A 60,948-nucleotide genomic window follows, 5' to 3' on the forward strand; every position below is an offset into this window, starting at 1 on the left:
TGTGCCCCTAGGCGACCGTGCCTGTCTTAGGTTGCCCCACCCTGGAGGTCTTACCTGTCATTGGCTGACTGGCCTTCTCACCTCTGGGTCACAGTCTGTTGGCAAGCTTTTTCCAGTGATTATTAACCCTTCCTGCATCAGGGGTGGCTACACCTATACTTCGCAGACTCTTTTAAAAATTAGAATGCAGAGAATATTTTGAACTAATTTTGTGAGACCAGTACAACAAATACCAGCAACTCCAATCCAGCAATGTATAAAAGAATTATCTACTATGACAAAGCGGGATTTATTCCAGGGATGAAAGGTTGGGTTAACATCTCAAAATCCACATTTGTAATAAAGGATATCAATAGAATACAAAGGCAAAATGGCAGATCATTTCAACAGACTCAGGGAAAATAATTGAGAAAATCCAGTACTCTTTCATGGTTAACGCACTCAGATTACCTGGAATAGAAGGAAATTTCCTAATGTCATAATAAGCATCTAGGGAAAAGCCACAGCTAATATTATATTTAATTATAAAGGACTGGATGCTTTCCCCTGAAGATGATGAACCAAAGTAGGATGTCTGCTCTTGCCACTTCCATTATAGAACATACAAGAGATTTTAGCCAGAACCATTATTTTAAAAAGGAAATAAAATGCATAAAGATTGTTTAGAAAGCTGTAAGACTATCTTTACTTCCAGCTGAGATAACTTATTTTTGGAAAACTCTAAGAAATCCACTAAAAACAAATTATTAGAACCGATAATTAAGGTCAGCAAAATGGTAGGATACAAGATCAAAATATAAGAATCAATTGGATTTCTATACAGTTACAATGATCAATCTGATAATAAAATTAAGAAATGCATTGTGGAGCCAGCCCAGTGGTTTAGTGGTTAAGTTCATGAGCTCTGCTTCAGTGGCCCAGGGTTCTTGGGTTCAGATCCTGGGCATGGACCTACACACCACTCATTAAGCCATGCTGTGGTGGCATCCCACATACAAAACAGAGGAAGCTTGGCAGCAGACGTTAGCTCAGGGCCAATCTTCCTTACCAAAAAAAGAAAAAGAAAAACAAAGGCATGACAATAAAATCAAGAGGAATACAATTCTTAGGAATAAATTTAGTGAAAGAAGTACAAAATAAATATTCAGGAAACAGCAAAATACGGTCAAAAGAAAAAAATGTATAAGTAAATGGGAAAACATCTCAATTTCATGAATCAGAAGATCTAGCATTGTTCAAATGGCACTATTCCCCAAATGATCTGAGATTAAGCACATGCCTGTGATGATCCCAGCTTATTCGTTTACACAAATTGGCAAGCTCTTCATAAAATTATGTGGAATTGCAAGGGAATAAGATTAGCAAAAGCAATCTGGAAAAAGAAAGACAAAGTGGTAGGACTAACATTTCCTGATTTCAGACTTTGTAAAATACAATGATAATCAAGAGTGTGTGGTACTAACACAAGGATAGCTATAGAGATCAGTGGAATAAATTGAGATTTGAGAAATAAACCCATACATCTGTGGTCAACTGATATTTGAAAAAAGTGCCAAGTATAGGGCAAGAATATTCTTTGCATATATTGGTGCTGTGTCTAGTGGATAGCCATATGCAAAAGAAAAAGGTTTTATCCTTATGTGACACCACATACGATAATATACCAGAAAGGATAAAGACCCAAAGAGAAGAGTAAAATATAACACACTTAGATAAAATATAGGAAAAAATTCACCACCTTGGTTTGGCAAATAATTATTAGATAAGACACCAAGAGCAAAAACAGAAGGAAAAAAAAGATCATTTGGACACCATCAGATTAATGACTTTTGTGCTTCAAAGGACTCTATCAAGAGAGTGAACACAGCCTTTGGAGCCCTTGTGCACTATCTCTGGGAATGTAATATTATGTTGATTGTGTGAACTACAACATGACAATTCTTAACTGAGTTACCATCTGAACTAGCAGTCTACTTCTAGGAATTGAAAGCAGGGACTTAGATATATGTCCACTCACATTTATATTAGCATTATTCAGAATTGCCAAAAGGTGGAAGTAACCGAAGTGCCCATCAACAGGTGAATGGATCAAAAAAATTTGGCACATACGTGCAGTGGCATGTTATTCAGCTTGAGAAAGAAAGTAAATTTGGGTGCACTGACCACGGGGAGAGTCATCAGAGACAATCGTGACTCGGTTTCTGGGGTTCATGCATGGGAGGAGCTGTAGACTCTGGGGTCCACAGTGCCTCCTTTCTTCCCAGAGGACACCCATTTTCTCCCGAGTTTTCCAGATGTTTGGGAAACAGAGTCTCAAATCCATAGCTCTGTTCCCCCAGCCTAGCTCTTCCTGGGCTGACAGTAAGTCCCTACATTTTCAGATCTCTCCCCACATTCTCAAGTGCCAACTTCCCCTCTCCAGTTCAGAGCATCGTTGTCAACTATTCATCCTCTGTGGTGCATTTCAAACAGACCCAATATTTTCACTCTTTATCGTTTTTCCCCAGCACCATGGATGGTTCTTTTCATTATTATTATTTTAGTTTATTTTATTGACATCATAATAGTTTATGGCATTGTGAAATTTCAGTTGTACATTATTATTTGTCAGTCACCATATATATGTGCCCCTTTACCCTTTATGTCCAACTCCCAACCCCCTTCCCCTCTGTTAATGACTAATCTGTTCTCTTTGTCCCAGTATTTGTTTATCTTCCACATATGACTGAAATCACACGGTGTTTGTCCTCTATCTGGCTTATTTAGCTTAGCATAATACCCTCAGTTTAGATGGCTCTTTTTAAAGATTATGTTTGTCTGTGGATGTTGTGCATGAGAGGGAAGCAGAGAATGATCACCTGGAACAACATTCAATGAAATCCTTGTGTGTCTCCCCCAAGATCTTTTTAGGCACAGACATCCTAGGGGAAGTCCTTTGAGTGGAGGTTGCTCTTCAAAAAGTTTCCTGGGTGAGCTGTCCTGTTGGCACCGCCCCTCCCTCGTTTTATGACCTTGCAAAGATTTATTCACTTATTTAAGTGTCTGTTTTTCAATATGGATAAATATATTTAATCAGTAGAGCCTGGAAGACAGTATGAAATAGTTACAAACAGGCAACAAACAGGTGATTTTCACAAAAATATCTTCTCCTGTTACATTCCATTTGTTAAGAGTACTTACTGCACTCTTTCTACCCCTTAACATGTGTAGCAAGTTTCTCAGGTCTGTTCTTCACTTTTGGATGTGTAGTCTGTGCACAGTGAGAAAGTCTGTGAAGATCAGGTGTTCCGTCCGTGGACAAAGGGTTCATGAATTTGGAGTTCATGTGGGTCAGAAGCTTAAACTGAATCCGGCTGAGAGTTTCCTCACTTGTGAGAGTCGGAGCCTGGGGGAGGCAGTGCTTCCATGCCCACGGGAGAAGGGAGGGTGCGTGGAGCCCCCAGAGTCCATTCCTGTGGCTGCTCAGGGGTCCCCACCCTCCTTCACCAGGCACAAAACACTCTAGGAGTTGCATCTCAAGCAGGGGTGTTTAGACACTAAATTTGGGAATGTGACCCAAATTAAAAAATTAAAATGCTACATTAGAAAATATTCAAGTAATGTAATAGAAAGCTATAAAGGAGGAGTAGAGAAACTGAAAAGAATGTGAGAATTGTAGAAAACAAAAGTAAAATGGCAGGTGTAATCATAACTATGTCAGTTATACTAAATGTGAACGGATTACATTATCCAAAAGGAGGAAGAGATTTTCACCTCAGATTTAAAACATAAACCATGATCCGAATAGATGCTGTGTACAAAAAGCACACTTCAAATTCAAAGATACAAATAGATTGAAAGTAAAGGCACAGGAAAGCTGTATCTGTAAACAGCCCCCACAAGATAGCTGGAGAAATGATACAAATATCTGGCCAAATAGACTTGAAAACAAAAAATATCACAGAGATATTGAGGGACATTATGTTACACTGAAAGGGTTAAAGTTTATGGCCTGCATCTCAAATAGAACATAGAAGAAGATTTATAGCCATCAATGCCTCTATACTAGCAACAAAGAGAGAGCTCATGTCAATAACCTACCCTTTCACCTTAACAGACTTGAAAAGATGAGGTACCAAAGCTGAAGAAAGGAGAAAAGGAAATGAGAAAAATTAGAACAGAATTTGATTAAATGAAGAAGAGAAAAAAACGCAGAGATCATGAATGAAACCAAAAGTGGATTCTGTGATAAGATTAACAAATTGACAAATCTTGAGCTGCAGAAAAAGGGGGAAGATTCAAATTAATACAATAAGGAAGAGGGACTGACGTTGCAGAAAGAAAAAGGATGATAGCATGAGTAATTTTTCTATATAAGTTTCTGCCATGGTCTGAGCATACCAAGAACCCCAGCAGAGGGAGTGAGGGGCCCCACAATGTCTATTCACCATCAGCTGTAGGGATCCCCTCCTTCACCTGTAAGGTATGTCCTTCAATTATATTACCAGTGACTTGTTTTTTCACATTAGCTGCTTTGGTCAGTCACTAAGGTAGCCATGGAAGAAGAGAGAAGTCCCTTGAATTCTGCCTAAGCCTTTTGCTTAGAGACCTCCAAGTGGTTTCATATTCTGTGGGATCAAAGGGTCAAGGTTAATACAATCGGGTCTGAGATGTCAATTTGTGTCCCAGAAATTTGGGTCAACTTATCACCCTGAGAAACGACATGAGCCAGTGCAGATTGAGATTTAACATGTGCAGAGTAAAGAGTACAAATCACGATTTGTACTCTGGTATCGTGAGGCAAGATATTCCCAGAGTCCTTTATGTGACCACAGATGAGAAGCTGTTAGTGATGGGCAATTTCCAAAGGATCTGTAAAAATGTGCACATAAGTCCAATTCTTCGCCAAGAAATTTTCTATTGTTAGCATGATGGCCTGGAGTTTGACTAATTGATCTGATGCTTGGGTCCAATCTTTGAATAAAGATGGCCTGTTTGATCTAGGAAAAGAATGCAGCATCTCTGCCCTGGATGGCATCAGGTGTGGTGGCAGCACACTGGCTATAAAGTATATGAGCACCCTTGTTACTCCATGCTCCCACGTGACTCCCTGAGTGGCCATTGTTCCTGGAAAGGAAGTGACCTCTTTCACATGGATTGTGTCAGACAAAGAGCAGAATACACTTTATACTGTGAGTAGGATATTCCAGAAGCACCATCTTTGGCTCTATCCTGTAGGTATCCATCTCTCGTCAATGAAAAGGCCTCTGATTAGCAAGCTTGAGGGCTCCTGCATTCATGATCCAAGGCACAATGGGAAGTTGGCTGTGGAAGACCATCAACTCAGGCCCTGAGAGGGCTTCTATTTACATAAAGGCTCTGTCAGTTGGCGTCAGTGGCTTCTCTAATTGTGTGCACCACTTGATGAGAATAGTTTTGGCACAAGAATGCCTTGGGAAACTTATGTCCAGGATGAGAGGTTTAGAGACTCTTGTTTGCATAATGGGAAGCTGCTAAAACCTTTATGATAAAGGGATGTGTCAAGGGAGATGGTAATGTAGGGACTGTCATTTTGAAAACTTCTACAGCTATTTCTTGCCCAATTCAAAGTCAGTCAATTTCTAAGTGTTGTATGAATAAGTAGGAAGCAGCTCTGATAAATATGGGATGTTTCTGGTCACTGTGGCTGACAGAATGTGCCCATAACATGGGTTCTACCACTGCTTCTGCCACCCTCTCAGCTCACAGCCCCCTTGTGTTGCCTCAGAGAAATTTCCCAGAGGGGGACATGCATGAATTTCGAAAGATGTTTTCAAGTAAACAGGCACAGAGTAGGCTTGAGTTGGGAAATGAACAGCTGGAGAGAGTTTTTGAATGGCAATGAAAAGAAATGATTCTGATGCACATGAATGAGGATGTCCCCAGGCAGATCCCACTTTGGATACACTTTTATGTTTTCCAACCAAATTATTTCTACAGAGCTGTCCACAGAACCTGATTTAAACTCAAGGGTTTAAATCTGGGATTTAATTCTGGGAGGCCTCTCACTTCACTCCTGTGATGAGTATGAGCTGAAGGGGTGTTTTCTCAATTAAGATGGGTTGCAAGAAAGGCCTGTTGAGGACTGAGTCCTTCTTGCCCAGTCCTTCAATTATTCTTAAGGATGCCACAGTGGTGGAAAGAAGTGTTGAACACATGAAAATCCATATTCAGGAGAGCTTAACATTCTTCTAGCATATGAGAGCATTCATTTCCTAATTAATATATGTAACACATATACAAAATAGGAGCAATCAGGAGTTTTCACAAATGTATAGAAATATTGCCATCAAAAGATGAAAAACATACCATCACTCCAAAAGAACACTCCTGTGGTCCAGTTGAATGAAATCCTTTCAATATGTATGTTCAGAGTTAAAAAAAAATGGAAATGAACAGATGGAAAGAGTCATTTCCTTTGCTGTTTTAAACTTCAAAGCTGTTACTGCTGTTTCCCACTTTTCCACATGTGGAGGATGTCTAAGCGCGTGGAAGTGAAACCTGTGAACAGCAAAATGGGCTCCAAGATTTTCTGGATCACTGACACAAGAGACATGCAGCCATTCCTATGATGAAAAGATGTTGAAAGTTTCCCATTTCTCCTTTTCTACTCAATTAGGATGTTACTCAAAATGATACCCTCTCTCCGCAGCTCACTCAATTATTCCTGGGATGGTTGCCTCTAACCAGCCAGAGCTCTTTTTGGTTTTTCCACTAGGAGATCACAGTGGACTTGCATAGATATCAATCTACTCATAGAATTCACTCAGGATGAGCCAGAACAGTGCAGATGAAGGCAGCTGTCTCTCTAAGTGGGAGGAACTCCATGGCTTAATGGAGTGTATGTTGCACACTCCAGTCTGTACAGCAACAAAATGAAAATGCCAAAGACTGTAACATTTTAAATATTTAAAAGTAAAATGAAAATCCTCTCAAATGACATTAAAAACAAAATGACACCACAAATATCTGTGGCTCAAGTGAGCAGGAAGTCTCAAGTCCCAGAATAACAATAATAATGACATCCTCACTCACTCCTACCCTCATAGAAAAGATACATACATACCTCAGCCCCCAAGCTATCTCAATGTTATTTTTCACTTTTCCTGAAAGCCCTTATTTCCATATTAATGGACAAAGCTTTACCATCTCTTTTCCCACAAACATATAAGTACCAGGACTGCAAGAACCCATTAGTTTCATGCCACTATATCCAAATGGTACTGTGCCTTATTTCTGCTAAATTGAGTTTGTTGCCTCTACAGTACATGGCAGGTGAGGGATGCTGAAACATTACCAAGAGCATAGTCTCTGAGACAGAAAGGCTTGGTAGGCATAGTAGTCCTGTCTTTCTCCCTTGCTATGTTTGCATTGTCTCAAAAGTTACCTAAACTCAAAGGCCTCCGGTGATACGTAAAGGAGATATTAAACATATTGTGTAGCATACTAAGAGGTGAATTTATATATTTTAACTGAGGTACTTTATGGTGAACAGTGTCTAATTCACTGTATGAAATATATCTGTGTTTTGCTAATAAGTAGGAAACGCAAAAGCTGTTCCAGAAGACCAGGAGCTGGCTGCATCCACTGCAAGGCCAAGTTTTATCCTGTTGAAAAGAAAACTGTCACACAGCTACTTCATCAAAGGTACATAGCAACACAATAGTAAAAGTATTTTGTAACCATACCAGTAGAAATGATAAAAGATAAAATTTCAAATAATAAAAATTACTAATATTCCCTTTGCTTACTAAAATGACTGACTGGAACTTCTTAAAAATTTACATTAGCTCCATTACATTGATTCTCCCCTCTAGAAAACAATGATTAGGTTTACCAAAGATAGAATTAAGTTCACCTCCTCACAGCATTCAATACAGAAAAGGACTTGCTTCCTTGAATAGCAAGCAATTCAACAAACACAGGCCAAAATCTTGTAAGAAGCCCTTTTGAGCATCCTGCTACTGTTAAACCTCACAGTCCCTTATCATCTCTGGTCAATCTTAATAGAATTCATTACCTCTCCCTCTTTGACCACAGGTGCAATCCTGCAGGTCACTGGAGGAGGGCACTGAATAAAACTATGATTGTAAAGTTTTGGGTTAAGAATGAATGAGAAATTAATTTTGTGACAAAAACTGTAACTATAAAAGAATAAAAAATAAAGTTTGCCTGAGGAAAAAATACCTGAATTTATATACACATGATAAAATTGACTCATAATGTATAATGATTAAATGAAGAAAATTGCAATGCATATCTGAAATCCATAAATAAAATGGATTCTAATGTACTCTAGGAAATGAAAACCACAATAATATTTATATTAGTGTATTAGCATAGTTGATAAAATATATCAAACAACTATAGAAGTGTTCATTTCTCAAGGAAATGCATGTAGTTTTAATGACACAGAATCAAACATTATTGAAAACATTGAGGGAGTACATTCAGTCACAAGTAACAGGAAACACAAAAGTCTTCCTTACATAAGAGGTTCACATGGAAGAACTGGGTCAAGGCAGCCACTGCACAATACAGCAGAGAAACAAACTCCCATGTCCTTCTTTTCATAACACTCTGTAGACATCATGGAGAATCAGGAAAACATACTCACTGGCACAATTAACAGCACAAGGTGTTTGTCATACAACTTAGATCTTCTACAGATATCATCTCGAGAAGAGGGGAATCAGAGAATACTCCCAACCACAAACATCGGAATCAGTTTCCTGGTAGACACAAGTCCTGACAGAAAAATCCCAACTCTAATGGACCTTTGACATGAAACTTGTGAAAACATCAGCGGAAAATACACCTGTAAGAAAATGGAAATCAAACAGTTGTTGGTGGTTTTCAAGATACTCTTGACTAGGGAGTGACGTCAGCATCGTGGTGGAGTGAGCTCTCCCGATGATCTCTTCCCTCCATGATATGATGAAAAAGATATTCTTATTCCAACAGAGGACATCTACACAATGCAAAAGACGTTTGAGAGACCCACACACCATACATCAGAGGGTGGAGAGGCTGGAGTCCCCCTCAGAGGAGGTGGAATGAGGTAAGAGAAAACTTCACTTCCTCCCCCAGAGACTGCAATCTGGGGATTGTGTGCAGCCTCCGAGAGGGAAGGAAGGGGGGAGGGGGTGCCCTTTTGGGGGAACATCAAAAATCCTCGAGGTCCTTCTCAGCCTAGGGGAAAAGCCTCCTACCAAGGTGAAAGCTATGGTAGGGGTGACTTCATGAAGCCAACACCCCAGCAGAGCAGATAGCAAAGGCAGAGCTCAAGAGCATGCAGAAGAAAATGTCCCTACCCAGCCATCCATCCAGCCTGGGATCCTGGCAGAATGCAGAAGGCTCAGAATATGCAGCTCTTGACCCCCACCCAGTGGTGATAGGTGGTAATGGTGGTCAATAATACCACAATGCAGAAGAACAGAACCACACTCTCTATCGGTATCAAAAGTTATATTAAATCTCCAGGGGCCAGCCCGGTAGCGCAGCGGTTAAGTTCACATGTTCCACTTCTCGCTGGGCCAGGGTTCACTGGTTTGGATCCCGGGTGCAGACATGGCACCGCTTGGTAAACCATGCTGTGGTAGGCATCCCACATATAAAATAGAGGAAGATGGGCATGGATGTTAGCTCAGGGCCAGTCTTCCTCAGCAAAAAGAGGAGGATTGGCAGTAGTTAGCTCAGGGCTAATCTTCCTCAAAAAAAAAAAAATCTTCAGACCAGAGAGAAAATGATAAGCACCCAGAAATCAGTCCTGAGGACACAGAAATATGTAATCTAAATGACAGAATCCAAAATAGCTATCATCAAAACACTCAACGAGTTAGAAGAGAATGTAGAGAAACAATTCAACAAGTTCAGGAGCTACTTCACAAAAGAGATTAAAATTATAAAGAAGAACCAATCAGAAATATTGCAGATGAAAGACACAATGGAAGAGATAAAACAAAATATGGATTCCCTGAACGTTTGAGCAGACATCATAGAGGAGCAAATCAGCATAATTGAGGATAGACATATTGACATCCTCCAGATAGAGTAGGAGAGAGAACTAAGACTAAAAAGAAATGAAGAAAGTCTCCGAAAAATATCCAACTCGATTAGGAAATGCCACATAAGAATTACAGGTATTCAAGGAGGAGAAGAGAAGGAGAATGGAGCAGAAATCATGTTCAAAGAAATAATAGCAGAGAACTTCCCAAACCTAGAGAAAGTAATCCAGGAATGAGATAATGACACAGGGCAGAGATACAGATCAATGTATTTGATTGAGATTCCAGATATAAACCCATTCATCTATGTTTAATTGATTCTCAAAAAAGTTGCCAAGAATGAGGAAAGAATATCCTTTTCCAAAATTGATGCTGAGACAACTGGATAACAACATGCAAAAAACTGAAGTTGGACTCTTACTTTACACTACATACAACAATTTACCAAAATGGATCAAAGACCTAAATCTGAGATAAAACTGTAGTATTTTTAGAAAAATCGCACAGGAAAATATGAACTTGGATTTGGCAAATAATTTATAGATATGACCCCAAAAGCAAAACCAGTAAAGAAAAACAGTTGGAAATTCATCAAAATTAATCACTTTTGTGCTTCAAGGAACGCCATCAAGAAAGTGCAAACACCCTTAGGAATCCCTGTGCACTTTCAGAGGGAATGTAAAACCATATAAATGTTGTGCAAAGCAGGATGGCAGTTTTTAAAAAGTTACAGAGAGTGTTACCATATGATCCAGCAATTCCGTTTCTGACTACTTACCCAAATAAATAAAAAACATGGACTCAAACAGATATATGCACACCTGTGTTCATAGGAGCATTATTCACAGCAGGGAAAAAGTGGAAGCAACGCAAGTGTTCATCAATGGATGAATGGATCAACTAAATGTGGTACACACATAGAACAGAATATTATTCAGCTTTAAAAAGACATGAAATTCTAACACATGCTACAATATGGGTGAACCCTGACGACATTATCCTAAGTGGAAGAAGCCCCTCAAAAAAAGGGCAAAAACTGTATGATTCCACTGATATGAGGTACCTAGTGTGGTCAAATTCATAGAGACAGCAGAATAGTGGTTGTCAGGGCCTGGGGGGCAAGTGCAAGTGGGCATTGTTGTTTACTATATAGAAAGTTGCAACTTTGCAAGATGAAAAGAGTTCTGGAGATTGCTTTCACAATGTCAATGTACTTCACACTACTGAACTATACACTCATATATGGATAAGATGTAACTGTCATGGAATAAATACAGGTGATCAAACGGAGCACACTTCATGTTATAAAATAAGTCAAGGGGATGTAATGTACAGCATGGTGACTAGAGTTAATACTACTGAATTGTATATTTAAAATTTGCTAAGAGAGTAGATCTTAAAAGTTCTCAACACTTGGGGCCAGTCCCGTGGCCGAGTGGTTAAGTTCATGCACTCCACTTCAGAGGCCCAGGTTTTCACTGGTTCAAATCTTGGGCGCGGACATGGCACCGCTCATCAAGCCATGCTGAGGCGGCATCCCACATGCCACAACTAGAAGGACCCACCACTAAAAATACACAACTATGTACCAGGGGGCTTTAGGGAAAAAAAGGAAAAACAAAATCTTAAAAAAAAAAAGTTCTCAACACAAGAAAAAAATGTATAACTGTGTTGTACACACTTACTGTGGTACACCTGAAACAAATATAATGTTGCTTGTCAATTATATCTAAATTTTTAAAAAAATGAATGAAGTTTTGATACATGCTATAACATAGAATTCCCTGAAAAAATTATACCATAAATGAAGTCAAACACAAAGACCACATATTATACAATTTAATTCATATGAAAGTCAACAAATACAGAAATTTATAGATACAGGAAATAGAATAGCAGTTGTCTGGGGCTGGCGCTTGGAGGAGCAGGGCCAGAAGACAGGGCAGTGGTAGGTTAAGGGTAGAGGTGTTTCTTTTTAGGTGATAGAAATATTCTGAAATTGATTGCAGTGATGATTGCACGGTATCTGTGAATATACTGAAGACAGTGAGTTGTAGACATTAAAGGCCTCCATTGTATAGCATGTGTGTTTTTTTCTCAAAAAGAACCCTGTTCAAATAAGTGGTTAAATGCATTAAGAGTTTTGCAATTCAATCTCTTAAGCACGTGAGTACTTCCCAGGTACACCCCTCATTTACACAACCTTTTCTTGTTTTCTGTTTTATCAGTTCAAACAGGAACTGAATTTCCTTAGGGATACTGTAGACTTTTACATTTCAAAGTTCTCTCAGGATACATTCAAAAAATGATCTAAAACAAATTTCCCTCCAGTGTAAAACGTACACCCGAGAATTGAATGAAAACATCTCACATCTAGTGGTTAGACTGAGAAGAGACCTTGCGCCCAGCTGGGGCTGCGGGTTCCAACTTCCCACCAGGACTAAGGTCTCGGGAGGCTATAGGATTTTTTTTTCTTTTTTTTAGGATTGGCACCTGAGCTAACATCTATTGCCAATTCTTTTTTATTTTTTCTCTTCTCCTCCCCAAACCCCCCAGTACATAGTTGTATATTGTAGTTGTAGGTCCTTCTGGCTGTGCTATGTGGGATGCTGCCTTTGCATGGCCTGATGAGCGGCGCCATGTCAGCGCAGAGGATCCCAACCAGAGAAACCCAGGCCGCCAAAGCGGAGCGGGCCACTTTAACCGCTTGGCCGCAGGCCGGCCCTGGATTTTTTTAAAGTACAATTTGAGTGGAGGTGGCAAGCGCTGGGTGGAAGATGAAAGATCAAAGTGGAGACCGACTAATTGTTAAATATGGGGACGTGACTTTAAGTGTGTTCGCAAAAAAGGGTCACTGTTCCCCGAGTAGCCTCATACCATTGTATTTTAGTGGAAAACTCCCCAGAGAAGACAATTTCCGGCTCTGGGTTGGCTCAGAAGTGTAATCTCCATTCCCCTGTCACTCAGGCCCGAGGGCCCTTTGGAACTGTCCTATCGGGGTCGGCTCTGGGGCGGGTGGGCGGGACAAGCGCCGCAACTTCCTGTCTCTCCAGTCTTTCCGATCACGGGTCGCCTGTACTTGAAGGACCCACGTTGGTCTCCCGTTCTCTGTGTTTCGCTGTGACCTGACCTGAGTCATAGGAAGGACGGCGGGGAACGCAGGAAACTTAGAAATGGTGAGAGTTCTGGCTGGGGGTTCGGAGACACGGTTCGGGGCAGGAGGGGCTGGTTGCAAGTGGCCGGTGTACCTATCTGGCAAAACTATGTCAGACTCCCGTTGTCAACAAAGATCAAAATGGAGAGAGGCTAATTATTGGATATGGTGAGGCGAGTTTCATTTGTGTGTGTGTGTGTGTGTGCGTGTGTAAATAAGGATCACAATTCCAGTGCGTGTGTAAATAAGGATCACAATTCCAGGAGTCCCCTCCCAACACAACCTTACAACGCAAATGTCCCTGCAGGGGAGGAGTTCTGGCTGGCGTTCTGCTCAGACACCTAAACTCAGGGGCTGGCACTCAGACACAAGGGGGCGACTCTTTGGAACTGTCCAATCAGAGGCGGCGCCGGGGCAGGTGGGTGGGGCGAAGCTGCCCAAACTCCCGGAAGTTGCTTGTTGCTGGGGGACCGCGTCTCCCCGCCATTAAAGGCTCTACATGGCTGTCATCTGTTTTGTCCAGTTGTGACCTATACCAACCTCGCGAGTTATACGAAGGACACCAGGGGACCCAGGAGCCCTAGAAATGGTGAGTGTGCGGCCCCGGGGTGAGGACACGGGCGGAGGGCTGGTGGGAAGCGGCGGGGCGGGCCCGGCCTCCCCCGTCCCCTCCGGGGTCTGCGGCCCCGAGTCCGCGGTGGCGCCGCTCGGCCCTCAGGCCCCTCCGGCCGCAGCGTGGGGGCGAGGCCGGCAGCCGGGCCCGGGCGACCTGTGGTCCCTGCGCGCGGCGACTTGGGCCGGAGCGTCTCTGGGCCGCTGTTCGCCCACAGCCCCTCGTGTCCCAGACGGTGCGGGGCCCGCGGGAGGGCCCGCAGGACAGTCGGGCCTCGGGCTCCGGGGTCCGTGCGCGGAGGGGCTGCGGTCTGTGGGTCCCCAGGGCCTGCTTTCTCCTCAGAGTGGACTGGTTTTCTCCTGAGTTTTCTAAATGTTTGGGGAGCAGGGTCTTAAATCCACGACCCTGTCCCCCCAGCTCTTCCAGGACCGACAATAAATACCTAAATTTTCCAGATTCCTCCTCACGTTCCCGAACGCCAACTTCCCGTCTCCGACTCACAGCATCGTCATCAACTACAAGCAGTCCCAATATTTTAATTGTCATTTTTCTCTAGTCAATGGGTGGTCCTTTTAAAACGCTTTCTTCCTTGTTTGTGGATGTTTTACATGAGAAAAAAGTAGTGAACAGCTTCCTGGAACTACCTTGTATGAAATATTTCTGCTTCTCCCAGGATGTGTCCTGGATACAAATATTCAATCGTAGGTCTTTTACTTGCAAGTTCTTCATGGCAAACTTTTCTGGGTCATCTCTCCTGTCAGCACTGCCCCTCCCTGGGTTTGTCAAATTTAAATGATATATTCAGTGTATTTTATTCTCAGTTTTTTAATGAATAAAATTTATTTAATCAATATAACTTGAAAGACAATATAAAATGTTTGCAAAGAGGTTACTTTCAGAAAAAGTAAAATATTCCAGTTTTACATTGCATGATTTAAACATTGTTTTTCCTTTTTCCTCCCTGAGCATGTTAATAATATTCTGAGATCTGTTCTTTATTTTGAGTGAGTTAGGTGGATTTCCAGGGCTCAGTCTGGCAGACCTGAAGTGCTCAAGTATGATGAACAGTTTATAAAACAATTTCTTGTTATGAAAATAACTAATTAGCATGTTTTTTTCCTGGAATCAAGTACAGTACATTCCTGTGGGATTTCTTTTTGAGCCGACAAAATGCCGTACAATTTTCTTCCCCCATTTCCACATAAAGACTGGTTTGAGTGTGTTGGCTGGATGGTTCAAACACCGGGTTTGTGTATTTAAAATATGAGTGATGGTCCAAAAAACTCCAGTGGGGGCAGAGGCCTGAGGGCAGTGAATCTAAGCTGAAGCCCCCTTGAGCCTGCAGAGGGAAGGCCTTGAAGGCCCAGTTGTTCTCCCTGGGGAGCCTCCCCCTGCAGATGTCCTACTGCTCACACCCCCATGGAAGGAGCCTTGATCCTGAGAGGAGCTGCAGAGCCCTGGAAAGCTGGGGGTGCACGTGCTCATGGGGTGGGGAGTGACGCCCTTTCTGAGGTTGTCACTGTTGATTCCTTGGGCCTACTTCTAGACATAATCGGAATTTTGCATGCACAGTGTGGGTGCACTCAGAGAGTAATTTGTATACACTGAGAAAGTTTGTGAGAGTCAGGAGCTCGGTGTCCTGCGTTAGGGCCCATTAATCTGGGGGTCCATTTGGGTCAGAACCTTAAACTGAATGCAGCTGAGTTTCCTCACTGTGAGAATGGAGCCTGAGAGAGGGAGCATGTGCACTGTTCCCTGGGGAGGGGAGGGTGTGTGGGGCTCCCAGAGCTCCTTCCTGTGGCTGCTCAGGTGCCCTCCCCTCCTTCTCCAGGGACTCACCCCCTCCAGGGCTCTGTCTCCACCAGGAGAGTCAGGAACACGGGACCTTCTGACTGTGGCTTTCCTTCTGTCCTCTGGGAAGCAGGCTGCTCATCTGAGCTGATTCCAGTGTTTGTGTTTCTTCCCTTTGGATTCCTTTATCGATGGACTAGTGCAGCCCTTTGGCTCTAGTTTCCCTTAGCACTTGGGCCCTGAGACTGTAAGTTGATGGAGAGAGAGGATGTGAGGAAAGCAAACACTTGTGGAACCAAGTAGAAACTTTTTTCAAAACTTTTAGGGACGAGAACCTCAAGATGTGAGATAAATGTATTAAATTTTTTAGTGCATTTTCTATTTTTAGATCAGTGTTTCTATGTGGATGTCTCTAGAGAACATAGAAACTTAAAATGCTAAGGTGATTTAAGTTATCTTTTAACTGATGTAAGGAAAACTTCTGAAAGCCTATGTAAAATTTTGAAAATCCAGTACATTTAAGGGGTTCGTCTCAAATCTATATTGCATTGTAATATGCTGCTTATTCCTGAAAATCCCACCAGTGTGAGCTATAGGCGAAGGACAAACTAGGATACCACTTATCCTTTTAGTTAGAAAGAGATTTGAAAATTTTCATTTTGTGGTTTACACTTTTTTTTTTTTGAGGAAGATTAGCCGTGAGCTAACATCTGCTGCCAATCCACCTCTATTTGCTGAGAAATGCTGGCCCTGAACTAACATCCATGCCCATCTTCCTCTACTTTATACGTGGGACGCCTAGCACAGCATGGCTTGCCGAGCGGTGCTATGTCCACACCTGGGATCTGACCCGGTGAACCCCGGGCCTCCGAAGTGGAACGTGCGAACTTAACTGCTGCGCCACCGGGCCGGCCCCACACTTTCCCCTGTTTTGATCCAGCTCGCAGCTTAACTGAGAGATGTGATCAAAATTTAAGGCATTAGCACCACTCTCAGCTACTGCTGTGAAATTCTCTCAGATTTTGTTGTTCCTTTGGGTGGTATCCAGAGGTCATGATGTTTTTCCTTAACCCCTCTGACATTGACAGGTGAAGGCTGCAGGTTTACTGTCTTCCAGTCGGTCATCTCTTCATTCCTTTTCTGAGGTTCCAGTCTTAGGGAGATCGCTGCTTGGTGGTTAGCAGCTGTAAACATACTCTTAAAGCTTTTGAGAAAAGACAATGCACCGGGGAGTTTCTTATGACCATAATAAAAGGAGAGTTCTCAATATCTGGAGTGCACTTTGGAGCCATGGTCCCCAAGACCTAAACCAGTTACTATCAAATGAGTCAAAGAACGACACCATTGAAGGAGTCACCTTTTAATAAAAGCCAAGTAGCTTGACAGTGATTTTACATAGTTGAGTTTCACCTTCCCCAGAAGTGTTCATTCAGGAGCAGCAGGTGGTGGTGGCCACAGCACAGACACCTCCCTGCTCAGCTAAGAGAGAATCAAGGGCTATCCCGGTGCCAAGGACAACTGTGGCCAGAGAGTCTAAGGATCTTTGTTGGGCAACTCTTGTCTTAGCAGTGGATTTTGCAATATATTCTCATTTACGTTTACTCCTAACAAGGGAGGGATGGCCCTGTCAAAGGAAGTGAATCGTGAGTCCTGAATGCCTCCTGGTAGGTCCTTTATAACTCAGTGATGTAAATTCAGGGGAGTCAACCAGTGAGATGTCTGAGTTCACTTGTGAAAAGTTAGGGGCTCAGGTAGATAATGTGAGAGCCATTGCTCACTTATGCACCAGCCATCCAAGCCTTTGTAGGCCCAAGGAGAAGGATCACCACTACAGACAAAGATAAATCCTGTAAGGACCCAAACCACTCTCACTAAGCTGGCATTGTTAATGAATATATTTGTGAGGATTTTGGTTTGGCCTCTTCAATCCAGGGGTCAGTTAGATTTCCTCCTAGCTTGAAATAAAATGTTTGTCTAAATTCCATAGGTTACCCTTCTTAGAAATGACCTGGGGTATACAAATGATGGTGATATCTTTCCAGGCCCCTGACAGACTAAAGGAAAGAAAGAAAAGAAGTAAGGGTGGTAGGTTTAGCTAAAGGAGAAAGTCCTGATCTGGCATCTTAGGAGGAAGCAGTTTACGTCCATGTCAGCTTCTTCTCTTCCTCGTCAATTTGACTTGGAGCTCTCCAGCATCTGCACAGGACCAGATGTCGGGTGGAGCCTTCTTCAGCCTTGAGTGGTATGTCCAAGGTTCAGGTTCCTGAAGTTTGGCTGTCATCTGGGTAGTGAGGAGGACCTGGTATAGTTTCTTCCAAGGAGATTTAAGAGTAGTCTTCATTCTTACCACTTCATTTTTGTAAACCTAGTTATTAGAAATTTGTGCTTATCAAAAAGTCCTTTCCTTGAATCTTCTTGAAGTTGAAGCACTTTTGCAGGAACACTTTTGTAAAAGCATCAGAGTAAAACAATTATTCTCTGTAAATGACAAAAGACTTAAAATTGCCCTTGGTTAAAGATCTGGTGAGAGTTCATTATAATGGATGTGACAAGGAAAATTGGTTTTGTAATATGCAACATTTTAAGAAAACTGAAATTTTGACTGATAACATAATACCAGGACATGTCAGATTTCCAGAAATTTCACACAATTTCTGGAACACTTAGAACATTTACCTATACAGATACAAAATAAAGCAAGCTTAGTGTTACTTCTTGTTACATTTATTTATTGATATAATTTAACATATCAAATACACTTGATTAGTTTAATGTCTCCTTTTATAAGGAGAGAAAACAAATCCTTTGAGATGTTCTAGGGGCCCTCTGGGAAAAGCTAAAGTGAGTTGAAAGTCAGAAAGAGTTAATTTAGTATTGGATTTTTGGGAAGTTTGGCAAAATATCAAAAGATTTTAGATACTTGCCAAATAGGGTCACAGATCTTTATGAAACAGTACTTAATTAATTATTTGACCAAAGTGTCAATAAAAAATTTAAAGGCAAACACAGAAGTTTACATATTCAGGAGTACAGTTTCGCTCTTTTAATATCGAGAGCCTTGGGTTGAAGTAATCCAAGACCAGATGAAGGCCACAGTTACATCTGTGATTATTTTGAGAAGACACAAGGTCTTTTTTTTTTTCTCTAGGAAAATTACTTAAAAAGGTAAAGAAACAAACAATTTATAATCTGTGATTATCAAGAGCAGATCAATAGTTCAGGAAACCTTTGTTCTTTAAACAGAGAGAAAACCAAATAGTAATTTTGCAGCAGCTCTCTTTTGATATTAAAACTTTTACTTCATTAAATTTGTTCCAATCTTAGCCAGCCCTGACCACACATAAAATTCTTTTTCCTTATTACTTTTAGTAGTATTAATTACGTACATTAGAATTTTCTTTTAAAGATTTTATTTTTCCTTCTCCCCTGGGCCCCCCAGTACATAGCTGTATATTTTAGTTGTGGGTCCTTCTAGTTGTGGTATGTGGCACACCACCTCAGCATGGCTTGATGAGCAGTGCCAGGTCTGTGCCCAGAATCTGAACCAGTGAAACCTTGGGCCACCAAAGCGGAGTACATGAACTTAACCACCTGGCCATGGGGCTGGCCCCAGAATTTTTAACCCTTAGAAATCTTTAGCTTCTAGTGAAAATGAAGAAGAAAGCAATTATGAACTGTGTTTTACATTAGCATTCGATGGATTGGCAGACATATTATAAATAGTTTTTGTGATTTCTAGAAACGTGCTTCCTCATAGTTAACTTTTCAGCATGGCACAAGATATGTTTACCCATAGAGCCAAATACATTTAATTCCTCTGTAGAAGGAAGTAAAAAGTGGATAAACCTATGTTCAGCACTTCATGTTTCAGTATTTCATCTTATTTCTAAACGAACCAGATATTCAGCAAATTTAACTGAGCTCGTCATTTAACTTAACCCAGCAAAACTTTAAGGTTACAGCTTACAAAAAAGATTTTGGGAGGCTATTTAAAAAATTTACCTTTGGGCCAGCCCGGTGCCGTAGTGGTTAACTTTGTGCGCTCTGCTTTGGTGACTGGGAGTTCATGGTTCAGATCCTGGGTGTGCACTGACACACTGCTCATCAAGCCAAGCTTTGGCAGCATCCCTCATACAAAATAGAGGAAGATTCTCGTGAACGTTAGCTTAGGGACCATCTTTCTCAAGCAAAAAGAGGGAGATTGGCAACAGATGTTAGCCCAGGGCCAATCTTCCTCGCAAAAACAAAAATGTTAGGTTTAAACTTTTTATCTTACTTTCATCTATTTAATTTCCTTGTTCTTAACAACTAAATTTAGATTACCCATAAAAACTTCATTAGACATTAGAAAAAGTCAGCCATAATCTCAAAGTAATTTTTCTACTGACAAATTTTGTAAGAGATAACATAAATTCATTTGATTATTGATCCCAGGTGGAATAAGAGTTGTATGTCTATGTTATATTCAGTGTTGATAACTCTAAAGACATGTCTATTTTAACTAAATCCACAAACTTAAACTACCTTTATTACCAAATATTTTCCCAGATCATGTGAACCTGAGAAACATTTGAATTAGTTTCTATTATATTTTTGAGAATTTTATGAATACTAAGCACGTTTGTTTCAGACAATTAAATACAAATCGTTTACGAATTAATTTTAGTAATACCATCTGCAGGTAGAAGAATACCACCTATTTGTAACACGTAAGACAGATGCAGAGTTTTTATTTTATTTATAGTTTTATTTTAAAATTTTAGCCATAAGACAGGTGTGATAATGTAAAACATGCTAGTTATTAAGAAGTTGGATTGGGCCGGCTCTGTGGCTGAGTGGTTAAGTTCGCGCGCTCCGCTGCGGTGGCCCAGGGTTCAGATCCTGGGCGCAGACGTGACACCGCTCGTCAGGCCATGTTGAGGCGGCGTCCCACATCCCACAACTAGAAGGACCTGCAACTAAGATATACAGCTATGTGCGGGGGAGGTTTGGGAAATAAAGCAGGGGAAAAGAAAAAAGATTGGCAAGAGTTGTTAGCTCAGGTGCCAATCCTTAAAAAAAAAGGAAGATTGGCAACAGTTGTTAGCCTAGGTGCCAATCTTTAAAAAAAAAAAAAAAAGTTTGATCTAAGTTGTTTTTCTGGTAGATGGAATGAGTTAAGGTCACTTACTCAGATGGCTAAAGCCTTTCACTAATATCTATGAAGAAGCGCTTTAGAGAATTTTATTTGCCTGAATTTCAAGTGACCTTTCCTCCTCTTATTTTTCTTCTGATAAGAATGACCTCCCTTTGGGGCCAGCCCCATGGCCGAGTGGTTAAGTTCGTGTGCTGTGCTTTGGCGGCCCAGGGATTCGCGGGTTCGAATCCTGGGCGCAGACATGGCACCGCTCATCGGGCCAGGCTGAGGCAGCATCCCACATGCCACAACTAGAAGGACCCACAACTAAACATGCATAACTATGTACCTCCGCAAAGCCCCCCAGTACATAGTTGTATATTCTTCATTGTGGGTCCTTCTAGTTGTGGCATGTGGGACGCCGCCTTAGCGTGGCCCGATGAGCAGTGCGATGTCTGCGCCCAGGATTTGAACCAACGAAACCCCGGGCCACCTGCAGTGGAGCGAGTGAACTTAACCACTCGGCCATGGGGCCAGCCCCCTAAAATAAAATCTTTAAAAAAAAAAGAATGACCTCCCTAAAGTTCATACTTTAATATTTACATCTCAGAGGCACAGGGAAGACTGTTTCTCCAAGAAAGACTTTGGTTTCCTAAGGCCCATAATTTATAAGCCTTTTAAGGCTTATAAGGGAGGTTTTGGGATTGGTAAAAGGAATTTATCTGCCTGTGGAGCTTCATTTCTAGTTTTGCAAAGATTTGTGAGATAAAGACAGTTGCTCTCAATTCCTCACAGAAGTGAGTTGTACCCTAGATGCTAAAAGACTGACACACCCATCCGTCCACCCATCTGGGTGACTCATCCACCCAAAGAATGTTTTTCTTTCCCACAGGGTACACTTAGAATAGAGGAGAAGGCAAAAAATATGTATGTTTTTCTATCAAGCTCTGAGTACCATCTAGCAATTTGGTCATAGTTCTGGTTATAAAGTTATTAAAACCTTTCAATCATCCTGTCAGGTTTCAGCCAGGACAACCCAGGAGAAGCAGTGAATCCTTCTGGCAATATTGAATAATGCCTTGAATTCAAGAGCTGTCCCCAAGGAGGGTGCAAAATATATTGTCATCAGAAGATCTAGAGTCCCTCCCAAAGATAGCCGAAAGGAAAACCTGACAACCTGCCTGTCCCAGACAGACAGAAAGCGAAGCCAGGCTTTTAGGATGTAAAACCAGACAAGGAAGAAGGCAGTCAGCATCCCTGGGAGAGAAAGGATCAGTAACCAGTTGGTCTGGATGTGGAAAGGAAGAGACAGCATGAAATTTTGTTTCCCTCTCTCACCTGGGCCCAGCAGAAAGTGGTCCGGGAGAGCTGGCTCTGTAAGAATTCTCAGCCAAACCAGCTTTCGCCGCTTCTCCTAGGATCCCAGGTGCAGGCTTCAGGTGGGGTTTAAAGCAGAGTGCAGCTCTGTTGTTCACCAGGCCTTGGCAGAGTTATTTCCTAATTTTAATTGTAGCTACTGTTGGCTCCTTAAGGCAATGATGTAGTAGTTTACCAGGAAATCCCTCAGAGTCCGGTCAGCCTTGAGAGAGGCCTCCATGGGGCCTTCTGTTGAAAGTAGAGATGGGGGTGTCCGTAAGGCCATTAACTTGGTGAGCTTTTGTTTATTGTCTATAGTCTTGTTTTAGGTATGTCATATCTTTAATTTTTCATTAACTTTTTGCAGTGAAACTTTTCATGAAACTATTTTTGGAATTTTGAAGCCTTTGTTTTAAGTGCATTTCTTAAGTGACCTTATCTAATTTGAACGTTGCTCATAGTAGCCATTGTTATCTCCTGAGAGCTGACAGCAGTTTGCTGGGACCCTTAGCGGTAAATGGAGCATCACCCACATCTCTGACCAGCCTGATCTAGCTGCACATGGGGGGCAACGCACCCTTCTGCCCAGCCTTTTTGTGGCCCCCAACCTCATGGTTACCAAACCAAGCTCTCAGGACATAAAAAATCTTAGTAAGATTTTGCCATTTTTGTAGAGATTTATAGCTTCTGGGGCCATAGTTCTTAGAGATAAAATGAGTGGGTGTGCTCAAAGGTGATGCACTTTATTATCTAGATCTTAAGGATTCTGTTACTTTTAAGGATTCTATTACTTTGGGCCTCTCAGAGACAAACTGATACCTAAAATGTTTGTACCACTAGGTTGGAGATTGTGTGATGTTTCAGAGTGTGCCTCATTACGTGGAAATTCTTTTGAGGTTGGCAGGTGACCGAGCATCTGTCTAACCTATTCCATGTCCAAAAGAATGAAGGACTACGATTACTTTAGAAAGGTTACTTCCCTTTGGGGACAAAAGGGTCTTATTAGGTGCATGACCTCATCTTCCTTTGGGGGATGGAGAGGCCCATGTGGCACATTACCTCATTGGTGCTGACCACAAACTCCTGGACTGACCAGTTATGACTGCCTCCCTGGGGAAGGTGGAAGCTGCAGCTAAGTTAGGTATTAAGCATGAGTTTGGTGACATGGGCCCAGCAAAGTGACCTGCTTGGGGCCTGTGATTTTCTTTTTAACAATAGTTTATAAGCATATAAATAATGCATTTTTAAAGGGAAGCCACAACTGTTTGTGTTAATCCGCTAAACAGTTTTTTGAAGTGTGCAATACATTTTTATGAGCCATAAAAAAAGAGTTTTTTCAATTCTTTCTCTGTACAATGACAAGTGATATTACAGCCTGTAGTGCCATTGTCTATCAATCTGGAGAGGGTTTGCTGATATGGGCAGTGTAGTGAATGCACTAGGGGGTATAATAACAATATGAGGAGCTCCGCTGACCCACTCCCCAGTGAAGCTGGTGGAAATTATCTTAACCATTTGAGACCTCTGGAAATTGTCCTAAAGGCAAACAGCAAGTGAGGAACATCTATTCAAGAAAACCAATGGAAATTCCGTGAGAAAGGGGAGTGTGTGTAGGGTTTGAACCATGTCTGCTCCCTCCCTGCTCTCAGCTCAGCAAGTTAGCCTCCTCTCCATAGCGCTGCCCCCCAAACCAGAAGACAAGGTTCTCCCTCCCTAAGCTCCCAGAAGGGGGGCTTTTTCCCAGGAGGAGCAGGCCTTCGGCATTACCTATCCTTCCCGCAGCTGCCTGTTGCTGAATTTCAGTCCCTCGTTGGTTCATGTGAAATGTGGGGACCCCTTCTTGCCCCAGCCCCTCCTCATGGTGCAGAGGCTCTGCTGTGCTCATGCTGTGCTGAGAATGCTGGGCACTGACCACTCTTTCCCCAGCTCATGAGGTGGCTGTAACATGAGACAATCAAGAGGACCTCTGGCTGCTGTCTTTCCACGGCACTGATCACTCAGCCCCTAGAATGGGATTGTCACCAGAGAGAGGCTTCCTGATGTCCCCACTACAGCTCCAGAGTCCTGGCACACAGATTTTACCCAAGTACAGGGAAAAGCCAGCTATAAAACATAGCTCTTAATTCCTTCCCAAAGGAATTAACTTGGCCGGCAAAAGATCATGGAAAGTTCAAGTCAGAGGACAGTCTCAGAAAGTGGAGAATGAGGTGAAAGGCAATTAGTAGATTTGTGTATTTAATGAAGATACAGCTTGGACGTCGGCTGACTAGTTTTCTGAAAAGAACCAGGGGATTAGACTGATGAGGCTTCCTAGGGTCAGAACAAATATCAAACAGTGACTTCAGAAAGCATTTCTACAAAGGAGCCAGAATTTCACTGGAGTATTTGGTAGAGCAGGTTATGCCCCCAGGACATTGGTGAAAACAGTAGAGCAATCAGCCAGCAGTTGATCTAGTTTAACCACTGGGTGTGTCCATGAAAGAGGAAGACAGCTCTGCCATTGTTACTGTCTCATGACAGTTTGTGTACCCAAAGCTATGTCCGATTCTAGGAGCTATTCTTGGAGCCATATCATAATTTTCAGGGGCCGGCCTGGTGGCATAGTGGTTAAGTTCACACGTCCCACTTCTGTGGCCCAGGGTTCCCTGGTTTGGATCCTGGGCACAGACCTAGCTCTGCTCATCAGGCCATGCTGAGGCAGCATCCCACATAGAAGAAATAGAATGACATACAACTAGGATATACAAGTATGTACTGGGGCTTTGGGGAGAAAGAAGGAAGAAGAGGAAGATTGGCCACAGATGTTAGCTCAGGGCCGATCTTCTTCACCAAAAAACATACCTTAAAAAAAATACTAAAAAAGGAAAAAGAATTTTCACTCTCTTTTGAGGACACAGATTTGGCTAAAACAATCCATCAAGTCACTGAAAACGTAAATAAGCTAATAACAATAAAAAGCCCTGGTAAGAAGGGGACCAGTACCCAGAGTTGCTACAGTATATTGCCTAAAATATCTGGTTTGCATCAAAAATATGAGACATGCAAAGATACAGGAAAGTAGGAAGTATACACTAGCAAAAAAGCAGCATTGAAAAAATTACCCAAGTCTTACAGGAAACCCCAGGAAAATTAACAGGTGTGTGAGCAGAGAAAATGGAGGTTAGAAGGCAGAGGGACAAAATAGTCCAAGTACACAGAGAAAATACTTGTCAACCTTATATTCACCAAAACTGCCTGGTAAAAGATAAAGATAAAATGCTTTCCCAAATAAGCAGAAACTGAGAAAATATATTAATAGCCAAGTGCCAGGTGTGGGGTCCATTTTCTCCTGCTGTTAGGGGTCCCTGGTGGCTCTGCCACAGCCCGTCACCCTGGGATCTGCACTGGCTGTGGGAGTCATAGGAAGGACTCAGGGGACCCAGGAGACCTGGAAATGGTGAATGTTTGGCCCCGGGGTGAGCAGATGGGGAGGAGGGACTGGTTGGGACCAGTCTCTGCATTGTCACCTCGGGAGTCTGCAGACCTGAGTCCACGGTGGCGCCACTCAGACCTCAGTCCCCTCTGGCCTGCAGTGTCGGGGCTGGGCCGGCAGCCAGGATCCTGGAGTGTCCCGACCTCACTGCACAGGGTGACTTCAGCCTCAGAGCCTCTCTGGGCAGCTCTGCACATGCTGCCCCGAATCTTCCCAGACTGTGTGGTGACCATGGGGAGGGTCATCAGGGACAATCATGGCTCGGTCTCTGGGGTTCACGTGTGGGAGGAGATGTGTCTGTGGGGTCTTCAGTAGCTCCTTTTTCTCCAAGGGGCTCCCCAGGGGGCACTCATTTTGTCCTGAGTTTTCAAAATATTTGGGGAGCAGGGTGACAAATTCACAACCCTGTCCCCCAGCCCAGCTCTTCCTGGGACTGCCAGTAAGTCTCTAAATTTCCAGTCCCCCCCTTGCAATCCCAAAGCCACCTGTCCCTCTCTGATTCACAGCATCTTTATCAACTATTCGTCCTCTGTGGTGCATCAAACAGATCCAATATTTTCACTTTATCATTATTCCCCAGAGCCATGGATCAATCTTTTTAAAGATTATATTTGTGGATATTTTACATGAGAGGAAAACGAAATAACCACCTGGAACTACGTTGCATGAAATCCCTGTGCCTCTCCCCCAGGATCTTTCTGGGCCCAGACATCCTATGGGACGTCCTTTACTTGGAGCTTCTTCCTCTCCAGAAACTTTCCTGGGTGATCCGTCCCGTTGACGCAACCCCTCCCTAGATCTGTGACATACAAAAGATTTATTCACTTATTTAAGTCTCCATTTTTCAACAAGGGTAGATATAGTTAATGCATACAGCTTGGAAGACAATATAAAATAGTTCAAAACAGGCAACAAAGAGGTGAATTTCAGAAAAAACAAAATATTCCTGTATTGCATTCCATTTATTAACAACACTTATTTTATACTTCTCTCACAGAACAGTTTTTGAGTTCTGTTCTTTACGTTTGGATGTTTTCAAATGAAATTCTGGGACATAGATCTGCAGACCACAAGTGTTCAAGTGTGATTTCTTGCCATGGAAATAATAATTAACTGACTTTTTACTAAAAGTGCCTTATAATTTTCTTGCCTATTTTCCATGGAAAGGCTGGGTTTAAGTGATTTTGATGGATTATTCAAAGACTGGGTTTGTGTCTTTTTAAATAACATGATGTTCCAAAGCATCTCCAGTGGGGAGCAGAGGCCCCCAGTCCAAGACCCACACTGAGGCCCCCTTGAGCCTGCAGAGGGAAGGCCTTGAAGGCCCAGCTGTTCTTCCTGGGGGTCCTCTCCCTGCAGGTGTCCTACTGCTCACACCCCCATGGAAGGAGCCTTTATCCTGAGAGGAGCTGCAGAGCCCTGGACAGCTGGGGGTGCACTTACACATGTGTGTTTGCACGGGGATATCCAATATTTCCACTTCTATTTGTTTAAAAGACTTTCCTTTTCATTTGCATTGCCTTTCCTTCTTTGTCAAACATCATTTGACTAAATTTGTGTGGGTCTGTAAGGAAAGCATTGACTCACATATCCTTCAACCTTGCTGTACTCTCTTATTAATTCCAGGAGTTATTTCTATTGTGAATTCTTTCAGATATTTCACACAGACAAACATGCCATATGAAATAAATGTTATAAACTTAGGTACAGGATTCATAAAGATGTTCCTTTTCAAGAAGTGGGAGTTTCCCTCTATTACTAGTTCATCGTAAATGGGTGTTGGATGTTTGGGGGTTTTTTTTTTGAGCAAGTTAGCCCTGAGCTAACATCTGCCACCAATCTTCCTCCTTTTTGCTGAGGAAGACTCGCCCTGAGCTAACATCTGTGCCCATCTTCCTCTACTTTATATGTGGGACGCCTGCCACAGCATGGCTTGACAAGTGGTGTGTAGGTCTGCACCCAGGATCCAAACTGGTGAACCCCGGGCCGCCAAAGCTGAATGTGTGAATTTAACCCCCGCGCCACCAGGCCGGCCCCTGGATGTTGGATTTTATAAAAGCCTTTTTTATTTTAATTTCCCCCTCCTCTGCTTTCTGATATTAGTAATTTCTGTCTTCCCTCTTGTCTTTGTTATCTTAACCAGATGTTTATCAGTTAGTCTTGTCAGGCAACTAGCATTTTTTGCTTTAATTTTTACCATTGATTTCCCATAATGAATTGATTTCTAAGTTTTGTGATTTCTTTTGTTGTGCTTACTTTGGGTTTAGTTTGTTCTTTTCATTGTTTCCTAAGGTAGATGCTTACATCATTGATTATAGGTCTTTGTTTTTTCCAGTGTATTTGTTCAGTGGCATAAATTTTCCTCTAGGCACTACTTTAGTTGCCTCCAAGAACCTTTGGTATGTTGTGTTTTCATTTCATCTGGTTCACACTATTTTCTCTTTTCTCTTGAGACTTCTTTTCGTGTGTGTGTGTGTGTGTGAGGAAGATTGTCCCTGTGTGTGTGTGTGTGTGTGTGTGTGTGTGTGGAAGATTGGCCCTGAGCAAACATCTGTTGCCAATCATCATCTTTTTGCTTGAGGAAGATTGTTGCTGAGGTAACATCTGTGACAGTCTTCCTTTACTTTCTGTGGGATGCTGCCACAGCATGGCTTGACAAGCAGTGCTAGGTCTGCACCCAGGATCTGAACCTGTGAACCCCAGGCCACTGAAGCAGAGCACACAAACTTAACCACTATGCCACTGGGCCAGCCCAGGACTTCTTGTTTGATCTTTTGTATTATTTAGTAGTGTGTTGTTGGCTCTCCACATTTTTGGGGTTTCCAACTCTCTTGCTCTTATTGACTTCTAGATGAATGCCTAGGTGGTGCGGGAGCATCTTTTTGTGATTTCTCTTCTTTGTAATTTGTTAAAGTGTGCTGCCCTGTGTCCTAGAACGTGGTTTGTTTTGGCGAAAGTTCCATGTGAACTTGAGAAGAATGTGTATTCTGCTGTTGTTGTATGAAGTATTCCATAGGTTACAGTGAATCCATTTGTTTTATGATGCTGTTCAGTTCACCTCTGTCCTTCCTCAGTGCCTGCCTAATGGAATTCACACTTATATAAGGGAGTGTTGAATTCTATAACTGTTTTACTGGATTCATCTATTTCTCCTCACATTCTATCAGTTCTTACCTAGTACATTTTGCCCCTCTGTTGTTACACGTATACACATGAAGGATTGCTGTACTTTCTGGGAGGATAGACCCCATTATCAGGCTCCAATGCCCCTCTCTATCTCTGAATTTTCCTTGGTTTGGAATCTGCGTTGTCTATAATTCATATACCTATGGCAGCTCTCTTTTGATTAGTGTTGGCATGGTCTGTTTTTCTCCGTCCCTTTACCCTTCATCTGTCCATTTCTTTATATTGAAAGTGGGATTCTTGTAGACAGTATGTAACAAAGTTTGTTTTTCAATTACCTGATATTACTATATCTTTCAATTGAGACCATTTAGGATTAAAGCGGTTATTGATACAGCTGGGTTAATATTTACCACTTCTTTTACTGTTTTTTTAATATCTTGTCTTGGTTGGTTTCTTTTTGTCTTCTGCTTTTTTCCCCCTTCTCTGGCTAAAATTGAACATTTTTTTCTCCTCTCTTAGCATATCAATTCCACATTTTTAAAAACACTGTTTTAGTGGTTGCAGTTGAGTTCTCAGCATACATTTACAACTAACCCACCTCCTCTGACAAATAAGACTATACCACTTCACTGTGTGCAAGTACCTCTTAACACAGTATTCCCAATTTCCCCTCCCTATGCCTTGTCACGTGGCTGTCATTTATATCACGTGTCCATAAGGTTTTCATTACCAAAGACATTGTTGCTAATATTATTTTAAACAAAGTGTGATTTGTTATATTAATTACTAGAAGTGTAACGTTTATTTTACCGTCATGTTTTTTCTATTCTAATCCTCTACCTTTATCATTTACATTCTTTCTGATAAACTTTCAATTTCATTCAAAGTATGTGTACTCGGGACAAATTTCCTCAATTTTTGTCTAAGAAAGTTCTTATTTTCCTTTAGTTTTGAAAGATAATTTTGCTCTACAGGGAATTATTGAAGAGTGTTTTTTTTTTATTTTCAACACTTTAAAAATACTTTGGTCTATTCTGTTCGTGCTTGCATGGTTCTTGAAAATAAGTCCAATTTAAATAGCATCTTTTTTTCTTTATGTGCAGGGTGTGTTTCTTCTCTTGCATTTTTATCTATTTTGTCTGTCCTTGATTTTTCTCGATTTTGAATATGAATTCTTGGGTGTGCACTTTTCTAGTTTATCATGTTTAGTGTTCTCTGACATTCCTGGATGAACAGTTTGTTGGCTGTCAGTAATTTTAGAATATTTTGCTGATTATTGCTTCACTTGGCTCTTCTGTTTCTTTCTGTCTTTCTTTTCCTTCAAGTATTCCCATTATGTGTATTTTAAACCTTTTGTAATAGAGGGTTGGCCTAGGCTTAATGAACATTGTGTTCATTCTTTTTTTCTGATAATGATCTGTGTTTCATTCTGTAGCATTTCTCTCATTACCCAACATGCTTTGGATCATGCTTTTACAGAGAAATATGATGAATGTGATCACAGTAAAAATGTGTAAGTTTTCATGTGTTCATGATGCTCTTAAGTCGATGAGGAAATGTGTACATAAAAACAGTGAGGTTTTTTCTTTTTTATTACTGTACTTTTTGGTGAGGAAGATTGGCCCTGAGCCTACATCCATGCCAGTCTTCCTCTATTTTTTAAGGTACACTGCCACAGCATGGCTTGACGAGCATTCTGTGGGTCTGCACCTGGGATCTAAACCCTCACACCCTGGGCCACTGAAGCAAAGTGTGTGAGCTTAATCACTATGCCACTGGGCTGGCACCAAAATAGTGAGTTTTTGATGATCACGTCAGAGTAAATGTTTGGAGATGACTGAATCATACATAACCTGCCTACAAAGGGAATATGGATGTCCACTGCTGTCAGCCTTATGCATCCTCCTCTACAAATATTTGTGATGTTTTAGGACTCAGTGGCCATTGAGGATGTGGCTGTGAACTTCACCCCGGAGGAGTGGGCTTTACTGGATTCTTTACAGAAGAAACTCTACAGGGATGTGATGTGGGAAACCTTCAGGAATCTGGCCTCAATAGGTAAGAATGAGGACATTCCTTCATTGCATCAATTAGAGAGCAAGTGTATCTTGCCCATCAGCGTGGTTCCAAGATGTAGAATGTGGAAAAGGGGAATGTTGGTAAATAAACTAGAAATGGTCATAGTTTATCATGGTCTTAGAATCTAAAACTGTTTCTATAATTTCTAATACTTCAGAATCAACCCTCTGGGTCTTCATTTCAGGAAAAACATGGGAGGATCATGATATTGAAGATGAGCACAAAAACCAGGGGAGAAAGCAAAGGTGAGTCACACTCACAATAAAAGCAGGATCTCACATGACAATCCTGGTATCTAATGAAATTTTAAAAAGAAGCAAACAAAAGATAGAACACTTGCTTCAAACTTAGCTTTTCTTACAAAATTTTCACCAGATATGCTTTCTGAAAAATGTAGGGTAGATGTCAGCTTTTGCAAAATAGTTCACTTGGAAACAGTATTAATAAACCCTATATTTGAATATCACCATTTGGATAGCAGCAAGGGTGAAGTCCTCTCCCAGAGCATTTATTATATTCGATTTCTGAGAATTCAGACAAGGCAGAAAGCTTAAACTTTTCCTAAAGATTTTAGGAAATATAACAAATATAAAATCATTAATAAAGAAATCATTAATAATGTACTTGTGATTTTTTACAGAAGTCCTACGGTTAAGAGACTCTCTGAAAGTGAAAACGGTAGTCAATGTGGAGAAAATTTCAGCCTTATTCCAAATCTCAGTGTGAAGAAGAAAACTACAGGAGCAGAACCATGTGAATGCAGTGCATGTGGAAAAGTCTTCATGCATCATTCATCCATTAAAAGGCAAGTTAGGTGTCACACTGAACACAAACCATACGATTATCAAAAATATGCAGAGAAGCCATATGTATGTAAGGAATGTGAGAAAGCCCTCCGTTTTCCCAGTTCTCTTCAAATATATGAAAGAACCTGTACTGGAGAGAAAACCTATAAATGTCAAAATTGCAGTAAAGCATTCACTTCTTCCAGTTCTCTTCGAGTCCATGAAAGAATTCATACAGGAGAGAAACCTTATGAATGTAAGGAATGTGGGAAAGCCTTTAGAGCTCTGGCAAGCCTTCAGTCACACATGATCTTTCACACTGGAGATGGACCGTATAAATGTAAGGAATGTGAGAAAGCATTCCTTTCTCCCAGTTTACTTGAAATACATGAAAGGAGACACACTGGAGAGAAACCCTATGAATGTAAATATTGTAGTAAAGCATTTAGTCTTCCCAGTGTTCTTGAAATACATGAAAGAACTCACACTGGAGAGAAACCGTATCAATGTAAGGAATGTGGGAAAGCTTTTATTGCTCTCACAAACCTTCGAGTACACATGGTCACTCACACTGGAGATGGACCTTATAAATGTAAGGAATGTGGGAAAGTATTCATTTATCCCAGTTTATTTCAAAGACATGAAAGGAGTCACACTGGAGAGAAACCCTATGAATGTAAAGAATGTGGGAAAGTTTTCAGTTTGTATGCTTACTTAGAAAAACACAAAAGAACTCACACAGGAGGGACACCCTATGTATGTAAGGAATGTGGCAAGGCAATTATTTCTCTCAAACTTTTCCAAATACATGAAAGGAGTCACACAAGAGAGAAATCCTATGAATGTAAAAAATGCAATAAAGCATTCACTTGTCCTAGTTCTCTTCGAGTACATGGAAGAACTCACACTGGAGAGAAACCCTATGAATGTAAGGAATGCGGGAAAGCCTTCAGAGCTCGCTCAAGCCTTCGATCACATGTGATGCTTCACACTGGAGATGGACCTTATAAATGTAAGGAATGTGGGAAAGCATTCATTTCTCCCAGTTCACTTCAAAGACATGAAAGGAGTCACACTGAAGAGAAACCCTATGAATGTAAAAAATGCAGTAAAGCCTTCAGTTATCCCTATTCTCTTCGAGTCCATGAAAGAACTCATACTGGAGAGAAACCCTATGAATGTAAGGAATGTGGGAAAGCCTTTATAGCTCTCACAAACCTTCAATCGCACATGATGCGTCACACTGGAGATGGACCTTATAAATGTAAGGAATGTGAGAAAGCATTCATTTCTCCCAGTTTACTTCAAATACATGGAAGGAGTCACACTGGAGAGAAACCATATGAATGTAAAGAATGCAGTAAAACTTTCAGTTATATTGGTTCTCTTCAAAAACACGAACGAACTCATACTGGAGAGAAACCTTATGAATGTAAAAAATGTAGTAAAGCATTTGATGTTGTCAGTTCTCTTCGAAGGCATGAAAGAACTCATACTAGTGAGAAAGCCTATGAATGTCAAGAAAGTGGGAAAGCCTTCATTTCTCATGCAACCTGTTGAGGATGTCTGAGAATGCATGCTAGAGCAGAAAACATAAATGTAATGAATGTGGGAAAGACTTTTGTCATCCTAGTTCCTCCTGAAGTTATAAAAGGAGTCACTTGATAAAACCTCTTGAAAGTAAACAGTGTGGGAAAGACTTAATTGGCCTACATCCTTCTATGTGAAACTCCCACAAAAAAGAAATATAAAAGTAAGTAGTAAGAAAAAGCTTGATGGAAATTAATTTGTGTATACTGTTATAGAAGACTTTCAACCTGAAAGAGTTGTTATAAAAGTTGCAAATGTAGGGGCTGCCCCCGTGGCCAAGTGGTTAAGTTCGTGCGCTCCGCTGCAGGCGGCCCAGTGTTTCGTTGGTTCAAATTCTGGGCACGGACATGGCACTGCTCATCAAACCACGCTGAGGCAGCATCCCACATGCCACAACTAGAAGGACCCACAACGAAGAATATACAACTATGTACGAGGGGCTTTGGGGAGACAAAGGAAAAAAATCGTAAAAAAAAATTGTAAATGTATTGTGTTTAGCAAACCTCTTTGTTGAGTGCAACATTGAATTCTGGATTTCTATTAATGACTTTCAGAAATGAATATTAAGGTGAGATGATTCTGTAAGTCATTCTTCATCAGTACTACATAAGATTACTAGCTGCTACTTTTCCTTAAATCAGTTAATAATATTTTCACTTTAATTTTTAAGTACTTTTTTTTGGTTTTGGTTTTGTTTTTTTTTAAAGATTTTATTTTTTCTTTTTTCTCCCAAAGCCCCCTGGTACATAGTTGTGTATTTTTAGTTGTGGGTCCTTCCAGTTGTGGCATGTGGGACGCTGCCTCGGCATGGCCTGATGAGCAGTGCCATGTCCGTGCCCAGGATTCGAACCCATGAAACCCTGGGCCACGAAGGGGAGCGCACTAACTTAACCACTCAGCCATGGGGCCGGCCCCTAAATAATGTTTTAATTATTATAATGTCTAAATGTTCTGTGTTAAGGAGCCATTGAAAAATGACAGTTTGTATTTCTTGGGATTTTCTTCCTGGCCTTGTATTGCAGTTCCTGGATATACGTAATCCGTTGTGTATATTTTTCCTTTCTTAGAGAAAGTGCCTTTGTTGTGGTGGTAGGTATAGGAGGCTGTTTTTATTTTCCATACTGTTAAACAGTTGGAATAAATTTTTGTGTATGGCAAATTTAGTAGTATTCTTTCATGTGAATCCTTGTTTTCATACTAGAGCCTTTACTCTGTGTCCTTCCTTCTAACTGGAATTTGGTGAATAGACTTTGAATTAAGTAGAGGCCTGTGATGGAGCAACAAAATCTAGAGCTGGACACATCACCCCTGTACTGCATTGTGCCAGTGAGGTAATATTGAGAACTGGATCTCTAAGAATCCATCCTCTTTATGGTTCCGTGTTGGAATTCACCAAGAGAAGGCAGAAGCAAACAAGGCCTTAGGCAGAGTTTGGAACCACCACACAGGGAGGGAAACAGTTACATAGGAGCTTCAAGGACAGCATCTTCCATCCCTTTTTCTGGATTCTTTGCCCTTCTAGTCAAGAATATCTTGAAAACCACCACCATCTCTTTATTTTCCATTTTCTTACAGGTGTATTTTCCGCTGATGTTTCCACAAGATTCATGTCAAAGATCCATTAGAATTGGGATTTTTCAGTAAGGCTTGCAATACATGCCCTACAGTTTCCTTGTGTCCACCAGGGAGCTACTTCAGACCTTTGTGGTTGGGAGTATTCTCTGATTACCCTTTTCTCTAGATCATATCTGTATGAGGTTTAATTTGGACAGGAAACACCTTATCCTGTTAATTGTGCCATTGAGGATGTTTTCCTGGTCACCATGGCCTCTATAATGGGGCATAAAAAGAAGGTTGTGGGACTTTCTCTGCTGCCTTGTGCAGCGGCTGCCTTGACCCAGTTCTTCCATGTGAGAGCAGTCACCTTGCTCATGCCAGGAAGACTGTGTTTCCTGTTACTGGTAGCTGAACACATTCCCTCAGTATTTTCAATAGTGTTTGACTGCATGTCATGAAAACAACATCCATTTCCTTGTGAAATGAACTCTTCTGTAGTTGTTTCATTGATATATTTTATCAACTGTTTTCTGAGGCATTGTATGCTAATGAATATTTTTCTGGTTTTCATTTCCTAAGAGAATATATTAAAATCCATTTTTATTATGGATTTTAAGATATACTTTGCATTTTTCTTCATTTAATCCTCATGAGTCAGTTTTATCATTTGCATACAAATTCAGGTATTTTTTTCCTCAGGAAAACTGTATTTTTTATTCTTCTATGGTTACAGTGTTTCTCAAAAAACTAACTTCTCATTTATTCTTCACCCCAAACTTAAAATCATGCTTTTATCAGTGCCCTCTTGCCAGTGACCTGCAGGATTGCACCTGTAGTCAAAGAGAGGGGTGTAAGGAATTCTAGTAAGAAGGACACAGACCATAGAGGACGGTGAGGGGCACCAGGAACAGGGTGCTCAGAAGGACTTCTTACAAGATTATGGCCTGTGTTTGTGGATTTGATTGCTGTTCAAGGAAGCAGGTCACTTTCTGTATTGAAACCTGTGAGGAGGTAAACATTCTATCTTTGGTAAACATAATAATCACTGTTTTCTTGGAGGCAAAAACAATGTAAGAAGAAGGGAATGTTAGTCATTTTTTGTGATTCGGAATTTTATCGTTACCATTTTTACTCATATGGTTACAAAATACCCTTAGTTTCTTCTTGGTGACTGTGTTCATTTAATGAAGGAGGTGTGTGACATTTTTCTCTTTGGCAGGATGACTTTGACTGGCAGTGGATGCAATCAGCTCCTGGTCTTCTGGAGCAGCTTTTGCCTTTCCTACTTATTATCAAAATACTGTTGTATTTCCTAAGTTGTATTAAACACTGTTGAGCATGAAGTACCTCAGTTAAAATATATACGTTCACTTCTTAGTATACTGTATAATTTTCATATTTCCTTCATGACTCAATTGAGGCCTTTGTGTTTACGTAAATTGTGAGACAATACAAACCATCAAGGGAGAAAGCGAGAACCGCTGTGCCAATCAAGCCTTTGTTTCTCCTGATGCTAATGTTTCAGCATCCCTCACATGCCATGCCTTTTAGAGGCAATGTACCCAATGTAGCAGAAATAGGACCCAGCAGGATTTGGATATTTTGGCATGAAACAAACAAGTTCTTGTAGCCATGGTTGTTATATGTTTGTGGGAAAAGAGAGATGATTAACAGATGGTAAACTCTTGTCTAATAAAAGGGAAATAAGGGCTTTGAAGTAAAATAACATTGAGCTAATAGGGAGGCTGAGGTGTGTACGTATCTTTTCTATGAGAGTAGGAGCCTCAATAATGAGGATGTCATTATTAGTGAGACTTCCAACTGTTTTAAGCCACAGAAATTTTGTGTTTAATGTCATTTGAGAGGGTTTTTATTTACCTTTAAAGATTTAAAAGTTGTTGTCTTTAGCATTTTCATGTTCCTGCTGTATAGACTGAGTGTGCAACGTATGCCCCAGTAAACCATGGAGTTCCTCCCATTTAGAGAGACAGTGCCTTCATCTGCACTGTTCTAGCTCATCCCGAGTGTATTCTCTGAGTAGACTGACATCTGTGCAAGTCCACTGTGATCTCCCTGTGGAAACACAAAAAAAGAGTTATGGGTGTTGAGCTGCAATCCTCCAAGGAATGATTGAGGTGAGCTGCAGAGAGACGGTGTCATTTTGAGTAACATCCTAATTGAGTATGAAAGGAGAAATGGGAATTAATCACCGTCTTTTTTAGCAGGAGCAGCTGGAAGTCTTTGGTTTCAATGATCCGCAAAGCCCCATAATCTGTTTTGCTGTTCACATGTTTTATTTCCATCTGTTTAAATGTCAAGCTATATTGTGGGAAAGTCAGAAACAATAAGAGCTATGAGGCTTAATAAAGAGCAAAATAAATTATTTCTCTTACCCTTTTTTTTTTTAGTGTTAACTTAGGTTTTGGAGGGGTGTCATTCAAATGGGCACTTACAAGGGTGTTATTTTTGATGGCACGTTTTCCATCTTTTTTTTTTTCCCTGCTTTTTTCTCCCCAAATCCCCCCAGTACATAGTTGTATATTTTAGTTGTGGGTCCTTCTAGTTGTGGCATGTGGGATGCTGCCTCAACATGGCCTAATGAGCAGTGCCATGTCCGTGCCCAGGATCCGAACCCTGGGCCGCCGAAGCGGGGCGTGCGAACTTAACCACTTGGCCACTGGCCCAGCCCCACGTTTTCCATCTTTTGATCACAGGATTACTCTACATTTGTGAAAATTCATAGCATTGCCTAAAATACTATATATTTATGTAATTAATGGAAAATGAATAATAGAATTACCTTCATATGTTAGGAGGATATTAAACGCTCATGTACCTTGATTTTTATGCATTCAACACTTCTTTCTAGCCTGTGGGATCCTTCTTTGGAAGAATTGAAGTGTTAAAAAGAAGAATTTAGTCTTCAACAGGCCTTTCTTGCAACCCTGTCTTAATTGAGGAAACACCCCCTAGGGCTGCACCTGCCCTCAGCTCATACTCATAACAGCAGTGAAGTGAGGGGGCCTCAGACTCTTTGAGTTTAAATCAGGTTCTGTGGGCACATCTGTAGAAATACTGTAGTTATGAAACAAAATGTGTCTCTTAGGTGCCATCTGTCTGGGGACATCCTCATTCATGTCATCAGCATTGTCTTTCCATTATTGTCCATAGACCATTTCCAGCTCTTCATTTCCCAACTCAAGCATACTTGTGCCTGCTATCGGAAATTTAGAAATCCATGGACCACTGTGGAAAATTTCCATGAGACAATGCCAGGGGCCTGTGAGCTGAGAGGGTCACAGGAGCAGTGGTAGAACCCTTGTCATGGGCACATTCCATCAGCCACAGCAACCAGGAACATTCCATATATATCAGATCTGCTTTCTTATTCAACAGTACTTAAAGTGATTGACCTTGAGCTCCAGAATTTGTCAAAATAAGTCAATTCTTTAGCGTCTCCCTCCACATACCCCTTTCCTAAAAAGGCTTTGCCAGCCTCCTGTTATGCATCTAAGAGTCTCCAAATCTCCCACAGTGGACATGAATTGCCCAAGGCATCCTTCTACCAGAAAGCATTCTCCTCATCCAGTGCCGCACAGTTAGAGATGCCAAGAAGGCAACAACAGCCTTTTGTAATGGAGGCCCTCCCAAGGCCTGAGTTGATGATCCTGCACAGCCAGCTTCCCATTTTGCCTTGGGTCATGAATATAGGACCCCTTGGGCTTGTTAACCAGAGGGCTCCTCATTGAAGAGATGGGTACTTACAGGATAGAATAAAAAATGGCGCTTCTGGCATATCACCCATACAAGAGGAAGTGTGTTCCCCTCTTCTCTGATTGATGTAATACATTCTGGAGGAGGTGCCCTCCTTTTTAGACACATTGCCACTTTAGGAGTGACTTGGGGGCACATGAATGACCAGGGAGTTCATATACTTTATGCACAGTGTGTACCACCACACCTGATGGGGTCCACTTCAGAGTCTCTATTCTTCCCCCAGATCAAACAGGCCAGCCCTGATCATGGATTCAGTCAGATTGATTAGTCAAATTCCAGGTAATCGTGCCAGCAACAGAGAATTCCCTGGGCAAGAGTCAACCTCATCTGCACATTTTTACAGATCCTTTATTGTCATTAATCTAGCTGCCTCATCCCACCAATAGCAACAGCTCCTTAGCCACGGCACTGATTTGGCATCAAGAACTCTGGGACACCTTGCCTCACATACCCAAGTACAACTCAGAGTCACTCCTTACTCTGCACATATTAAACCTCGGTCTGCAAGGGCTGATTTCATTGCTTAGGGTGATAAATTCACTCGAATTTCTGAGAGACATACTGACACCTTTGACCTGATGGTGTTAATGTTGGCCCACGGGACCTTGTAATACAAAGTCATTAAGAGGCCTCTAATCTAAAGGTTTATGAAAAATTCAGTGGACTTCTCTCCCCTCCCATGGACAACTTAGTGACTGTCCAACACAGTGTCAGTCTCACTGATGTGAAAAACGTGTCACAGGCAATAGAATCCATGCACATTAAGTCCAGGCAGAGGAAAGGGACCCTACAGCTGATGGGATAGACTTTGTCAGGCTGCTCACCCCCACTGTGGGTCTGCTTGCTACGCTCAGACTACGGTAGAACCTTTTATAGACAAATTACTCCTCCTGTCATACATGATCCTCCTGAAGCCACAATCAAGGACTCATCAAGATGCTCTAGAAATTATTGATATTATCAGCTGATGTCTCAAAATAGAAACATTGGGCTGTTGAGAAAGGCATTCAGTGGATCTTGTGCCTCTCGTGACCCAGGCTGCAGCGCTCTTAGGGTGGCTGAGGCTTACTTAGACGAACCTGCTTTCTTCTGTATAGATGTTCCTGCTGTTGGAGTCACATTCGATCCCCAGGCTATGGGGCTTATTACTTTGTTCTGATCATCAGGATTACTGGCACCGTCTAAGTAGAGTCTTTCTATACTAGGCTCTTCTGTCAGAATGGTCACTCCTACAGGTCTTTGGTTTCTTGTAATCATGCCCCCTGGCCACCACTCTCATATCCACTCCTGGTCTTCCTCCTAACATCACCTGTAGTCTATGCCCTGTGTGTTAAGAATTCATTTTGGGTGCTCTCTCTCAAACCTCCCTGAGTCCATCCAACACAAATGTGCTGTTTTCCTGCCATTTGCACTCATGTGCTTCTTGTCATGGGAGTCACTGGTACTGACCTGGGCACATGTGATGTCATTCAAAAGTTGCATCCTTCATGCCAATCAAGAAATGTCCTGTGGCCAAGCCTGGTGGCACAGCGGTTAAGTTTGCACTTTCTGCTTCGGTGGCCTGGGGTTCGCCGGTTCAGATCCCAGGTGTGGACCTATGCACTGCTTGGCAAGCCATAGGTCCAAGATGCAAGCCAAGGCAGGCATCCCACATATAAAATAGAGGAAGATGGGCACGGATGTTAGCTCAGGGCCAATCTTCCTGAGCAAAAAGAGGAGGATTGGTGGCAGATGTTAGCTTAGGGCTAATCTTCCTAAAAAGAAAAAAGAAAAAAAACTGTCCCAAACACTCAAAATACATGAAGCAGTCAGCTAATATTTGAGATGTTTTCCATGAAGGAAAACTCCCTGGCAGCCATGGTAGCTGATGACTACTTAGGTTTGGACTTTTTATTAGCCAGCCAGGGAGAGTTCTGTTCCACTAAAAGAGCTGCTCGCTGCATGTGGGCAGGCTGCACTGGCAGGGTGCCTCCAAGAACACAACAAATGAGACAACAAATTAGAGTAAACAACAACATTACTAGAATATTTGAACAGAGGCCTGGAACCACACTGATACACTTTCCTGGATCCCCAACACCCTGGGATGACGGGAATCAAAGATTTTTGGAGGCTTTGTGATCCTCCTTATAATGTCTCATGCCATTCACATGGCTTTTCAGTTAATATTCCAATTCCAGTTCATTTAATGAGATGCATTATCATTTAGTCAGTGAGCCTCAGGAGTGAACTTGAATAAAGACACTGACCTCACTGTTAATATCTGAGTCTTCATCGGCTTTAGATACCTGCTCACCCTGTCTGGCCCACAATGGGTAAATAGTTAGGTAGGCTGACACATGCCCATTTTCTTCTTATGCCACTGGGGAGGAGGGTCAAATCTTGACTCTATACACCTTAAAGGTTCAAGCCATTCTCCCTTGCACAAGCCACCCCAACCCACTCACCCTTGCCCTGCTCTCCTTAGAAAGTACCTTTGAGTCATAAACATATTTCAGTTAAGTTGATGCATGTCGTGACATGGTCTTGACATCCAATCCCCTTTTAGGTATGGTGTTAATCCTGCCCCCAAAAGGGCAATGGTAAAACAGAAAACAACCAATGGAAAGTATCTTTTCGGTGACAAAATGGTATTCAGGTTAGGGAATTTTTTATAAGATGAGGAAAATAAATCTGAATGCAGAGATTCCAATATAATAATGTTTTTAGATGCATTGGTTACAAAAGAAGACTTTGAAACCACCCAGGTGGCTCTAGCAGGAGAATTGAGTGACAATGGCATAGTCTCACAAGGGAAAGAACAGCAACAGGAGTGAATGATGGTTTCTGTTCTGACATGTAGAGAGATCTGAGTGATCATCTCATCTTCACAACAAGAAAAAAACTGAACCACCTGAAAAGTAACACATCTTTGATCCAAGAGGGGTTCGAAATTACATGGCAAACCAATGCTCCCAAAGTGAGAGACCAGCAAGTATAGAGAATTACCGCTTACCTGCAGGAGAAACTGGAGCCAGCAATGTCTAGGAACACAGAAACGGTTAATGAATTTTCTGGAGAGACAGATTGGACTAGCTTGAGAGTTACAAGCTTTAGGGATTCCAGTCTTAGTGAAATCCTAAAATTTATGTATTTTTCCATCAGGAGCCCAAGGAGGTTCTTGTGGGAGCTGGAAAAGGGTGTCTCATGCTTCATGCAGGAAATGGGGGAAACTTTCTGATGTACACGGAAAGCATTCTGTGCTCTGTAACTTAGGCCATCTTTCAAAGGAAATTAATCTGCCCAAACCTTATCTGATTGTGGAAAGAGCAGTCAGGCAACTGCCAGACTCCAGGATTTCTTTCTGACAAAAGGGGAGGAATAAATGCTAAGAACATATTCTGAAGTTCACCGTCCAGGGATTCTCTCCTATCAAAACATTACAGGTTTAATCATAACATGAGAACATTCTCACCCTAATGCCTTCCCGCATATCAACAGGGCTCCAGTGTAGAAACAGTGGGTTAAAGAGAAAATTGCAAGACACAGATGACCTAAGATTGAGTTTCTAGGGACACGCAAACACACCAGGGGAGAAAAACACAAGGACACTTGTATGCGGCATAAGGCGTAGTAAGAGAGCTTACAGCGATAAACACCTGTATTAAACAAAAAGGATATCAAGTTAACAAGGGAACGAGAAGAAGAACAATAAACTAAACCCAAAGTACTCTGAAAACTACAAAGCATGTTCAAAAGGAATTACGAAATGTATAAATGGAAAATATCTCAGTTTCATGGTTTTCAGGACTTAATGTTGCTGAAATGGCACTGCTGCACACCATGACCTAGAGATTCAGTGCAATACCAATCATAATCCCAGCTGTACCCCTTATAGAAATCGGCAAGCCATTTCATGAGTTAATGTAATTGCAAGGGAACCAGAATAGCCAAACCAATCTGGAAAAAGGAAAACAAAGTAGTAGGACTAGCATTTCTGGATTTCAAAACTTCATGCTAAGCAAAAGTAACCAAGATCGTGTGGTACTGACACAAGGATGGACACAGAGATGTGTGGAAGATTGAGACTAGAGAAGCAAATCCCACATTATGGTTAACTGATCTTTGACAAAGGTCCCCAAAATTAGGAAAGAATATTCTTTTCATAAATTGGTGCTGAGCCAACTGGATAGGCATAGGCAAAAGGAAGAGATTGTGCCCTTAAAACCCACAACATACAGTGACTTACCAAAAAGCATCAAAGACCTAAAGATGAGAGTAAATGAATGACAAAAGTATATAAAACATAGAAAAAAATTCCTAACCTTGGATTTGGCAAAAACATATTAGATATGACACCAAGAGCAATAATAGGAAAATAATAGGAAATTAGGCTTATATACTGTGGATAAGTACTATGGTACTAACCTTATGGGACCACTGTGGTATATGCGGTCCATTGTTGACCCAGACTTCGTTATGTGGGGCATGACTGTGTGTGGACTATATCTCAATAAAGCTGTTCATTTATGTAAATAAGGGATTAAGAGCTTTACAATGCAAAAGAGTTTTGCAATCCCTTCTCTGAGGCTTATTAGAATTTCCAGGTTAATATACACGTCCATCACCCGACATAGTTACTGTGTGTGTGTGTGTGGTGAGAATGCGTCATCCACTGTCTACAGTTATACACATATCAAGCCATCAGGTTGAAATCTTTAAATATAGACAATGTCATTAGTCAATTATACCTCAGTAAAGCTGGGGGAAATTTTACAGGTGCACCCCACATTTACACAAGGATTTATTAGTTTTCTTAGATCAGTGAAATTAGGAATCAGTTGCCTTAGGGATATTATAACCATCTATGTTTCAAACTTCTCTAGGTCAAAAAATGACCTAAAATAAATTTTTCTCCAATGTAAAACGTACACTTGAGAATTTGGTGAGCACATCTCATAACTTGTCGGTCTGAGAAGACTCTCTGTGCCCAGCTAGGGCTGTGGGGTTCCTACTTCCCGCCAGAGTCAAGGGCCCCCGGATTCTTTATGTTAAGATGGAACGAGGAGGGGTAGGGCAGGGATGGGTGGAAGGCTGAACGCTGGCAAGAAGGAAGATCAAAATGGAATCAGACCCTTATCACAGATTGTGACATCACGTTTAAGTGTCTGTGTTTCTAAACAAGGATCAGGCTGACATGAGTGGCCTCGCAGCCTTACACCAAGCCCTTGACCCTTAGAGGACATAAGATCCTCTTGTTCCCGTGTCTCCCAGCCTGGTCCACTCTGTACTTGCTCTTGAAACTGAATCAGGAAGTGCGTGTGCAGACCTGTTAACCACGCGTTCATAAAGCGGTGGGGTAAACAACAGTGTGGTCCCAGGCCTGGAAAACATTCTGTTTAAATGTAAATGACCCAGGCAGGGACAGGTTAGGGGCCACTGGCAGAAGCTCATTCGGCTGAGCCGGGTGTCTTCCTGCTCTCGTGCCACTCTGGTTTCAGGGGGTGTGGCCTTTTGGGAACTGTCCAATCCAGGCTCCGCTGAGGCAGGTGGGTGGGACGGTGCTCTGCGCTGGCGTAGATGTCCCTTGTCACTCCTGCTAGGGTTGGGTTTGGGTGATGCCTGCCCTAAAGTGTCCCTGATGACTCTGCCGCGGTCCCTGTCTTGCTGTGACCTGCACTCGCCGTGGGGGTCCTAGGAAGGACTCGGGGGACCCAGAAGCCCTAGAAATGGTGAGTGTGCTGCCCCGGGTTGAGGACACGGAGGAGGGACTGGTGAGAAGCGGCGGGGCGGGCCCGGCCTCCCGCGGTCCCCTCCGGGGTCTGCAGCCCCGAGTCCGCGGTGGCGCCGCTCGGCCCTCAGGCCCCTCCGGCCGCAGCGTGGGGGCGGGGCCGGCAGCCGGGCCCCGGGCGTCCTGTGGTCCCTGCGCGCGGCGACTGGGGCCGGAGCGTTTCTGGGCCACTGTGCGCCAGCAGCCCCGCGTGTCCCAGACGGTGCGGGGCCCGCGGGAGGGCCCGCAGGACAGTCGGGCCTCGGGCTCCGGGGTCCGTGCGCGGAGGGGCTGCGGTCTGTGGGGTCCCCAGGGCCTCCTTTCTCACCTGGGGGCAACCTTTTTCTCCTGAGTTTTCCAAAAGTTTGGGGAGTAGAATCCATGACGCTGTCCCCACAGCTTAGCTCTTTCGAGCATTGAGAATTAATCCCTAAATTTCCAGATCTTTCCCCACATTTCCAAAACTAAATTACCCTGTCAGATTCACAGCATCATCAACTATTCATCCTACGTGGTGCATCAAACAGACCCTATATTTTAACTGTTCATGATTTTTCCCCAGAGCCATGGATGACTCTTTTTTTAAAGATTATATTTGTCTGGATGTTTTACATTAGAAGACAGCAAAAAACAACAACTTGGAACTACGTTGATGAAATCCTTGTGCCTTCCGCCCCAGGATCTTTCTGGGGACAGACATCCTATGGGAAGTCCTTTGGCTGGAGGTTCCTCTTGGAAATCTTTCCTGGGTGATCTGTCCTGTCAGTCTTGCCCTTCACTGTGTTTGTGACCTTGAAAAGATTTACTCACTTATTTAAATCTGTTTTCCAATAGGGGTAAAATGTATTTAATCAAAACAGTTTGAAAAACAGTATAAAATATTTCCAAACTAGCAAGAGAGGTGAATTTCAAAAAAAAAAAAAAAAAAAAAAAAAAAAAGTCCTGCATTGTATTCCATTTGGTAATTATTGTGATTTGCCTGTTTTTTGCCCTGAGTGTGTGTATAACTTTCTGAGGTCTGTATTTACTTTTTGGTGTTTTCAAATGAGATTCCAGGGCTTAGATATGCAGACCACAAGTGTTCAAGTGTGAATAATTATTTACAAATCAATATCTCGCCATGCAAATAATAATTAACTGAGCTTTTTTCTAAAGGAATAGATATTTGGAATTTTCTGGTTGAAGTACTACAAGTGCCTTACAATTTTTTTCCCTCCTTTCCACATAAAGGGTGAGTTTAAGTGATTTTCCTGGATTGCTCAAACATCGGGTTTGTAACATTTAAAATAACTATGATGTTCGAAAGCATCTCCAGTGGGGAGCAGACCCTGTGGTCATTGACCCAAGCTGAGGCCCCTTGAGCCTGCAGAGGGAAGGCCTTGCAGGCCCAGCTGTCCTTCCGGGGGGTCCTCCCCCTGCACGTGTCCTACTGCTCACACACCCATGGAAGGAGCCTTTATCCTGAGAGGAGCTGCAGAGCCCTGGAAAGCTGGGGGTGCACGTGCTCACGGGGTGGGGAGTGGCGCCCTTTCTGAGGTTGTGGTTCTGTAGACCTGGACATTTTAGACATTGTTTGAGTTTTGCCCCCACACTGTAGGTGCACTGAGAGTGTAATCTGTGCACAGTGAGGAAGTCTGAAGATCAGGTGTTCCGTCCGTGGACAAAGGGTTCATGAATTTGGAGTTCATGTGGGTCAGAAGCTTAAACTGAATCCGGCTGAGAGTTTCCTCACTTGTGAGAATGGGAGCCTGGGGGAGGCAGTGCCTCCATGCTCACAGGAGAGGGAGGGTGTGTGGGGCTCCCAGAGTGCATCCCTGTGGCTGCTCAGGTGTCCCCACCCTCCTTCACCAGGGACTGACCCTCTCCAGGGGTTCTGTCTCAACTGGGAGTGTCTAGACCCCAAATCTGGGAATACGATCACCCTCTGAGTATGTTTTTCCTTCTGAACTGCAGGCCAGCAGGCTGCTTCTGTGGGTTGATTGGAATATTCCTGTTTCTGTCCTTGGATTCCTTTATCAATTGAAGATCGCAGCCCTTTGATTCTAGTTTCCATTAGCACTTGTGTTTTAAAATATAAGTTGATTGAGAGAGATGATGTGAGTAAGGCAAGAAAATTTGGAACCAAATAGAATGTTTCATTTAGGCAAGAGAACCTCATGATGTGAGATGGGTTATTTCAGTTCTCTGGTGCTCTTGCATTTCTAGGTCAGTTTCTGTGTGTCCATGTCCCTAGAGAATTTTGACATTTAAAAAGCTACACTGTTGCTAAGGCAGATGAATTCCTATTGAACGGATGTAAGGGAATTGAATGTCTGTTTTCACTGATATGAGCAAAACACCTTAAAACTTATGGAAATTTTTCACATTCCTACCCAGTTCAGGGTTAAATTTCTAACCCCTAATGCACTATAATGTGCTACTTATTCCTGAAAATATCCCTGGTCAGAAATATAGTGGAGGGACCTGCTGTAATGTCCCTGTGTTTTCAGTTAGAAAGGGACTTGTAAATTTTTTCTTGTCTGCAGTTTTATATTCACTAGTATTTAAGGGATTAAATCTTGGAGTTTTTTTCCTATGTAGAAAAGTTTAAATTAATTTTAAAAAGCTAAAGTTAATTAAAAATAATGATCAACCATAGGAAAATATGTGTCTATAAATTTCCCTCCTTATTTTAAAGAAATAATGCATGGGAAGGTTAAAAAATTCCTGAGAGGAAACTCCCTTAAGGAGACTCCCCGCCTGCACGTCCTGCCCCGTTCCTCTGCCTGACTCCAGCCTCCCTACATGACCAGTTTTGCTCACTGCTTCATCAGCCTGTTAGCGTTTCTTTATATAGAAACACACCACTGTGAATGCCTATTTCTCTTACCGCTGTATACTCTTGTAATGAGTGGCTTGCGTCCAAATATTTGATATTTGACCATTGACAACTTAAGCCTCGCCCTCCCTTTTCCCCTGGGCCTTCTTCCCTGGACAGGCTGATGAGAAAGCCTGGAGGCTCCTGCACTTCAGCTGCTTGCTGGGCAGCTCCTCCTGGGCACTGTGCTGCCCTGTGCTGCACTATTGACCCCACTAAGCCTGGGTTCTATGTACAGAGGACTCTGCAGTTTCTGTAACTCCTTATCCTTCAGGAGCAGGAGTATGAGAATGGACTCATCACAGTGGTCCTGGGTCAGTATCTTGGCTGGAATCTATCTGTGTCTAGAGTGAAGCCGTGACTGAGGCTGGGTTTGTCCCTACATTAGGGGCATGTCTTAGGGGAGGATGATTATACCCTGTGAGTGAGGTGAGGCCATCAGACGGTCACTCCTTAAAGAGCAGTTATTTCAGAGAGAAAGTGAGGAAGAAGAGAGACAGGAAAGGAGCCAGTAGATGGAGGGTGGCGTCCACGCTCCTGATAGCAGAGGGCTCCCCAGGCCCCTTCAGTACCTCTGCTGCTGCCCCTGCCTCTACTGCCACGAAGACCCTGACCTTCAGGGTTATAGGGGACAACAGCCATGGCTCCCTTGTGGTACAGCAAAGAGATTAGTTCAAACCTAACAAGTCCAAGGTCATTAAACCCTATAAAGCAACGAGTTGTCATGGGGGAGGCTCCTGAGCTTGGTCACACTGTTTTGAGGCTCTCAGGGGGTAAGCATTTACATATGCGAAGGTAGAGAGGAACCCCCTCCCCTAAAGCATATCCAGTGACCTGAAATACAAAACAGAGAAGGACAGCAGAGAGAGAACAAAAGGAAAAAGCACTGAAAATAACATCCACAATTTGACCCAACTGGAAATCTAAAAGATCCTAAAGAGTTTACACAAAACCAAGATAAAAGGGTGCTCTTTGGCTTCTGAGCCTCTAAAACATAGCTTTTGAGTGCATGTTCCCATCTCCCGTGATGCAATAATTCACGGCCCTTCATGCAATTACCCTATGCTGGGTCTCAAGTTACAGTTACACCTGGCTGGGGTCTCAGTAAATTTTAAGCAAGGGACCCCCGATCTTAGGAAAGTTACTGAGTATAACGCAGAGGCCAGATTGCGATACTTCACCTTAACCAGCAGAACTCTTTGCCAGGCCTCCCAGCCAGGACCCATTGTCCCAAAATATCCCACAGTGAGCAGGAAAGCTCTGAATCCATAATTCACAAATTAAAATTCAGTTAAATCAAGTCTTCACTCCTTCCAAATTAGCTTCGCAAAATGGGGCTCCATGGTCCCTACCCCTTAGTTCAATTAGCTAACATGGCCCAGTGCGAACTGAACAGAGCCTTCAAGGACTGAACACTGTTGTAAGAAACCTACTTAGGAAGAAATTTATTATCCCCAGGGTTTCTACTTTGAACAGCTGAATTTAGCCTGTTCTTAAGTCTGGAAGAATGAATGACACCTCACAGTGGATTACTGGAACATGGTCACACCAAACACAGCCCTGTACCCAGTGCCCAACATTATGGAAATTACTGACTCCATCCAGTCAGCAGCCGGTAAACACTCTGCTCTCACAGGTTTGGCTAAGTCTGTTCTGTCCAGTCCTGTGTCCACAGCCTCTCAGCTGCACTTGGCCTTCCCCTCTGAAGGGACATGACTCACCTTCACAGGCATGCCCTGTCTTACTGCACTTCGCTCTATTGTGCTTTGCAAATATATTATTTTTCACAAGAGTCTCCACCAGCAAAAAGATTGTGACTCACTGAAGGCTCAGATGATGGTTAGCCTTTTTTAGCAATGAAGCAGTTTTTTTTTTTTACACATAGGGCAAAGACTTTTTTTTTAATTGCATGTATTGATTTTAATTTATAGATTCAATGTAAATATATTTTTAATTTGTACATATAGAGATTGATATGTACTTTTTAATTTCTTTGTTTTTTTACTATATTAAATATTTTAGTTTTATTTATTTTTAATTTTTTTATTGAGTTAATGATGGGTTACAATCTTGTGAAATTTCAGTTGTACATTAATGCTTGTCATTTGTGTTGTAGGTGCACTACTTCACCCTTTGTGCCCACCACCCCCCTCCTTTCCCCTGGTGTCCACTAAACTGTTCTTAGTCCACATTTTTAAATTCCTCATATGAGTGGAGTCATACACAGATTCTCCTTCTCTCACTGGCTTATTTCACTTAACATAATTCCCTCAAGGTCCATCCAAGTTATTGCAAATGGAATGATTTTGTTCTGTTTTACAGCTGAGTAGTATTCCATTGTATATATGTACCACATCTTCTTTATCCATTCATCTGTTGATGGGCACTTAGGTTGCTTCCATGTCTTGGCTATTGTAAATAATGCTGCAATGAACATTGGGGTGCATAGGACTTTTGGGATTGCTGACTTCAAGCTCTTTGGATAAATACCCAGTAGTGGGATGGCTGGATCGTATGGTAGTTCTATTTTTAACTTTTTGAGGAATCTCCATACTGTTTTCCATAGTGGCTGCACCAGTTTGCATTCTCACCAGCAGTGTATGAGGGTTCCTTTTTCTCCGCAACCTCTCCAACATTTGTTGCTATTAGTTTTAGATATTTTTGTCATTCTAACGGGTGTAAGGTGATATCTTAGTGTAGTTTTGATTTGCATTTCCCTGATGATCAGCGATGATGAGCATCTTTTCATGTGCCTATTGGCCATCCGTATATCTTCTTTGGAGAAATGTCTGTTCATGTCTCCAGCCCATTTTTTGATTGGGTTGTTTGATTTTTTTGTTGTTGAGTTGTGAGAGTTCTTTATATATTATGGATATTAAGCCTTTGTCAGATATATGACTTGCAAATATTTTTTCCCAGTTAGTGGGTTGTTTTTTTGTTTCAATCCTGTTTTCATTTGCCTTGAAGAAGATCTTTAGTCTGATGAAGTCCCATTTGTTTATTCTTTCTATTGTTTCCCTTCTCTGAGAAGGCATGGTGTCCGAGAAGATCCTTTTAATACTGATGTCAATGAGTGTACTGCCTACGTTTTCTTCCAGAAGCCTTATGGTTTCAGGTCTCAGCCTTCGGTCTTTGATCCATTTTGAGCTTATTTTGGTGAATGGTGAAAAAGAATGGTCAATTTTCATTCTTCTACATGTGGCTTTCCAGTTTTCCCAGCACCATTTGTTGAAAAGACTTTTCTCCATTGTATGCCCTCAGCTCCTTTGTCGAAGATAAGCTGTCCATAGATGTGTTGTTTTATTTCTGGGCTTTCAATTCTGTTCCATTGATCTGTGCACCTGTTTTTGTACCAGTACCATGCTGTTTTGATTACTGTAGCTTTGTAGTATGTTTTGAAGTCAGGGATTGTGATGCCTCCCGTTTTGTTCTTTTTTCTCAGGATTGCTTTAGCAATTCGGGGTCTTTTGTTGCCCCATATGAATTTTAGGATTCTTTGTTCTAATTCTGTAAAGAATGTCATTGGGATTCTGATTGGGATGGCGTTGAATCTGTAGATTGCTTTAGGTAGAATAGACATTTTAACTATGTTTATTGTTCCAATCCACATGGAATGTCTTTCCATCTCCTTATGTCGTCATCCAATTCTCTCAGAAAGGCCTTGTAATTTTCATTATATAGGTCCTTCACTTCCTTAGTTAAATTTACCCCAAGGTATTTTATTCTTTTTGTTGCAATTTGAATGGTGTTGTATTCTTGAGTTCTTTTTCTGTTGGTTCATTACTGGAGGGTAGAAATGCTACTGATTTCTGCAAATTGATTTTATACCCTGCAACTTTGCTGTAGTTGTTGATTACTTCTAACAGTTTTCCAATGGATTCTTTGGGGTTTTCTGTATATAAGATCATGTCGTCTGCAAACAGCAAGAGTTTCACTTCTTCCCTCCCTATTTGGATTCCTTTTATTCCGTTTTCTTGCCTGATTGCTCTGGCCAGGACCTCCAGTACTGTGCTGAATAAGGGTGGTGATAGAGGGCATCCTTGTCTCGTTCCTGTTTTAGGGGTATGGCGTTCAGTGTTTGCCCATTGAGTATGATGTCGGCTATGGGTTTGTCGTATATGGCCTTTATTATGTTGAGGTAGTTTCCTTCTATGCCCATTTTGTCCAGAGTTTTTATCATAAATGGCTGTTGGATCTTGTCAAATGCCTTCTCTGCATCTATTGAGATGATCATGTGGTTTTTATTCCTCAGTTTGTTGATGTGGTGTATCACGTTGATTGATTTGCGGATGTTGAACTGTCCCTGGTATGAATCCCACCTGATCCTGATGTATGATCCTTTTGATGAATTGCTGAATTCTGGTTGCCAAAATTTTGTTTAGAATTTTTGCATCTATGTTCATCAGTGATATTAGCCTGTAGTTCTCTTTTTTCGTGGTGTCCTTGTCAGGTTTTGGTATCAGCGTAATGTTGGCCTCATAAAATGTGTTAGGAAGTGTTCCATCCTCCCTAATTTTTTAGAACAGCTTGAAAAGGATAGGTATTAAATCCTCTCTGAAAGTTTGGTAGAATTCCCCAGGAAAGCCATCTGGTCCTGGGGTTTTATTCTTTGGGATGTTTTTGATTGCTGTTTCAAATCTCTTTCCTTGTGATTGGTCTGTTCAAATTGTCTGCCTCTTCTTGAGTGAGCTTTGGGAGATTGTAGGAGTCCAAGAATTTATCCATTTCCTCTAGGTTATCCATTCTTTTGGCATATAGTTTTTCGTAGTATTCTCTTATAATCTGTTGTATTTCTGCAGAGTCTGTTGTTATTTCTCCTCGCTCATTTCTGATTTTGTTTATTTGAGCTTTCTCCCTTTTTTTCTTTGTATGTCTGGCTAGTGGTTTGTCAATTCTATTTATCTTCTCAAAAAACCAGCTCTTTGTTTCATTGATCCTTTCTACTGCCTTTTTCGTTTCAATAGTATTTATTTCTTCTCTGATTTTTATTATTTCTCTCCTGCTGACTTTGGGCTTTATTTGTTCTTTTTTCTCTAGTTCAGTTAGGTGTAGTTTAAGATTGCTTCTTTGGGATTTTTCTTGTTTGTTAAGATGTGCCTGTATTGCGATGAATTTTCCTCTTAATACAGCTTTTGCTGTATCCTATATGAGTTGGTATGGCATGCTATCATTTTCATTTGTTTCCAGGTATTTTTTGATTTCCTCTTTAATTTCTTCAATGATCCATTGCTTGTTCAGTAATGTGTTGTTTAGTCTCCACATCTTTGTGCCTTTCTCAGCTTTTTTCTTGTAATTAATTTCTAGCCTTATAGCACTATGATTGGAGAAGATGCTTGCTATTATTTCAATTTTTTTAAATTTATAGAGGCTTGCCTTGTTTCCCAACATATGGTCTATCCTAGAGAATGTTCCATGTGCACTTGAGAAGAATGTGTATTCAGCTCTTTTAGGGTGAAGTGATCTATATATGTCTATTAAGTCCAATTGTTTTAGTTTTTCATTCAGCTCCACTATTTCCTTGTTGATTTTCTGTCTGGATGATCTGTCCATTGATGTGAGTGGAGTGTTGAGGTCCCCTACTATTATTGTGTTGTTTTTAACATCTTCCTTTAGGTCTGTTAATAGTTGCTTTATGAATCTTGGTGCTCCTGTATTGGGTGCATAGATATTTATAAGCGTTATTTCTTCTTGATGAAGTGTCCCTTTGATCATTATATATTGTCCCTCTGTGTCTCTCTTTACCTGTCTTATTTTGAAATCCGCTTGGTCTGATATAAGAATTGCAACACCTGCCTTTTTTTCCTTGCTATTAGCTTGAAGTATTGTCCTCCACCCGTTCACCCTGAGCCTGTGTTTGTCCTTGGGGCTGAGGTGTGTTTCTTGGAGGCAACAAATTGTTGGATCTTGTTCTTTAATCCATTTTGCCACTCTGTGTCTTTTTATTGAAGAGTTCAATCCGTTCACATTGAGAGTGATTATTGATGCATGTGGACTTAATGCTGTCAATCTGTCGCTCATTATCTTGTTTTCCTGTGTTTCTTTTCCTGTGTGCTTTACACTACCCATTTAATACTGCAATTTCTTATGCTGGGTTTCTTAGATTTTTCCTTATCTATGATTTGTGACTCTGTTCTGTACTTTATTTTAGTGTCTACCTTGAAGTTTGTATTTAGAATCTCGTGTATAATATAGTCTATTCTCTGGTGGTCTCTTACTTACTTGACCAATACTGATTTAGACCCTTTGGTCTTCCCCTCCTAAATAATTATTTTCATTTCTTATTCCAACTCGTGTTATGAATTTGTAGTTAGAGTGCTAAGATCGTCCTTGCTTTGGTAGTTTCCTTACCTTTACTCTAATGCTATAGTTGAATATTTGCTATCCTGTTCTGGCTCTATCCATCGGTCTCCCAAGTCTGTGGATTGTGACCCCTTTCTCCCTTTTTTCTTTTTTCAGGTATGAGAGCCTTCCTGAGGATTTCTTGTAGTGGAGGGCTTTTAGTTACAAATTCTCTTAACTTTCGTATGTCTGAAAAAGATTTAATTTCTCCCTCATATCTGAAGGAAATTCTTGCTGGATAGAGTATTCTTGGCTGAAGATTTTCATCTTTTAAAGCTTTGAATATGTCACTCCATTCTCTCCTAGCTTGTAGGGTTTCTGTAGAGAAATCCGCTGACAGTCTGATAGGGGCTCCTTTATAGGTTATTCTCTTCTTTTTTCTTACTTCCCTGAGGATTCTTTCCTTATCTTTCCTTCTTGCCAATTTTACTACTATGTGCCTTGCAGTAGGTCTTTTTACATTGACAAGTCTAGGAGATCTGAAAGGGTCCTCTACACACATTTCTCCGTCAATCCCTAGATTTGGGAAGGTCTCTTCAATAATTTCGTTAAGGACAATTCCTGCTCCATTTTCCTTTTCCACGTTCTCAGGAATTCCTATGATCCTTATGTTGTTACTCCTCATTGAATCCACTATGTCTTGGAGATTTTCCTCCTTTTTTTAAATTCTTAGTTCTCTTTCTTCCTCTGTCTGGAGCCATTCAGCCTGTCTATCTTCAATTATGTTAATTTGCTCTTCTATGGTGTCTACACGGGCATTCAGGGAATCCGTATTCTGTTTTATCTGGTCCATTGTGTTTTTCACCTCTAGTAATTCTGTTTGATTCTTCTTTATGATTTCAATCTCTTTTGTGAAGTAACTCCAGAACTTGGCTTGTTTCTCTATCTTTCTCTCTACCTCATTGAGTTTTTTGATTATAGCTGCTCTGAACTCATTATCACTTAGTTTACCTAATTCCAAGTCCTCAGGACTTAATTCTATGTTTTTATTCTTTTCCTTCTGGTCTGGGGCTTTTATAAATTGCTGGATGGTAGAGGAGTGGTTTTTTCACATGGTGGTAGAATTCGGTTGCAGTTACAGCCTGTGGCCACTAGATGGGTGTCAAGAGCCACGTGTTATGAGCTCTCCGCCTTTGGGCAAGATGGCTGCGCCCAGTGGCTTTGCCTGGGAGGGAGGGGCTGCTATTCTCGCGTGCCGATCTGGATTCAGATCAGTTCTGTTCTCTGGTCTCCCGTGGCCCTGGGTTTATGGGGTCCCCGCTGACAGAAGCTTTCCCCCCATCAGCGAGTTTCCACTGAACCAGCAGCAGGAGTCCTGGATGATCCCTGGTCACGCAGCCCCTCCCCAGCTCCTTCCCAACCCGCGCAGCAGCGATCGCAGACTCTAGGGGAGGGAGTGATGTTCTCTCCTACTGTTCCAGCGCCTCCAGGGCCATAAGTAAGGTTTATGATCTCTGCCTTCTTGGTATTGTAGGTCTCTAACGTGTTGGCATTAGATTTATTCTCTGAAATTCAGTTTTTCCAATCTTTTGTTGTATTTTGGACCGGAGAGAATCCCGGGTCAGCTCACCCCGCCATTTTGCTCCACCCACCTCCAATAAAGCACTTTTTAATTAAGGAATATATGGGGTTTTTTTAGAGATAATGTTATTGCACAGTTAATAGACTAGAGGATTATGTAAATATAACTTTTTTATGTACAAGAGTATTTTAATTCTTGTCCTTAGAATCTGTAAAGCCTACACATGATTTGCATATGAGACTGTAGCAAACAAAGGCCAAAGAAGATCGTCCACTCCGTGCCTTCTCTTTTGTCTGGTCTCTCAGAAATAGAATGTTATCAGCTCTGGTTGTTGTTGCTTGTCACCTCACATTACTCTTATCCTTGTATTCACCAGTCTACTTTTCCTTCCATGTCAGTTTGAGACCCTTTTTCACATCTGCCATGTCTCCAAGGCCTGGCCGGATACTGAAGTTCTGTGCCGTGTTGTCTTGACTGACATCACCCATTTGCTGTGCTTCACTCTCTCCTCCTCACCTCACCTCATTTGTTCCTAGAGAAGATATTGTCACTGGGCCTTTTCCTTCCACCTGTCTCAGGACAGGGTCCTCACCTACTCATCCAATTGACTGCACAGGATCCCTAGATCCTCCGAGAATCAAGCTGCTAGCTGCTAAAGACTCATGTCTTACACACTGATGAGGAACCTGTCATACAGGTCTTTGAAACATGGCTTCTATTTTTTCTTCTTACCATCTAATCTTTAGTCTTTCCTGATGCTGTAGCCCCTAAACATAACTTTCGTTTGCACTGAGAAACCCAAAAATTTGAGTGACTTGCTTTATTGCAACATTTGCTTTATGTGGTGGTCTGGAACCCAACCCACAGTATCTCCAAGGTGTGCCTGTCCCTGGTTACCCTCGGGGAACCTCAGCACCATTGCCACTGCACAGTCTGTGTGGGCAAAACCTGAACTGCATCTACCTTGCACCAGGGGCCCAGGTGTGATGTTACATTAACCACATTCTCCTTTGTGGACATTCATTTGACATTCAGGACACACATACATCGAATAAAGGGGCTCACAAACAATGGATGGGCCACTACCCTACACATAGTATGAGGTCCTGACACCTTGGTTACATTTTTAAAAAGTATTTAATAAACAGAAGGCCACTCCCTTCCTGACATCATTTATTTCAATTATACATAAGTTTATCATTACCAAATACATTGCTGCTAATATTGTTTTTTAAGTGTCATATGTTATATTAATTATGATAAGAAATACCAAAGATATTTTACCTTCATTTATTCATTTTCTAATCCTGCACCTTTATCATTACATTCTTTCTGATGGATTTTTGAATGTTTTCTTCACGATATGGGTACTAAAGACAAATTCCCTCCATTTTTGTCTCAGAAAACTCTTATTTGAATGATAATTTTGCTTGACACAGAATTCTAGGGGAGAGTGTTTATAATTTAAAAATTTTAAATCTTTTACTCCACTCTGTTCTGGATGCCATGGTTTCCAAAAAGAAGTCTAATTTTAATTCTAATCTTTGTTTTTCTATACTTGAGGTCTGTTTTCCCCTCCAGTTTCTTTCATTGTATTCACTTTGCCCTAGACTTTTCTCTCATTTAAAGATGACATACATGGGGGCACATTTTTATTGTTTTTTGTGTTTACTTGTTTCTAGCTTCCTTGATGTACAGGTGTCATCTATTATTAATTTTAGAAAATTTCAGTGATAATTAGTTACTACTTCTCTTTCTTTCTGTCTCTTTTCCTTCATGTATCCCCATTATGTGTATTTTGAACCTACCATTAGAGAAGGTTGTTCTAGGCTTCATAAATATTGCATTCTGTCTTTCTTGTCTTTGCATTAGACTCTGGTAAAATAGATTTTTTTTGAGTACAGGCCTTGTTAAGAACTGAATATTTGGAGCATATTTCAAAATGCTGTCTTTCTTTTCTCTTTCCAAATTTTGAAGATACCAGTTTGCCCTATGACCCCCAGGCTCTCATGGCTCTAAGAAGAGTTGTTCATTTCACGTTTGTTCATTTTCTTCTTGTGAGATCAAGAATGACAATCTCTAGTTCCTTAAGTGCTGGATCAGAAGTTGGCAGGGCATCATCTAGAGTGGCTGGTGAGGAAACACTTCCTCTGGAAGTTCGAGAAAGGAGATTTTAGGTTTTCCTGGAGGAAAGCACTGTTGAATATTTTACGTATTCTATAATCCTGACTAACTGACCATCAAACCTTTGTGTGCTTCAGTGACTTCCCTTGCAATCTGCAGCTCTGAACCTGTTCCTCAGAGACAACAAAGCCCAGGGTACACTGTTTAGATTTGACCAGAAAAAGTTCCTATGGCACATTATTATCTCACTGTGTGTTCTAAAATTTGGCTGTAAGGAGTTCTGAGCCACATGAGTATAGGGGTTTTAGTCTTCTTCCTCATGTCTGAGCTCTAAGTTCCAAATAACTTTCTAAACCCATCAAATCACACAGAGAAAGAAAGAACTGAGTCTGTGATAAATATTATACATGTTAAAAATGCTTCTTGACTGAAATATTTGTATTCGGTCAGTGGCTTTTGATTACTTGTAGTGGCCTGGAGTACTTTAGGATGATATGCTGAGCTGCCTTTGATGAAAGCTTGATTTCCACAGGCCTCCTGGACTCTCATGTTTGGTGATGGGCATAGAATAAAACGATTACTGTTCTTCACTATGTTTTTACTTCTCACAATCTCATGTAGATTTAACCCTCTGCCACATGGAATGCTGTAGATGGTGAGTAATGAGGAAGAAGATGAAAGAATGTTTCTCACAGATTAACGATGGTCTTAAAAATGATAATTTTTTATTTGCATAGCATTTCTGTCATTTCCTAACATGCTCTGGATCCTGACATTAGAGAGAAATAAGATGTAATGTCATCAGAGTAAAAGTATGTAAATAATTTTCATGTTTTAATGATGGTGTTAAATTTATGAGAAAGTAAGTGTGGACAGAGAGTAAGTTTCTGATGATCAAGTCATAGAACAAATGTTTGGAGATGAGAGAATCATCATAACCTTCCTATAAATGGTGAATAGATGTCTAGTGCTGTCAGTTTCATGCATCCTGCTGCACACATATTTGACATTTTTTAGGACTCAGTGGCCATTGAGGATTTGCTTGTGAACTTCACCCTGGAGGAGTGGGCTTTCCTCGATTCTCCACAGAAGAAACTTCATGGAGGTATTATGCAGGAAACTGTCATGACCTGGCCTCAATGGGTAACAATGACAATTTGCATTCACTGTTTCAATTAGAAAACAAGTGTTTCTAGTTCATCAATGTTGTTCCAAGACATGGAATGTGGAAAGGGAGGATGTTGGATAAACTGGGCATGGTCACAGCTCATCATGAACCTAGAATCTAATAACTTTTCTATAATTTCTAATACTTTGGAATCATTATTCTGGGTCTGAATTTTAGGAAAAAATGGGAAGATCATGATGTTGAAGATCGGTACAGAAATCGGGGTAGAAACCTAAGGTGAGTCACACTCACAGTAGAGAGCAGTGTCTCATGTGAGAATCCTAGTGTATTAAGAAATTTTAAAAACCAGCAAACAAAACAACCCCTGTTTCAAATATATTTATTCTTGGAACATTTCACCAAAAGTATTTTTTAAAATATGACATAGAAATTCAATGTTTGTAAAGTAGTTCAAGGGTAAACTCCTCTGGGAAGTCATTCAGTATATTCAATTTCAGAGAATTCAGTCAAGGCAGAAAACCTAAAGTTTTCCTATAAATCGTAATAAATATGATAAAAAATCATTAATAAAGAAATCATCAATAATGTGATCCTCATTTTTTACAGAAGTCACATGGTAGTGAGACTCTGTGAAAGTAAAGAGGAAGTTCAATGTGCAGAAAACTTCAGCTTTATTCCAAGTCTCAGTTTGAACAGGAAAACTACTGGAGTGAAGCCACATGAATGAAGCAGTGCATGTGCAAAAGTCTTTACACATCATTCATCCCTTTATAGGCACATCAGGTGTCACACTGGACACAAGCCATGTGAGTTTCAAAAATATCGAGAGAAGACACATAAGTGTAAGGTATGTGGAAATGCCTTCAGTGAGCTCTAATTTTTTGAGAAACATGAAAGAAATCATAATAGACAAAAAACCTACAAACAAAGAATGTGGCTCAAAACGCTTCAAAGACAGATGATAACACACATATTATCATGTGCTCCTTAAACAGCTATGGAATCTGGGAAAGGCTTCACTTGTTCCAGTTCCCTTCAAATACATGGAAGAGCCCACTCTGCAGAGAAACTCTATCAATGGAAACGTGGAAAAGTCATCAGATACTATTTTAAAAAGCATGAAAGAACTCATACAGGAGAGAAATTTTATGAATTGTAAAAAGTGCTACAAAGCCTTCAGTATTCCCAGTTCTCTCTGAAACCTTGAAAGAACTCCTACTGGGGAGAAACCCCATGAATGTAAAGAATGTGGGAGAGCCTTTTGTCATCCATCAGGTATTTGATCATACATGAAAACGCATACTGGAAATACACCTTATAAACGTAAAGAATATGGAAAGCTTTCATTTATCCCAGTTTATTTGAAATACATGAAAGAATTCAGACTGGAAGCCCTATGAGTGTAAAATATGTGGGAAAGCCTTCATTTGTTCCAGTTATTTTCAAGTACGTGAAAGAAGTAATACTGGAGAGAAACCTTGTGAATGTGAGGCATGAGGGAAATCCTTCATTTGTCACACATACTTTTGAAGACACGTGAGTGTGCACACTGGAAGAAAACCATATAAATGTGAAGAAATGTGGGAAAACCTTCTGTCATCTGAGTTCTTTCTGAAGGCATGAAAGGACTCACTGGATAAAACCTCTTGAATGTAAACAATGTAGGAAAGACTTCTATTGGCCCACGTACTGAACTATGAAAAATCCTACCTATGAGAAATATCAATGTTAGTGACTGGGAAAGCTTGGTGGGAATAAATGCATGAATAATATTCTGGCAAAATTTTCAACATGAAAGAGTTGTTATGAAAGTTGTAAATATATTGGTTTATGAAGCTTCTTTCTTAAAGTACATCTTTGGACTATGGATTTCTACAAGTTACATTCAGAAATGAATATTTTTTTTTTTTTAAGATTTTATTATTTCCTTTTTCTCCCCAAAGCCCCCCGGTACATAGGTGTATATTCTTCATTGTGGGTCCTTCTAGTTGTAGCATGTGGGACGCTGCCTCAGCGTGGTCTGATGAGCAGTGCCATGTCCGTGCCCAGGATTCGAACCAATGAAACACTGGGCCGCCTGCAGCGGAGCACGCGAACTTAACCACTCGGCCACGGGGCCAGCCCCTCAGAAATGAATATTGAGGTGAGAAAATTCTTCAAGTCATCTTTCAACAATGGAAGATAAGATTAATGGGTAGTGATTTTTCCTTAAATCAATCATATTTTCTCTGTCCATTTTTAAGCCTGTTGGATTCATGGGTGAATTGAAATGTATTTCTAATGTGCAGTTAGATTTAATATTTTTACAGTGTTTCATTTCTGTGTTAAGGGGCTACTGAAAAATGACAATTCGGTATATGTTAGGATTTTCCTACTGGCCATGTGAGAATTCCTGGATATCCCTACTCCATTGTGTATCTTCTGCCTTTTCTTACTGAGAAACTCCTTGTTTGGGGTCGTAGATCTTTTTTCCATTTTCCGTGGCATTAAACAGTTGAAATACATTTTTCTCTATGGTGTGTTTATCAAAGAGTATCATTTCATGTGACTTGTTATTTTCATATTTGGCCCTTTCCTCAGTGTCCTTCCTTCTAACTGAAACTTGGTGACTAGGCCTTGAATTAAGAAGAGAGCCATGAGATAGGACAAAAAAATAAGGAGTTGGAGATGTCCTCTCTGTGAGCAATATTTGAAACTAGATTCTCCATTATCCATCCCTTTTATGGTTCCATATTTGAATTCACCAATGGCCTCACTTGCATGACCTTTTGAAGTCATAAGCAAAGA

General features: G+C 41.3%; 1 protein-coding gene and 1 pseudogene across 4 annotated transcripts; one reads left to right on the forward strand and one right to left on the reverse strand.

Annotated features, from left to right (window-relative positions):
- Positions 1 to 13,046: 13,046 nt before the first annotated feature.
- On the forward strand, positions 13,047 to 60,665 carry LOC102149528 (zinc finger protein 709-like). 4 transcript variants are annotated; one of them, XR_011440945.1, is made up of 8 exons: positions 13,047 to 13,201; positions 13,703 to 13,768; positions 30,585 to 30,711; positions 30,917 to 30,977; positions 31,373 to 33,270; positions 58,050 to 58,137; positions 58,378 to 58,437; positions 58,768 to 60,665. XR_011440945.1 is itself a non-coding variant. In XM_023646481.2 (5 exons), the coding sequence occupies exons 2-5, from the start codon at positions 13,766 to 13,768 to the stop codon at positions 33,075 to 33,077; spliced, it is 1,896 nt and encodes a 631-aa protein (XP_023502249.2). In that variant the 5' UTR covers positions 13,047 to 13,201; positions 13,703 to 13,765; the 3' UTR covers positions 33,078 to 37,047. The 4 variants fall into 4 exon arrangements, 2 of the variants coding, with proteins under 2 accessions (XP_023502249.2, XP_070130139.1); XR_011440946.1 differs by lacking the exon at positions 30,917 to 30,977 and having other exon boundaries at positions 13,059 to 13,201; XM_023646481.2 differs by lacking the exons at positions 58,050 to 58,137; positions 58,378 to 58,437; positions 58,768 to 60,665 and having other exon boundaries at positions 31,373 to 37,047.
- On the reverse strand, positions 54,948 to 55,713 carry LOC138925142 (single-stranded DNA-binding protein, mitochondrial pseudogene; annotated as a pseudogene).
- Positions 60,666 to 60,948: the final 283 nt, after the last annotated feature.

This window comes from Equus caballus, chromosome 7, assembly GCF_041296265.1.
Source record: "Equus caballus isolate H_3958 breed thoroughbred chromosome 7, TB-T2T, whole genome shotgun sequence".
NCBI lineage: Eukaryota > Metazoa > Chordata > Mammalia > Perissodactyla > Equidae > Equus > Equus caballus.

What these genes read in the sequence shown, in the direction of transcription:
- LOC102149528 (XM_023646481.2), top strand. An exon ending in CAGGAATCTGGCCTCAATAG is followed by an intron (nt 30,712 to 30,916) that starts GTAAGAATGAGG and finishes TCTTCATTTCAG; the next exon opens with GAAAAACATGGGAGGATCAT. An exon ending in AACCAGGGGAGAAAGCAAAG is followed by an intron (nt 30,978 to 31,372) that starts GTGAGTCACACT and finishes GATTTTTTACAG; the next exon opens with AAGTCCTACGGTTAAGAGAC.